The sequence below is a fragment of the Scyliorhinus canicula genome, chromosome 5 (genome assembly GCF_902713615.1).
Source record: "Scyliorhinus canicula chromosome 5, sScyCan1.1, whole genome shotgun sequence".
In the NCBI taxonomy this organism is placed as follows: Eukaryota; Metazoa; Chordata; class Chondrichthyes; order Carcharhiniformes; family Scyliorhinidae; genus Scyliorhinus; species Scyliorhinus canicula.
This window is the reverse complement of record NC_052150.1, coordinates 196,408,489-196,480,577: the sequence shown is the minus strand read 5'-3', so window position 1 is coordinate 196,480,577 and position 72,089 is coordinate 196,408,489. Positions and strand designations below refer to the sequence as shown.

General features: G+C 48.8%; 1 long non-coding RNA gene across 1 annotated transcript; it reads left to right on the top strand.

The window, feature by feature from the left end:
• Positions 1–18,486: 18,486 nt before the first annotated feature.
• LOC119965651 lies at positions 18,487–60,468 on the top strand. Its single transcript, XR_005460594.1, has 4 exons — positions 18,487–18,569; positions 39,611–39,914; positions 48,602–48,712; positions 58,018–60,468. It is a non-coding gene; the product is annotated as an uncharacterized LOC119965651 (long non-coding RNA).
• The last annotated feature ends 11,621 nt before the right edge of the window (positions 60,469–72,089 follow it).

Below are 72,089 nucleotides of genomic sequence, written 5' to 3'. Positions count from 1 at the left end.
ACCCCCCGGGAGGTCGGAGAATCGCCCTGGGCCAGCGTCTATCCCGCCCCCGTTGTGTCCCCGGCGGGTCCCCCGCGGCGATTCTCTGGCCCGCAATGGAACAAAGTCCCGCCACTGACAGGCCTTTCCCGCCGGCGTGGTTTAAACCACCTCTGGTACTGGTGGGATTGGCGGTGCGGGCGGGCTCCGGGGTCCTGGGTGGGGGGGGGACGCGGGGCGATCTGACCCTGGGGGGTGCCCCCACGGTGGCCTGGCCCGCGATCGGGGCTCATTGATCGGCGGGCGGGCCTGTGCCGTAGGGGCAATCTTTTTCTTCCGCCCTGCACATGCGCTGGCATGACGTCAGCAGCCGCTGTCGCTCCGGCGCATGCGCGGAATTCCGCCGGCCAAAGGCCGTTCGGCCGGCCGGCGGAGCGGGAACCACTCCGGCGCGGGCCTAGCCCCTAAGGGTGCGGAGAATTCCGAACCTTTGGGGAGTCCCGACGCCGGAGTGGTTCACGCCTCTCTGTCCTGCCGGGACCCCCCGCCCCGCCGGGTAGGGGAGATTCCCGGCCCGATGTATACTGCACTGTGGGCAGAGCTAACAAAGTGATACCACTAGAGGGCACCAGTGAGACCAACGTAAGGGGAGATGGTGGCATAGTGGTATTGTCACTGGATTAGTAATCGAGAGGCCAAGCTAATGCTTTGGGATTATGAGCTCAAATCCTACCATAGCAGCTGATGGAATTTAAATTTAGTTAATACATCTGGAATTGAAAGCCTGTGTTAACCAGCATTGATAATGCCCTTGAAGGAAGGCAATTTGCTGCCCTCTGAAATGCCCCAGTAAACCATTCAGTTCAAGTTGCCCCCTACCGGTGATGTCCACATCCCATGAATAGTTTTTTTTTTAAAGCTCTCGGTATAACTGCTGGGATCACAGGTCATGGAGTTTGAGGGCCAAGCCTTTCCCTTTCAGCAGTCTAACTGGGGCTTTAAAAGCTGCCTTAAACTTTTGAATTTGTTTAGCAATTACGACTGGTCCCCACGTAAATTAAATTTTAAGACCACAGCTGTCGGTCAAAGAGTGTGCAACTAAACCTTTACATGTGTTAGCATCTGTGCAAACTAATTACTACAAGCTTGAAGTTTATGTGTGCGATCTATGCTGGTATCCACGATTGGTAAATTTGAATTTCATAAGCAAATGTCAATCACTTCTAAAAGATCATCGTGTTTTGCAATAAATATATAAAGCGGCCTGCAGTATCTGAACCTACTCTACCAATGCAAGGCCAGAACTGACTGCCAGCGATAATAGCAGATGAATGCTTAGCAGGTTCATGTGATATTCCTCTGTTGCCTTTTTTTGATGAAGGGATTAATCTATTTACTCTGAACCCTCAGTTAGTACAATATTCTATTCAGAGAAATGTAATTCAAGTGCATTAAGCATTGGTGTGTATAATATTTGGATGTCGCACTTAAACAAAGAAGTAAACTTTTCCTGACCGTGCTACCTCAGTTGTGCATTAAAATTAAGCGGTAGTCAAACCAACACAGTGTGAACACAAGGAGCACTGATTTACTGCTTGGTTTCCAAAGGTCCCAATTCTTGGCTGGACCTCAAGCTATGCAGAAGCAGATGGGAGTGTCATTAACAAATTGAACTTGGGATCAGGTGCTCAGGGGCTAATTAAAGTGAGGAAATTAAAGTAATTGATATCAGCAGAAAAATAGCACTGGAGAGACGTAAGTGACTAAGATCCGACACACCAATAGTGGCAAGACCGGAGAGAGTCAGCTCAGCATGGATTTATGAAGGGGAAATCATACTTGACAAATCTACTGGAATTCTTTGAGGATGTAACTTGTAGAGTTGACAAGGGAGAGCTAGTGGATGAGGTATATTTGGACTTTCAGAAGGCTTTTGACAAAGTCCCGCATAAGAGATTACTGTGGAAAATTAAAGTGCATGGGATTAGGGGAAGTGTATTGAGATGGGTAGAAAACTGGTTGTCAGACAGGAAACAAAGAGTAGGAATTAATGGGTCCTTTTAAAATTGGCAGGCAGTAACTAGTGGGGTGCTGCAGGGATCGGTGCGCGGACTCCAAGCTATTCACACCATATATTAATGATTTAGATGAGGGAACAAAATGTAATATGTCCAGATTTGCAGATGACACCAAGCTGTGTGGGAGGGTGAGCTGTGAGGAGGATGTGGAGATCCTTCAACGTGATTTGGATAAGTTGAGTGAGTGGGCAGATGAATAGCAGATGCTGTATAATTTGGAGAAATGTGATCTTATCCGCTTTGGTAGCGAAAGCGAGAAGGCAGCCTATTATCTGAATGGCCATAAAGGAGGAGAGGGGAATGTGCAAGGAGACCTGGGTGGCCCCGTACACCAGTCACTGAAGGTAAACATGCAGGTACAGCATACGGTAAAGAAGACAAATGCTATGTTGGCCTTCATAGCAAGAGGATTCAAGTACAAGACCAGGGATGTCTTGCTGAAATTATTCGGGGCCTCGGTGAGGCCACATCTGGAATATTTTGTGCAGTTTTGGTCTCCTTATCTGTGGAAGGATGTTCTAGCTACAGAGGGAGTGCAGCGAAGGTTTAGCAGACTGGTTCCTGGGATGGTGGGACTGACATATGAAGAGAGGTTGAATCAGTTAGTATTCGCTGGAGTTCAGAAGAATGGGGGGGGGGGGGGGGGGGGGGATCTCATAGAAACCTATAAAATTCTAACAGGACTGGACAGGGTAGATGCAGGAAGAATGTTCCTGAAGGTGATGTCCAAAACCAAGGGTCACAGTCTGAGGATACGGGGTAGCCCATTTAGGACAGAGATGAGGATAAATTTCTTCACCAAGAAAAGGGTCGGCCTGTGGAGTTCATTACAACATGAAGTAGGTGAGGCCAAACATTGCATGTTTTCAAGAAGCAGTTGGATACAGCACTGAGGGTGAAGGGGATCAAAGGATATGAGGGGAAAGTGGGATCAGGCTATTGAGTTGGATGATCGGCCATGATCATAATGAATGGCGGAGTAGGCTCGAAGGACCAAATGGCCTCCTCCTGCTCCCAAGACTTGATGCTCTACATCCTTGGATTGTATAAGAGATATCTTTAGAGATAGTTGTTGCGATTTTCCGGAAAGATTTCAAAGTGTTGTAGTGAGCATGAATTGCTGCGAGCTTCCAGTGCTTTGTCCAGCAAGGCCGGCAATGCTATTCAGCATTAATTGGTCCACGTAACGAGGCCTCATGGGCTTCTTGTCGCTAATTCGCTGGCACCGCGCTCGTCAGCCCCCCCTCTAACAAGGTCGAGCAGCACTTACGCTACACTTACTCAGTCAATCCCAGCCAGCTCGCAACAATGCCACCCAGGAGACCAGCCCCAAGGTTCGGGGATGCTGACCTGGGGAGGCTGTAAGATGCCGTAGAGGCCAGGAGGGATGTCCTGTTCACCCGAGGGTCCAGGCCGGTCAGCCATTGGGCAGCCAGTGCCACCTGGGATGAGGTGGCGGCTGCTGTGTGCTTCGGGAGTGTGACCAGGAGGAATGGTTTCCAGTGCAGGAAGAAGGTCAAGGACCTACACTGGGCAGTACAAGTGAGTAGACACCAATGCCCCCTCCCTTCCCCCTGCCCAGACTGACGGTGGTGTGCCGGGCATCAGAATTCTCACTACCTTTGAGGAGTGTGCCCTGGAAGTGACCGATGTGGCCAAGGACAGGGCAGTCACTAATGCAGAGGCTGTCGGACGCCGCAGAGGTGAGGAACCATGGGCTCCACCCAGAGGATCTGTCAAACATGAGTTGTTATTGCCTTACTGACTGACCAATCCCTCTCACTGACCACATGTCCATTCTCCCGCAGGTCCGCCAGCTGATGGTGTCGGCCCATCCTGGGTGGCCCCCTCTCCAGCCTCCCATGAGAACACCTCCGAGAATGCCATCGTCCTAGCCGTGTCACAATTGTCATCCCCACTCTCCACCAGCACAGATACATACACCCTGGTGGGAAATGTTGGTGATCAGGCTTCTGGGGCACATTCTGGTGAGCACCACACAGCTGCTAATGTACATCAGGTGGAGGAATGAACCCTCATGCAGGACAGAAGTTGGAGGTCTGATGGATCCCAGGACCCAGCTGTGTGCCAGTCAGATGTTGAGCCTGTGTTAGAGGTCATCCCGAAGCTGATGGAGGTGTTAGAGTGTGGCCGGGACATTCAGAGGGAGATGTCAGCATCACTCCAGCAGGACCATAGCCCCTTGGAGGAGTCCCAAAGGATACGGGCTCAGGAGATGTTGCCGACACTGCTAGGGTGGTGACCTAGAGGAGAGCCTGGTGCACAACGTTGGCACCATTAGTGAAGGTGGCCAAGGCGCCGCGCAGTCGGTGACGGCCATGGTTGAGGGTCTGGGCAGAATGTCCATCTCACTGGGGGATGTCACCTATACCAGGCTGACCTTGATGAGGTGCTGCAGGACGTGTCCCACTCCAAGATGGCAATGGCCGAGGAGCTGTGGAGCTTGTCCCAGTCGCAACGAGGCATTGCTCTGATCACCTCCAGGTTCACCGACTAGTGGCATGGACTGAGTCATGGACATCCTATCCCATCCCCACCCCATCCACCCCCTCCCAGCATCACCCCCTCCATGATACCTATCTGCCTCACTATGGAGTGCTGGCCCTGGGTTCGCAGTAACAGTGGATCTTTTCCATGGGATGGAGGATGCTGATGTCCCGCTCTGCAATGAGCTCTGGTGCTCAGCATCATTTGGCAATGTCGAACTCCTGCTTACGGGAGCACTTTCCACTGCCCACCTGGGTGATCTCTGCATGTGAGCTGACCATTCCATCACACCGTCCCATCGAATCTCTGTGGTGGTGCAGGTGGGGTCGATGGGAGGGGTGAGTGGGTGGAACACCGGAGCAGTGCACACTGGCTTAACTGGGGTCCTTGGGTGAAGCCCACCCACAATGCCCACCCATTCTCCCCCCCCCCTGCCCCATCCCCTGCGCCGTATCTGTGCCCAGCCCTGAAGAGCCCACTCCTCACACCATTCTGACAGAGCACCGAGGCAGGTTTTAATATTGTGCACTGTTGTTTAATGAGAACAAACATATACAGCTTTGTGCCCTAGCCCCCAATGCTATACTGTGGCCTGCGCCCATGCCAACTTAACTAGCGCTTTTCTGGCCTTACAGGCCCTAACACATGTGTAGGTTGATCCCCAGGTGGTACATAAGGGTGGAGGTGGCCTGCTCCATTTCCTTCCCTGTGATCTGGGTCTTCTGGGGCTACTGGGCCTGGATGGGCCCGACTGCTGCTCTGCGACTGCATATCCATAATCAATCGGTCCGTCCCTTTGAGAAGCCTGAAAACCATCTGGGCGGCAGCTAGTCCCTAGGCTCGGCCCGCCCTCCGACCGTCCGGCCCCTCGGGAGTTCCTACCTCCACTGCTCTCCAGAGCACGTGTGTGGTGCGCACCAGATAGTATCCCAGGAGTCTCTTCACTAAAGTGCCCAAATGAGGTGAGTATCTCTCGGATGGCGGAGGGTGTTGGAGACAGCTGTAACGGGAAGTCGGTGTCTTCCCCGGACTCGAGCTCGAGCAGGTCGAGGGCACCCGTTTGAGTCGGAGTCACACTCACCGCTGTTTGACACCTGGGGTTGTGGCTGGGGCCGGAGGCGGGGGACATCAGTAGGGCCAGCCCCATCATCAGCAGCAACTGCAAGACACAAGGCACAAGGCAAGATCGCGGACCAGGCAGGGAGTGAGGTGGGGATGTATGTGTGTGTGGAGGTGGTGGTCAAAAGGGTGTGTGGGGCTTATCGTGTGTGTGGGGGTGATGGTGGTGGGTGGAGGGCTGGTGGTGGGTGTGGGGGGGTTGGGTGTGAGTGTGGTGGTGGGAGTGGTGGTGGGTAGAGGGCTGGTGGTGGAGAGATGCTCGGTATGGGGTGGTGTGAGGCTGGTGGCAGGGACACACATGCCATGGCAACCCACAACTCAGCAGAGTTTCACTTCCTCGCACGATGCTGACCTCCACCCCGGCCACTGCCCTTTCCTCAAGCCCTCCAACCATGTCGCAGTGCCCTCTATTCCCATAGCTGAAGGGGTTGGATTAAGAGAAGAGGTTGAGTAGACTGGGTTTGTACTCGTTGGAATTTAGAAGGATGAGGGGGGAATCTTGTAGAAACATTTAAAATTATGAAGGGAATAGATAGGATAGATGCAGGTGAAAGCAGAACTAGGGGACATAGCCCCAAAATAAGGGGAAGTAGATTTAGGACTGAGTTTAGGAGGAACTTCTTCACCCAAAGGGTTGTGAATCTGTGGAATTCCTTGCCTAGTGAAGCAGTTGAGGCTCCTTCATTAAATATTTTTAAGGTAAAGATAGATAGTTTTTTGAAGAATAAAGGGATTAAGGGTTATGGTGTTCGGGCCGGAAAGTGGAGCTGAGTCCACAAAAGATCAGCCATGATCTCATTAAATGGAGGAGCAGGCTCGAGGGGCCAGATGGCCTACTCCTGCTCCTAGTTCTTATGTTCTTATGTTCTTATGATCTTATGTTTTGCTGCGGTGAGGGGCCACAGGTCCAGCGGGACCCCTCCAGTATTCTCCCGCTCTCTGCGGTTTTGAGCAATCTTCTTCTGGGGGGGTGGGGGGGAACATAAAACAACACTGTTAGACAGCCCGATGACGCATGCAGCCCAGGGGGTGGTTAGCTGGTGGCTTCAGTTGCCATGGTGGCTGGTATGGGTGTTGGCATGTGGTGCGGGGCGGGGTTCGGCTGCCCTCTAGGTGGGGGGGGGGGGGGGGGGGGGGGGGGGTTAGCGTTATCAGTGTGTGAAACTGGGGTTTGTGCTAGGATGACTACAGTCATGACTACTCATCCTGGCTGCCCTGAGGAGGTTGTGCAGTTTCTTTCGGCGCTGCTGGCCGTTACTAACCCACAACGCTGACAGCCTCTGCTACCTGAGCCCAGGCCGAGCGAATGCCGGCGACTTGCGACCTCCTTCCCACCCCCAGGGTAAAGGATCGCACATATCTCCTCCATGGCATCCAGCAGGGTCTCCAGCTCCACGTCGACAAACCTAGGTGTCGCTCATCTTGCTGCCATTTTGTTGCCTGGGATGAGTGTGTGTGGGGAGTAAAGTGCGTATAAGCGACTGCAGCTTGTCAGCCTCCTGATTGTCAATCCTGAACCCGGCGAATTCGGCACCATTTCTCTTTGGAATCGATTGCGCCCCATGTGGACCTGATGCTGGCCCCTTGACAGTCACTGAATTGGTTCAGGTGCGGCGCCAGTTTTGCTATCATAGAACTCCACTAATCCTGCTAATCCACTAATCAACAATTAATCTCAGGAACGGAGAATCCGGGCCAATTTTTAAAAATTCATTCATGGGATGTGGGCATCGCCGGCTGGACCAGCATCAATTGCCCATCCCTAATTGCCCTTGAACTGAGTAACCTTTTCAGAAGGCATTTAAGAGTCAACAAACCATGTCAATTCCTTCAGGTGAGAGAAGTGAAAGTCCTGCCCATCATTCTGGGTTGATGAAGGTTGCACCCCTATTCAAAGCCATATATTAATGGTTCCTCTGTGTTCCCCTCAGGCAGGTGGTTAGTTTAGTTAGGAAACTAAAGTTCAGCTTAACTGGTCCAAATATGCATCTGACTGGAAAACAAATTCTTATCATGTGTTTTTCTTTGCCTTTGCAGACATCTCAGATATGCACTGTCAGAACTGACTAGAGACACTTATAAATACTGTTGCTTTGCTATGTGTCAGAAAAATGTTGAATAGAATAAATCAGACCCAGTTATATTTAGATACATGGAGTGAATGGAACAAATGCTGCTTGTGCAGAAATTCTCTTTCTGCTTTTATTGGGATCGATAGGGAGAAGAGGTTGACTAAAGTTCAAAAATCATTTGAAAAAGTATTAACTGAAGCAAAGATGCTGCAGAAAATCTTTAATATGCAGCACGTTAATGGAAAATGTACTCATTTGAACTGAATTTTCCAATTTGGTATCCAATCCAAGTTACCTGATATTGAACAACCGATACTTTAACTCGGCAGAGCACCCTTCCAAAACACACTTCCATTTCCCGTTTATTTGTGTGTACCGCATTACTATGAGCTAAAGTACACGCACGTCCTGATTCCACATGAGTTGTGATCAACACAAGAGTGCTCTCTAGCCCCTGATGCACCCCCCCCCCCCTCACCCCCGACTCCTAGTGCCCACTTTAATTTTCCCTCCCAAGACTAACTCAGACTAGCTGCTTACCAAGGTATGACCAGCCCCAGCATTTTTCTCCTAACCATGTCAATGAGGCCTGCAAACCAATGACCGTTGTAGCTTCCCTGTTGGAAGCACATGCCTAATTTCTAGGTATCTGCATGCAGCAAATCAAAACATGTTGCAATTAGATTGGATTGAGTTGAAGTTTTCTTTAAGGAACTATCACATCTTTTGCACCTTTGAGGAAGAAAAAGTATAAATTCTTTCCAAGTGCGCAAATAGATTTCAATAGATAGACATGAAAGTGTTTATTTTCTCGGCGGTTAAAATGAATCATGTCTTATTCTGAATATGTCAGGATGAAAAGTAAAACTGCAAACTATGAACTTTGCCTCAAAGCAACACTAGAAAATCAGATTAGAAGGGATTCTTGGGGTATTAGCTCTTGCCCTTTGCAAAGATTTCAATGTCTTGATGCACAACTTGTGAAGAACTCTTTGAAAACCTATCTTTGGTGTACACCTGCACATCTTCCTTTGCTGGTGGAGCAGGAATACATTACGAGAAGGTGCAGCTCATAAAAATAGCAGTGCATTAATTTCTGATAGCTGGCTTCGTAAAAATAGTAGTGGAATATAAACATACGCTTCCTCCACCACCGACGCACAATGGCAGCAGTGTGTACCAAGTACAAAAAGGACTGCAGCAACTCCTTCGACAGCACCTTTCAAACCTCAACCCACTACCACCGAGCAGGACAAAGGGTAGCAGATGCATGCATAGGAAACATGGCCAGCTGCAAGTTACCCTCCGAGCCACACACTATCATGACTTGGAAGTACTGTTCCTTCGGGGTCAAAATCCTGGAACCTCTTTCCTAACAGCACAATGCATGTACGTACACAACATGGATTGTAGCAGCTCAATAGAAAGCTCATTGCCATCTTCTCAAAACCAATTAGGAATGGGCACGAATTGCTGGCCTAGCCAGCGATGCCTATGACGTGTGAAAGAATTTTCAAAACAGTCACACTCAGAGGAGGACTTAGACATTTGGGAGCCCCACGTTCTCCCTCTTCACGGGGTCCTCATGTAGAAGTCAATATTTTTCCCGCTTCTGGACTGTGGTAGAAAGATTCAACAACGCTCGTTAAGAAAACATAACAAGATTTTATTTTCAAACAGACTGCAGTTTATGGCTGAAAGTTGAGGTCAGAGAGCAGAGAGTGTCTCTGCTGATTCCTACTCAAGTCCGCACTTTCACAGAGAATCAGCTCAGTATTTATACATTATCAGAATCAGGATTACGTGACTACAGCTTGGTCAGGAATTCGATCAGAAGTACAAACATAAGCAATATCATAAAACAGGCGTCACCTTGCTGACCTTTCAGGACTCTGTCCCGTCACTCAGATCATTATTTTGTCCTTGGATGGAATGTTTAAGAGTCGGAGGAGACTTGCTCTGGCCCTATCTTGTTGTATTTAGACTGCTTTGGGTTATGACGAGTTAGTCTTATCAGAATTTGCGGAGCCCAGGCATTTCGGATCAGCTTGACCTTCTCTGATCTTATTCAGGCTTTAGGTCATGCGAAGTCAGCTTTTCTTACATTGTACCCAGTAGTTGACCAGTTTTCCCATCGTGCCATTATTTACTTCGTACAACATCACACTCACGTCGCACCCCGCTCCCTGGTGGCAGCCCATCCCAAATGACATTGATCCACGCCACCAAGATCTGCTCCTGCTGGCCGCTGCTCTCCGATTCCCCAAAGCAAACACTGGCGCTTGCTTGGCTTTCCTCACTGCTGCTCTGCTCTGCAATCGGTTATTGCTTGGGTGGCAGGGCCTCAAGCCTCGACGGATCTGATTGGTGTTCCCATGGTGTTCCACCACAACAGTCACCTCTCTGTATGGGGCCCCCCCATTGGCCGGGACTGCACCACTGTGTGTTTCATTGAAAGTCCAGCTCTGGTTACATTGCTGCTGATTGTTGGCTTCCAATTAATTTAATTCACTCATAAAATTAGATTGGGGCCCAAAGAAGCACAGCCGTTAGTGAACAGTGCCAAACTTATGAGTGCATCACAAAGACTGCACTTATACAATCATCTTCTTGCCAACATAAAGTGGATTTGAGTCCATACTATTCCAGGTCCCAATCTGACACCAGAGCATGCTAAAACCAATCAGTGTGAAGCTCCACGGGGCTGCCCTCTCAACCTTGATGCTGCCTGGGTTACATAGTTTTCAAAAATTGGCTTTTCATGCGAGTAGTCCGTGGGTTTGATTATTATTCACTCTGTTTTCGGCCTGGTGAGGGGGGGGAGGGGTTAAAGAATTTGCCAAAGTTGAAGCTTTCCAATTCGCCTCACGAAGCATTGCAGTGACCTCTTCACTGAAATGAAATGTAACGCATGTGCAGGAGAATGGGACTTGCAGTGTTTTATGTGACAGGTTTATCCAGCTGTTCCTCGCGTCAAGGGAATTGTGTTCGTAGATTGGCAAATATGTCCAGTGCCTTGTAAATATAAAGGAACTAAATAAATAACTTCAGCTTGTGTAACTATAAATTGGTTGTTTAACATTATGAACCATTTTATAGGGTACGAGTCTGTGGAACTTCTTTTATGTAATGAAAATGTCCCAGGGGCATGCTGAAAATCATAATTTTATCCAGTAGCTTTCAAGGCCACATTGGATTTCATGCTACAAGAGAAAGAAGATCACCCTTTTGAAAGTCTCCAAATCATGGAGACACTTTCAATGCTAAAATTTTAACCTCATATTTTGTTCGGCATCGGCGTCCCAATTCATGATGTGCCGATGCCTATTGAGATGAAGATAAAGAGCATGCAAATTTGGTGTTGCCACCTTAGTTATCTGATTGCAACTTTGAGCCAATCAGGCTCCATGCCGCTGGCTCCCTCTGTATTCAGCAGGGAACTAAGCAGTATTTGCGAACACCATGTGGTGCAGCCAGCTAACTGCTCTTAATGACAACCTGTCCTTCAAATTTGTAAACAAGGACTGTTGCACGTTTTGCTATGGGTTTAAAACGCGTTTATTGGAGTGTATTAACTTGCCTCTGTTAAAGGCCGGGTGCTTAACACTACTAGGCTCTGTATATGTATTTTTCAGCTCAGGAGTCGCCAGATGCCGTATAGACACCTCACAAATATTCCAAGGTCAGGTTCAAAGTAATAAAACGATACACCGATTAGTAAGTTCCAAACGATCAATATTTATTATGCAATTATAATAAATACGCATGCACACACTAAGGGACTAAGCTATGACTAAACTAAGCAATCAGAATACTTAACTACACAGGAACAGGCAAGGTCAGGGAGCGAGGCCTTCGTCCCGGTCTTGGTCTGCAACCTTCAGAAAGCGTGCTGGTCACTGGGGGTCTAGCGGGCTTGGTTCGCGTAGCGAGCGTCGTATTGGCACTTACGGTTCGGCGGCTGGTGCTCAACAGCTGGAGTCAGGATACACGTTCAAGGTCTTGGTCAAAGCCGGAGCACGAAACAACAGACAGGACCATGTGTGGGGGTCTACTTTTATAGGGGTCCCCAATGTCCTTGCCTTTTCCTGGGCGGGCTTTACCTTCAGGTATCGATTGGATCGCTTCCAATCGATATCTTTTGAATTCCTCCAATGTGAGGGTCTTTCTCGATGGTGGGGGCGGTTTCTATAGTGGATACTTCTGGTGCCGCTCTGTCTGGACATCCACTTAAAGTATCTTATTCAAACCCAAATGTTGCCATTGTGTGTGCCTAGATCTGGACTGCCTCATTAGTATGTAAAACGTTCTGCCATTATCACCTTTGGTTTGAGATCTTCCACCTGGCCAGAAACTGGTTTTGCTGCTTGCAAAATGCTAATGAGTGTTTGCAGGCTGCTTGCCTTGGCTAAACTGTTTTTCCCTGCAGTCTTAGCGATTCTCCATTTTGTTTGGTTCAGTGTCCATTTTAGGTGGCTACAGTGGCTACAAGGACAATGGTATGACAGAGCACAGAGAGCATTCCAGGGTCATGGATGTAGCACCGGAGGCCTCAGTGGTGCAAGTGGGCAAGGGGTGAGACAGCCAGGAGGCCTGTAGTGGAGAGAATGAAGGAACTCCCTGCCTTGAGGGCTCATTAGCGTGGCGGGGGGAGGTCGGGGGTGGAGTTGCTGCCAGCACTCTAAGAACAAACGTGTGTGTTGGCATAGGCTGTCATGGTTGTGAGAGCATGTCAGCAGGGGGAGGAGTACGTACTGCACATGCGCAAGATTTGAGGACAAAATCACAGCATTCCACTCTGGACACAGGACAGTGGTCTCAGACATAAAATAAGGGATAGTTGATCACTACGTACAGCAGTGCTACATGTAGTGTGATGATATCACACAGATGGTCAAGGTCAGTGGGCGCACCTTCACATACCCAACACAACAGACTCTCATGCTGCTCAATGTACCACAACTCCTTCGTTCCCTCAGCAACATTCTCTGGCCCTGAGGACTCACACCTAACATGCAACTATTCCACCTCACCCTCACAGATATGCCAATGATGTCAGTCTCACACCGAACTCCTGCTGCTTCCGCATATCTTCAGCTTTTCAGCTGTGGCAGGCACGTCACTCAAACATAGTACAACACAATCACTGACATTCTGGCCGAAAGTTTCCACTCCCGCTTGCATCTGACGGAAGTGGAAAATGTAATTAGAGGTCCAAAGTCGTGTTTCACAACAATATGAACATGACGCAATTGACCCATTCCCTGGGCAGTGGCTGGACACGTATCACGGGGTTCAATGTCGGGAATATCATTATAACAAATTTACATGTAATTATCAGGCCCATACATCGGAATAATTCCTAATTCAACCATGTCAGAAAATCCACCCACAGTGGAACAAAGGCAGAATGGCGTGAAGCACGACTGGTCTTCGACATGTCCCTGGCAAGCTGTACTCTCGGGTAAGTGTAGTGCTCAGGAGGAAGAGAGTCATGCCCAGGTAGTGCCTGGGCAGGGCTATCTTGATGCTAGAGCAGTGGCTTGGCAGTGCCTAGGTAGTGCCAGGGAAGTGCTCAGCTAGTATCAGCTTGATGTCTGGTTAGTGCCAGAGGTTACCAAGGGTGCCGGTTGGGGGGGGGGGGGGGGGGGGGGTGCCTGGATGTGACGGGGGATGCACATGGTTGAACTGATTTGCTAGCTATTTTAACAATATGTATATTGTAAAGAAGACAAAGGGCTACCAATTTTATGTTCATGCTTCTCACCACCAGAGGGGGATAAAGAGCAGTCATATAAATATCGCGTGACTCCTGGGGTTCTGGGAGAAGGTACTTAGATGTGAGAGAGATTAGTTGTATATTTGAGGGTTCTGTAGTTAGAGATACCATAAAGTTTAGTTTAGTATTCTTTTACCTAGGAACTTGTTTAAGTCTTATTTAAGTATTGTAAATAAATCAGCTTTGTTCATTTACTTCGGTTAGGGGCTGGTTTAGCACAGGGCTAAGTCACCGGCTTTTAAAGCAAACCAAGGCAGGCCAGCAGCACGGATCAATTCCCGTACCAGCCTCCCTGAACAGGTGCCAGAATGTGCTGACTCGGGGCTCTTCACAATAACTTCATTTGAAGCATACTTGTGAGAATAAGCGATTTTCATTTCATTTCATTGATGTTCTTTGTTCAATACTACTTATTCACGACAGTTTTAAACAAAACTGAGAACTTCACAGCTCAGTGCTGAGGCAGTCTTTAAAAATGGCGCCTGGATTATCGAGTTGCTGGTTGGTGGACGCACCAGAAGTCTCCCCACCAGCAAAACATCATGGGACCCATGATTTGAATTTTTTTTTCCAAGGTTCTGTACCTTGTGGCCGGGAAAGTCGGTGTTACTGTTGGTGGGTTAAAGAACAAAGAACAAAGAAAAGTTCAGCACAGGAACAGGCCCTTCGGCCCTCCAAGCCTGCGCCGACCATGCTGCCCGTCTAAACTAAAATCTTCTACACTTCCGGGGTTCGTATCCCTCTTTTCCCATCCTATTCATGTATTTGTCAGGATGCCCCTTAAACATCACTATCGTCCCTTCTTCCACCACCTCCTTCGGCAGCGAGTTTCAGGCACCCACTACCCTCTGTCTAAAAAACTTGCCTCGTACATCACCTCTCAACCTTGCTTCTCGCACGTTAAACCTACTCCCCCTAGTAATTGACCCCTCTACCCTGGGAAAAAGGTTCTGACTATCCACTCTGTCTATGCCCCTCATAATTTTGTAGACCTCCATAAGGTCGCCCCTCAACCTCCTTCATTCCAATGAGAACAAACCAAATTTATTCAACCTCTCCTCATAGCTAATGCCCTCCATACCAGGCAACATCCTGGTAAATCTCTTCTGCACCCTCTCTAAAGCTTCCACATCCTTCTGGTAGTGTGGTGACCAGAATTGAACACTATACTCCAAGTGTGGCCTAACTAAGGTTCTACACAGCTGCAACATGACTTGCCAATTTATATACTCAATGCCCCGGCCAATGGAGGCAAGCATGCTATGCCTTCTTGACTATCTTCTCCACCTGAATTGCCCCTTTCAGTGACCTGTGGACAGCATGTTTCAACAGCACTTTTCCTTCCCAATATCGGCCTGTGCCGATATCGGAGAAAATCCTGACCTCTGTCTTCCCTCTTAAGGGACAAGGTAACTGGTATGGATAGCATTTGCTGCCCATATCTAATTGCCCTTGAATTGAGTGGCTTGCCAGGCCATTTCAGAAGGCAATTAAGAGTCAACCACATTCCTGTGAGTCTTGAGTCACATGTGGGCCAGACCAGGTCAGGATGGCAACTAGTGAACAAGACAGGTTTCGATTACAGTTATTTCATGGTCACCGTTACTGAGACTAGCTTTGTATTCCCGATTTTATTAATTGAATTTTAAATTCCATCAGTTGTCATGGCGGAATTTGAACCTATGTCCCCAGAGCTTTAGCCCGGGATTTAGTAAGTCTAATTAGTCAAGTGGAATTATCACCATGCCACTGTCTCCCCATAATTTATTATCACAAAATCTCTCATTACAAAGGATAAAACCTTGAGACGTACAAAATCATCATTATCCTCCATCCCATGGACCGTACGTACTGTTACTGTCAACCCAGGGCCACCACCCCCGTAGTGTGGCAGTTATGTATTACGGAGGGGGTTGCAGGCAGGAGTTAGCTGGGAGGGGAGTGAGTGGGTGAGGGAGTGGGGCTATGGGGGCACCCCTGTGGCCAGGTTTGCTACAGAAACAGGGGCCAAGGCGGGTGGTCAGTTGGGTATGCAGCTTACAGGTTGCAGTAATGGCGGTCCGTGTCTGGAAACCGACCCAGTCCCATGGGGGTCACCCCGGTCACTCGGCCTGTTCTCCCGTCACTCCCCCGGCCTTGGCAGGGCCCTCCCACTCCAGCCTGCGCGGATAGTGACCAGCCTGGTAGCCGCACTCATGCCTCTCCATGTCCTACCTCCTCCCTCTCCCTCAGCAACCACGACACCATCTTCACAATTTTTACAAGCACAAGTGAACCGCTCCAGCGGAAACTCAGCCCATCAGAAGCGGAGAATCGCGGAGGCCCCGGAGAATACCGGGTCAGGCTCGCTAATGATATGCAAACGCCGTTTACTGTACATACGCTTCGGACCGTATTGACGCCACTGTGGAGTTGACAGAGAATTACGATTGGGGTCAAATCGGCGCCCGCCGCGATTTTGGCGTTGGAATCTATTCTCTGCCCAATCGCGTTTGACGATTTTGCCGACAGCCAACCAAGAATCGAGCCCGATGAGTTTACCCAGCATTTTCTGTTTTTATTTCAGATTTCCAGCATTCGCAATATTCTGCTTTCATTTAAGTTGTCCAATCTTGCTTTTTGCAGTTAAGCATGTATTTCGTCTTATGCAGTGCCATCACAAGCCAAATCAAACATGTGAATATGTCAAAATTTTCTATAACATGACTAGTCGGTGGACTATGTTGCTGATCTACTAATATGTGAAAATGCCACATAAAGAAGGAAAAATACAAATTTATGCATTGAATTAGTTAGACTCAATAGCCTGCAATTAAACTCACATCAAATTTCTCTCTTCTCTGTTCCACCAATGCCACTAATATACCTTTTTAAGCATGTCATTTATGCAGTGGGGCCAATTTTCCGATTGGTTTCTTCTGTTGAGGGGCTATATTCATGGGAGTACTGTTCATCAAATCTACGTCCTGCCAAATCTCATTCACTATCCACTTAAATCAATGGGGCTTGAATGTCCCTCTGGATCTGTGTCTCTCTCCCAGCCGTTGACTCCCTTCAATCCTATTATCTGCCCCCACGTGGAAGCTGATTTTCAATTGTTATCTCATTGCTCACAAATCTCTTTGTTCCTACTTTATTTAAGAGTAGCTCATCGCTCCTGCACCAGTTTGTTTTATAAATGCTGCTGGTTATTTATGCAGGTCACATGTTTCTTTTGACGTCAACTTGCCACCCATTCATTTACATCCTTCATACTATTGATGAGCAGTCTTTTGCTCGCAAATGGAAACTTGCCAGGAAAAGTAAAACTACTTCCCCTAGCTTTGAGACCCCCATACTAATACATTGCCCTGGTCCCTTCAGTGTTCCATCCTTTCTTCAATGTGTACTAACTCTTGGTAGGCAGCTCACCATCTTGTGGGCCTCATCTTTCTACTGCACATGGCTATCGATTTTCCCTTGGATACTAAAGGAATCAAGCGATATGAGGTTAGTGCGGGAAGGTGTAGTTGAAGGAAAAGATCAGCCATGATCCAATTGAATGGATGAAGCAAGCTTGAAGGACTGAAAGGCCTATTTCTGTTGTCCTTTATTTCTCAGCAGTGAATCCACTGCGACTTTCTTGTAGATATCTATTTTTAAGCTCTTGCAGTAGTGAACATTTCTCTGATTCTATTTGAATCCTATCTGTACCTTTTTGCAGGCTTTCCAGCTTTTTGGGCTTCTTTTCTCAACATTAAGTTCCATTTCCATCGGTTTCCCTCAGTTCTGATGGCTATCACTAATTTTCAGTCCAGCACATTCCACATATTGAGTTCAAACAAAATGACAAGGAAACCTGAGGCAAGTGGGCAGCACCACTGAACCTCCCCCCAAAAAAGGCTGGTGATCAGACGAATAAACCTTTCTCATGTCTTACAGCACTCTGCTACAGAGATTGAGGGGCTGAAATTCTTTTGGCAGACTGATTTGGATAAAGCAGCTTACTTTGACTCATGTCAAAGGCGTTCTTTTTCAAATCAATGAAAACACAATACATCCCTCAACTATTCTTTTCTAATGTTCGCAACAGAAAAAAAAAATGTTTCACCGCGCTGCTTACTGACCTGAAGCCAGCTTGCTTTCTGAAACATATTCTGAAGGTTCGAATAACTTCAGGAATCACAGGTAACAGGTAAAGACAAGTAAGCCTCATTGTTCTGAAATGTTTGTGCTTAATGACCTGTGGTTTCTTTGTGATTTTGATGCCCGGGGGGCCTGGCTCGCAGTCTGTCAGTCCGGCATGAGCATGACAATAGTTATTATCAGAGTCAGAATTTTGTATCGAGACTAATAGTTTAAATTCCTTTGGCAGTTGCTGGTTAATCCATCTACGTTAAATTCTTTTCTGTGTTTTAAAAAAATAAGAAATGGTCTATTTAAACCCCAGTTTTAATTGTTAGAATGGTGCACATATTTTACACTGAGTGCACCAGTAGTGGAAGTCTAAGCCCTTGAACGTTTCTCTCAGATCATGTACATTTTTACCTTCTTGCAAATTTTGGACAGGGCAGGATTTTCCCCTCTGCGGTGGGAGGCGGGAAAAGCAGTGTTGACCCAGCTGGCCGCATTGGCGGTTTTTCAACTGCCCGATAGTCTGTCTCTCGCCTCAATGAATATACATCAACCATAAACATGTCGTAGCGCAGGCGGGCGGCTTCTGATTCACCCATCTCGCCATGACCTCAGCGGATCATCGGTCTGGGCACCCACAAACGCACAACTTTCCCAATGTCTGCCTCCCAGCATTGCTCCAAGTGTGAGGTAACCCCCAAAACAAACAAGTCTGCGGCATCCATGTTTAGTAACGCCTCATTGGGCACTTTTCCAGATGCCGTCAAGGATCACTGACGGGTGGTCTACACTCGTGATCCTAGTAGGAGGACCATAAACCTCACAGCTGCAGCTTGGGAGGAGGTGACCGCTCTGAGCACCAACTCGGCAGAGAGATCAGCCATCTAGTGCAGGGAAAGGATGAATGCGCGTTCTGTCAGGGTAAGCTCATTACTTTCAACTCGCTCTCACAAGCCCCTCACACATTCACAGGCTGACACTCCACAGGGATCTCACACACTGCCAGCTCAAGGGGCATCACTGTCTCACATAAACCTTCCCATCTCCATTTGTGCTCATATTGTGTGTACCCCTTGTCCTCATCCCAAGCACAGCTCTATTCAGCACCCACACAAGGCAGGCATAGTTGTTATGTGCCTTGGTATGTGTCCTGTTCGCACTCTATCTACCTGTTCTTCATGCAGGACAAGCTCCGCCACAGTCAAAGAACAGTAAGAAGTCTTACAACACCAGGTTAAAGTCCAACAGGTTTGTTTCAAACACGAGCTTTCGGAGCACGGCTCCTTCTTCAGGTGAATGGAAAGGCTTGTTCCAGAAATGTTTATATAGACACAGTCAGAGATGCCCCGGAATGCGAGCACCTGCAGGCAATCAAATCATCAAAGATGCAGAGAGAGAGGTAACTCCAGGTTAAAGAGGTGTGAATTGTCCCAAGCCAGTTCAGTCGGTAGGCCTCTGCAAGTCCAGGCTTGTTGGTGGGGGCCGAATGTAATGCGACATGAATCCCAGATCCCGGTTGAGTCCGCATTCATGCGTGCGGAACTTAGCTATAAGTTTTTGCTCAGCAATTTTGCGTTGTCGCGTCTCCTGAAGGCCTCCTTGTAGAATGCTGACCCGGAGATCAGAGGCTGAATGTCCTTGACTGCTGAAGTGTTCCCCAACTGGAAGGGAACAGTCCTGCCTGTTGATAGTATCTGTTTACTATCAACAGGCAGGACTGTTCCCTTCCAGTTGGGGAACACTTCAGCAGTCAAGGACATTCAGCCTCTGATCTCCGGGTCAGCATTCTACAAGGAGGCCTTCAGGAGACGCGACAACGCAAAATTGCTGAGCAAAAACTTATAGCTAAGTTCCGCACGCATGAATGCGGACTCAACCGGGATCTGGGATTCATGTCGCATTACATTCGGCCCCCACCAACAAGCCTGGACTTGCAGAGGCCTACCGACTGAACTGGCTTGGGACAATTCACACCTCTTTAACCTGGAGTTACCTCTCTCTCTGCATCTTTGATGATTTGATTGCCTGCAGGTGCTCGCATTCCGGGGCATCTCTGACTGTGTCTATATAAACATTTCTGGAACAAGCCTTTCCATTCACCTGAAGAAGGAGCCGTGCTCCGAAAGCTCGTGTTTGAAACAAACCTGTTGGACTTTAACCTGGTGTTGTAAGACTTCTTACTGTGCTCACCCCAGTCCAACGCCGGCATCTCCACATCATGACAGTCAAAGAAGGAGGGGGAGGGGGAATATGTCTGAGCTCAACGTCCTCAGTCCCAAAGAAGAGCCTGATGTCGGGCTGGTCCGAGAGGACCGGGACCTTGCCTGTGGCAGTGGCGAGGTTGGCAACGCAGACCTAATTGATCTGCACCAGCCGATCCTTCAGACAACCATGCTGCGAGTAAATTGTCATGTTTTCGAGTGGACTGCCGTGCACTAAATATCTCTATACTCTCTTTCATAGACACCTCCACCAAGTGCGACAGGGACACCTGGAGCTAACCCCTCCTCTCCTGCGCTTTCTTTTGGATTGGATTGGATTTGATTTATTGCCACATGTATTGAGGTACAGGGAAAAGTAGTGTTCTGCTTACAGTCCAGACAGATCGTTCCATGCATGACAAAAACGTAGGGCATACATAAATACACAATGCAAATACATAGACACAGGCATTAGGCAAAGCATACGGAGTGCAGCACTACTCAGCAGAGAACATGTGTGAAGAGATCAGTTCAGGCCCTTGGAGTATCATTTAGGAGGCTGGTAACAGTGGGGGAAGAAGCTGTTTCAACACCTCAGATGAGGATCCTGCATAGCTCCCACAAGACAATCGTCAAAATTGTCTCACTGGACCTCGTTAGGCATGGGGGTACACACCATGCTAACATGTCAGCCTTCCACCCCCTGCAGACAATGGATATTGGAATTAAACCAGCAATGGTGGCCTTCCTGTTAGTCGCTGCAGCCCTGGGGGATGCCTTGCGATTGTACGAGCGGGAGCTGCTCGAGGAGAAGGAAGCTGCAGCAATGGAGCGGAGGGACAAGATGGCAGCCTCTCAGGATGGAGAGCCAGCTGCCCAACAGGCCGATGAGGTGTAAGTGCCAAGGAGGCGCTGCATGAGGCCTCATGTGTACCGGCAGCACCTGTCATTCGGGGACCTGACAGACTCCGGCTGAGTAGGGAGACAGTGAGACATATCTGCCAGACCATGGTACGCCTGGCACCGTGGGGTATGGTGGAGGATGCCCGCTCTCAGTGGCCATCAAGGTGACAGTCACCCTGAATCTATACGCCAAGGAGTCCTTCCTGGCGTCGAGTGGGGACCTTTCCGGGATCTCACAGACCTCGGTGCACAGGTGCACCCACGCCATCATGGAGACCCTAAATGCCCAGGCGGCTCAATACATCCACTTCAATGTGCACTGAGCCCACCAGGATGCCTGAGCAGCAGGGTTCGTTGCCATCGATGCAATGCCCCGGTACAGAGGGTGATTGACAGGATGCCCCTCTACAAGCACTGCAGATAACAGGGCGCTCTACACAAACCAAAAGGGGTTCCACTCGATGAATGTGCAGCAGATATCATGCACATCTGCGCCCGATGCCCAAGCAGTGCGCATGACACCTTCATCCTGGCACACTCAACGATTCCTGACATGTTCGAGCTGGCCCCGAGACTGGGGGGTTAGCTTCTGGGGGACAAGGATTATCCACTGTGGTTGTGGCTGATGACACCTATCTGAAGGCCGCAGACTGAAGCTGAGACCTGCTACAACGACGCCCATGCAGCTACCAGGAGCGTGATCGAGCGGCGTTTTGGCCTCTTGAAGATTCGGTTCAGATGCCTGGACCGTTCTGGAAGGGCCCTCAAGTATGACGTTGAGAGGGCCACCCGCATCTGGCCGCCTGCTGCGTCCTCCAGTAGAGAAGTGACGTGCTGGAGGAGGAGGAATGCCAGTCCTCATCTGATAATGAGGCTATGGGGAAGGGGGAGGATAAGCAGGACATGGAGCCCAGACAGGCATGGTAGGCTACACGATATGTGCACCAGGGCCAACGTGCACAGGAGGCTCTGATTGCCTCCAGGTTCACCAAATGGGGAGGAGACTGGCCAGAGGCATGGATAGCGCACCCCTCCCCCACCCCCGGCCACCCCCTCAACTGCAACCCCTCCTGTCATACATACCTGCCACACTACAGTGTGCGGGCCCTGGGTTGGTAGTAACAGCGGGTCTGGCCCATGGGATGGAGGATGATGACAACCCGCTCTGCGATGAGCTCTGGTGTGCCGCATCTTTTGACAACGTCAGACCCTTGCCCAAGGTAGCACTTTCCACTGTCCACCTGGGTGGCCCCTGGATGTGTACTGACCATTCCAGCACACGGTCCCATCAAATCTCTGGGGCAACGGTGGTGGGGATGGTCAGAGGAGGGAGGAAGATGAGGAGCCCAGGCCACGCACAATGTCCATCTATTGCCCAAGTCACCCCCCCCGAAAAAAATATCTGCCCATTCCCCCCCACTCTGTGGCCATCCCAGACCAGATTGGGCCCTAACGCTACATCTAGGTGGTTCCCCAGATGGTACAGCAAGATTGGAGGCGGTCTTGCTGTGATTACCGCCCTGTGACCTGGGTCCCTGTTGGCGGGCGACTTCTGGACTTGGAAGGGCCCGGCTGCTGCTTGGGTGTACCAGTTGGTGCAGTCCCACCCTATTCTGCCCACTGCCCACCAGATGCACCAGGGACAGGAGGGGTTGGAGATCAAGTTGCTGCGGTGTTCCGGCACCTCTCCTGTGGCACTCACCGGCATGGGCCCCATCAGCTCCTCCTCCCTTGGGGTGCCCGATAGCCCTTGGGCTACTCCATGGGATGGGGGTGCAAACAAAGCTATCCCGAGGCTCCCCACCACCTAACGTTGTCAGTCTTGGAGGCCTGCTCTGATCTTGACCAGGGTCCGCACGCTCGCGGCCATGGAACCATCTCCGTCTGGGATGGTGCCACATCACCCATTGACTATGCCAATTCTCTTCTGGTTTGTGTCACATCAGCCAGTGACTGCACATCTCCCTCTGGGACTGGACCACCTCCCTCTGTGTCTGTGCCACGTCGGCCAGCGCCTGGGCAATGCCGCTGATGTTCTCAACCACAACTTGATGTGACTGGGCCATGCTGAGTAGCGCCGCTGCAATTTTCAGGTGGCTCTGGCACATGGTTGCCTGTGAGTTGGCAACCTTGTCCTGGGACTGGGCCAGTGCCTGCACAGAATACCCTAGGCCTTGGACATGCTGAACCATAGCCAAAACTGTCGCTCCCAATACCTCCACTCAGCAGGGTCTCACTTCCTCACCCTCGATCGAATTCCACCCCGGCGACTTCCCTTTCTGATGGGCCATCGACATTGTACAGGGTCCACTGCTGTGCCATGGTTTGGGGCCGCAGGTCTGGTGGTCCCCCTCTAGTCTCCCGCTCCTGGTGGATTTGGCTGGACGTTTGCAAATGGAAAATGACAGTGTTAGACAGTCCGTCGCGTGTAGCTCAGGGGGTAGGTAGCTGGTGACCTCGGTGGTCAGGGCACTCAGCCATAGTGGCCGATATGGGTTCAGGATGGGAGTTTGGTCACCTGGCCACTCGGCCTACCGAGTCTGCTATGCCATTCAATCAGGGCTGATATTTTTCTTATCCCCATTTTCCTGCCTTCTCCTCATAACCCCTGATACCCGGATGTGTGGGATGGATGTTGGTGCCAGGGACACAGTGCTGCACTGAGGAGGTCATGCAGTTTCTTCCGGCACTGCTGGTCGGTTATGAGGGTGTTACCCAGAGCGCTCACCGCCTCTGCCACATGTGCCCAGGCACAGCGAAAGGCTATGTGACTGCAGCTTGTCAGGCTCCTGAGTGTCAATTGCGAATCCGGCGAATCCCGCATCATTTCTCATTGGAATTGATTCTATTCCACTTGGCGCCGGTGCTAGCCCCTTAATGGTCGCTGAATCGGTCCAGGTGCGGTGCATGTTTTGCTGTCGTGGAAGTCCACAAATTCTGCGCCAGCATCAACATTTAGTCTCAGAAATGGAGAATCTAGCCCATCAGGTCTGGCAACATCTGTGGAGAGAGAAACAGAGTTTAAGGTTTTGAGTCCATATGATTCTTCCTCAGAGCTGAAGAAGGGTAGAAATGTGATGAATTATATATCGGAAAGTGGGTGAAAAGGGTGGAGCAGTAAAAAGGTCAGGGTTAGGTGGGAGCTAAAGAGAGATTGACAAAGATATCATGCACACCCAACAAAGGGAGTGTTAATGGTAGCATTCAAGACTAATGAAGATACTGATAGTGACATAAAGGTATGATGACAGAATGTGTTAATATGAATAATTTTTTAAAACTCCTCCCCAACATACAGGGCAGCAGAGGGGGCAGTAAAAAAAATGCTGTGATTAATGTATTACATTACTGACAAATAATTGGAGGGTGAAAAGTTCTCAAAGAATATGATTGCTTGAGCAGGAAGACTTTTAGATAGCATTGTATTTATGCAATCATAATTCTGAATTTGAGAAGAAATCAGAGACAAGTAGATCCTCCAAAACAACTTCAGCTGGTTCTGTATGTGTTTACTAATGCTGCATGAATGGTGGCCTGGTGGCACAGTTGTTAGCACTGCTACCTCACAGTGCCAAGGACCCCGGTTCCATTCCAACCTTCGGTGACCGCGTGTTTGCATGTTCTCCCCAAGTCTGCGTGGGTTTCTTCCAGGTGCTCCGGTTTCCTCCCACACTCCTAAGTTAGGTGGATTGGCTATGTAAAATTGCCCTTGGTATCCAAAGGTTAGATTGGGTTTCAGGGTTATGGGGATAGAGTGGGCCTAGGTAGGATGCTCTTTCAGAGAGCCGGTGCAGACTCGATGGGCCGAATGGCCTCCTTCTACACTGTAGGGATTCTATGGAAGAGAAGGTTGCTCCTCCTCCATCATGTAGTCAGGCACAAAGGCTGGGCAACCATGAAGTTAAACCAGAGCAGGGCCGATCACAATTCCCTCTGCTCTGAGGTAAACAGGCAGGAGATCACTTTATCAGCCACACCTGCTCCACTGATATTTCAATTTCAATCTTCCACCTTATTCAGGCAGAAAGTGTATTAATCCACGTAAATTGGGATCCCATTGACAGCTAATCAGAGCATCTACTGAGTTCAGTTTACACTGTGAAATGTGGTTGTCAAAGAAGCCTGACAATGTCAAGATTAAAATGATGTTTCTGGGAGGATAAAGAGTGTGCGGTAAACCCCACAAAAATAATTTGTATTACCTGGGGTTACCCTATCCAAGGGCCAGCAAGCTGCGGCAGGACTCTCATTCAGGGCCCATCAACTACAAGGAAATGCAGGCCTTATTAACAATATCCACTGCTTGTGAAACTTGTGAGGTTACAAGACCACAACATCTATGAATTTTGAGAATGCCCATTTCATCTGGCAGAGAGCAAGCATTAGAGGTTGAAATTAACTGGTCTGAATTCAAGAAAACATCTATCACTACTGCTTCTAAAATCAAATCTCTACCTGGGGTTTGTGGCTTTGAAACAATATAAATTAGCACTCTAATACAGAAAGGTCACACAAACTATTTCTATTCTGCTTTTGGCAGAATAGAAGTCTGATGTGTCGAATCCCAGGGGAACCAGCCACTGACATTTGGATAGCCAAGGAGGCCCTATTCCCACATAAATGTGTATCTATGTAACTCAGTGTACCTATAAATCTGACCTATGTCAAATACAAGAGATTGAAAGGCCAAATGGAATAATAGTAAAGCAGTAAATGCGTGACAAAGTCCTTCAATTTGTTCACACCTTACGAAGGTGTGATTTTGTAAAAGTCCGGAGCTTGCATCGAATAATGTCAGGAGTTAACTCTGGGAAAATTAGAATTAGAATTAGAACAGTACAGCACAGAACAGGCCCTTCGGCCCTCGATGTTGTGCCGAGCAATGATCACCCTACTCAAGCCCACGTATCCACTCTATACCAGTAACCCAACAACCCCCATTAACCTTATTTTTTAGGACACTAAGGGCAATTTAGCCTGGCCAATGCACCTAACCTGCACATCTTTGGACTGTGGGAGGAAACCGGAGCACCTGGAGGAAACCCACGCACACACGGGGAGGACGTGCAGACTCCGCACAGACAGTGACCCAGCCGGGAATCGAACCTGGGACCCTGGAGCTGTGAAGCATTGATGCTGACCACCATGCTGCCGTGCTGCCCTAAAATGCTGTAATCTTTTCTTGAGAGTATGCTGTCTTCAGTTGTGCGCAGTATAGTCCACCATATCGTCAACACAGGAAGTGCTTGTGGCTGGATTCTCTGGTCTCACCGCAGCACACTCCTGCCCCCGGGTTCCCAGCGACGTGGGATGACTTCCATGGCAATTCCCATTGACAGCAGTGGGAACAGTGGGAACAGAGAATCCTGCCAACAGTGAACGGTGCGCCGCCACACCCACCCCCGCCACTGAGAAACACGTGGCTGGCAGGCCGGAGAACCTCGCCCACGATTTCAGTATCCCGATATTCGCTTTGCACCACAGTTTTCTACTTGCTGTGCCTACTTCACCTTCTCTTCAATCAGCAATAACTTTTTACTTTGTCACAGGTTTAGCCATACGCAGGGAAAGTTCAATGTCAAAATGATGGCTTGCCCAGCGCTCCATGATTACACTCTTTTGTGTGGCCTAACATTTCACTGATTGGTCAGCACAGTCATATGACAGGTTTGGACAAGTTCAGCCAATTTGGAGTCACCAAGTGTGGAATTGTAGCATTTCCCGGGCATCGTTCTGTGGGATTTTCTATTCTCCCAGTGGGAATTGGTTGACGACTTCGACATAGCTGATTCATCTGAGTTGACTCATCAAAATAACAGTAGTTTAAAAAAATGCAAATTGCAGGCATGTTGGTTTCAGGATAATTAATCCTGGAAAGTATGTGAACAAACATTATTTTTTTGCAGAGAAGGTGTGTTTCCCAGTTTGCACTCACACTTATTATATTTGTGGGATTCATATTGGGTGGGATTAAGTGGGATTCACACTGTCTACAACTGCACTCATAGTCAACAAATTAGTACAAATAGAATTAAACTAAAGAAAGGCATTTATGAAAATCTGTGCACTTCGTGAGACTAACTCTACAATAAAGCTAATTGCATTTTCTAGACACTATCTGGAGCTATCGTGATACATGGGTCATTTGGATAACGATGCAAAATAAATTAAATATGAATCACTGAGCAAGTGAAATGATGTGCAACGCATAATCATCTAAGCAATAATGAGGCAATCATTTTACTGACCTAAATAGATCACACGCAGAGTAGCTTGACACAGTGAGGAAAACAATGCAGTGATTCCATGCGAGAAATCAAAAATATTCTACAGCCCATCTACAGCTGAAACCTTTGCTTCTATTTATTTTTCATCCAACCATTTAAATGTTAAAAGTCCTGGTTACGTATACAATTGGTCGATGAGGTGTCAGCCTTGGCTCTGTGATAGTACGCTAGCCTCTGAGTCATGTGTCATCTTAAACTCCACTCCAGAGACATGAGCACAGAATCCGGACCGAAACTTCAGTGCACTACAGAGGCAACGCTGCACTATTTATCATACTGTCTTTCAGATGAGCTGTAAGGACCATCTGCTCTCTCACCTGGATTATACAAATCTCATTCAGTAGCTAAGCAATGGCACACTTGAAGGAGAGCAGGGAGGTTTTCCTGGTGTTATGACTAGTACTTATCCCTCCACCAATACTGAAAAAGAACAGATCAAATGGCCAAGACCCCAAGCACTCCTTTCAGGTTAAGTAGCGTTTCACTCGCACCTCCTTCAACTTAGTCTATTGTTCTTGTGGCTCCCAGTGCATCCTCCTCTACATTGGGGAGACTAAACGCAGACTGGGTGACCGCTTAGTGGAATTTGTTCGCTCAGTCCACAAGAATGACCCCAATCTTCCTGTCGCTTGCCCATTTCAACTTAGCGTCTTGAGGAGCAGTACGGTGGCGCAGTGATTAGCACTGCGGCCTCACGGCGCCGAGTCCCAGGTTCGATTCCGGCTCTGGGTCACTGTCCGTGTGGTGGAGTTTGCACATTCTCCCCGTATTTGTGTGGGTTTTGCACCCACAATCCAAAGATGTGCAGGATAGGTGGATTGAACACGCTAAATTGCCCCTTAATTGTAAAAAATGAATTGGGTACAATAAATTTGTATTAAAAAATTTTTTTTTTTTAAACTTAGCGTCTTGCTCTCACACCCACATGTTCTGGACTGCTGTAATGCTCCAGTGAAGCCCATCAAAAACTGTAGGAACAGCACCTTATCTTCCAATTGGGTACATTCCAGTCTCAGGATTAAACATTGAGGTCGACAAGTTTAGACTGTAACCTTTCTCCTTCATCTTTACCTTTTCGTATATCCCAAACGTGGTTTTGTTCCAATGCAAAAACCCTCTCTCCCCCTCCCCCACTGGGCCATCTGTTACTTGTTCTTACATTTTGCTCCATCTTTGTTGTAGTCTCTCCCAGCTCCCACTGATCACTGTTCCAGTTGCTCCACCCCTCTAATATCTAATCACATTTCCCCTCTCTTTAGTTCTGAAGAAGGGTCATGTGGACTCAGTTTTCACTCCCTACGGATGCTGCCAGACCTGCTGAGTTGTTCCAGCTTTTTCTATTTTGGTTTCAGATTCCAGCATCTGCAATGTTTTACTATTTTGTCAAATTCTATTTTCTGATTTTGGAAACCTGCTGCATGCGAATTGGCTTTAGTGTTTCCTATTGTTGAGAGATTAAAAGCGAATAAGCAGTTAATTTGGTATTCAGTTCTATAAATTATTAATTAGACAATGTAATTGAAACATTAAAAGTTGTCAACAGAGAGGTGGTGGGGGGAGAGCTATTTTCCCGGCTGGAGAGTCTAGGATGTGTCATGTGAGAGTACCTTTAAGAAATGGGTGTTTAAGAAATGTACCTTTCGGAAATGGGTGTTTATCAGTGATGTCAGAGTGTGGGTGGAGCTGGGCTGTCTGCCAAAACATTTGTTTTAGGCTGTTTGCTGCAGGGTGTGTTTTAGTTTTGTTTTCAGTGTTATTTTCAGTGTTAGAACTGAAGCCAGACGAAGCAGGTGTACTGCTGTTCTCTCTGCAATGAAAAGACTATCTCTTGATCATTTGGTGAATTCAGAATTATGAATGTTCTCAGTAGTGTATGTAAACCTGATGTGCTTCTGTTAAAAGGTGTTTATTTTGTCTTCTGGATGTTGTTTGCAAAGTTATTAAGGATTACTTAGTGTTGCATTCTTTGGGGGTTGTATTAGAATTGATGGTTGCTAAGATGTTCACTGTATGTTTTGTAAAGGTTAATTTGAGTTCATAGAATAAACATTGTTTTGCTTTAAGAAATACTTTTCCATTTCTGCTGTACCACACCTGTAGAGTGCGCCATGTGCTCCCCATACCACAATCTATTAAAAGTTGTGGGTCAGGTGAACTCCATGATACACTTTGGGGTTCTCTAAACCCTGGCCCATAACAAATGAGAGTGCTTGTTCTTTGGGTAATGGGTCAGGGTCAGCCATTTTAAATGAAGATGGGAAATGTCTTTACTCAAATCATTTTAAAACTTTGGATTGTTCTACCCAGAAAGCTCAGGATGCTCAGTTATTGAGTATATTCAAGGTTATATTAGGGTTTGAATTTGATGGGAATCAAGAGATTTTTGGATAGGATAGAAAAGCGGAGTTGAGGTGATACCTGAGCATCTTACTAAATGTTGGAATAGGACCAATAGCCCACGTGTGCTCTTATTTCTTATATTCTTACATTTGACTTCAGATATTAAACCTTCATTTCGGGTACATAGAAAAGGACTACAGTTTCATAACATTACATAACAACAGGAGTTAGCCATTCAGCCCATCAAGCCTGCTCTGATCATGGCTGATCAGCCACTTCAATGTTTTTTCCACACTATCCCTATATCTCTTTATGCCATTGACAATTAAAAATCTATCAAACTCTGTTTGATAGACAAACCACAGAGCTCTGGGATAGATAAATCACAGAGCTCTGGGATAGAGAATTCCAAAGGTTCACAACTCTCTGAATAAAAATATTTCTCCTCATCTCAGTCCTAAGAGGATTCCCCCTTATTTTGAAATTGTGTCCCTGGTTTTAGTCTCCCCATCTAGGGGAAACGTCTTACCTGCATCTACCATCTCTTTTCCTTTACATATTGTGTAGGTTTCAGTGAGGTCACCTCTCAATCTTTGAAACTCGAGAGAGTAGAATCATAGAATTTACAGTGCAGAAGGTGGCCGTTCAGCCATTGAGTCTGCACTGGCTCTTGGAAAGAGCACCCTACCCAAGCCCACACCTCCCCCTATCCCCGTAACCCAGTAACCCCACCCCACCTTTTTTTGAACACTTGAGGGCAATTTAGCCTGGGCAACCCACCTAATCTTTGGATTGTGGGAGGAAACCGGAGCACCCAGAGGAAACCCAGGCAGACACGGGGAGAACGGGCAGACTCCGCATAGACAGTGACCCAAGTCGGGAATCGAACCTGGGACCCTGGAGCTGTGAAGCAACTGTTCTAACCACTTCCCAGCTCCAGGGTCCCAGGTTAGATACCCGGCTTGGGTCACTGTCTGTGCGGAGTCTGCACAATCTCCCCGTGTGTGCGTGGGTTTCCTCTGGGTGCTCCGGTTTCCTCCCACAGTCCAAAGATGTGCAAGCAAGGTGGATTGGCCATGCTAAATTGTCCTTAGTGTCTAAAATTGCCCTTAGAGTTGTGTGGGGTTACTGGGTTATGGGGATTGGGTGGAGGAGTTTGCTTGGGTAGGATGCTCTTTCCAAGAGCTGGTGCAGACTCAATGGGCCGAATGGCCTTCTTCCGCACTGTAAATTCTATGAAAAAAAATGAGGAATTTTATCAAAAGCCTTCTGAAAATCCAAGTATACTACTGACTCTGTTTTATCAATATTGTAAGTAACATCCTCAAACCTTCCAATCTGCAGGAACCATTCCAAATTCTATAGAATTTTAGAAGATGGCCACCAATGCATCCACTATCTCCATACCACCTCTTTCAACACTCAGTAGCAACTGCACTTCAACCATATTTCTTGGCCGTGAAGTGCTTTAGGATGATCTGAGATTGTGATTGATACTACATATATTAAAGTTATTTACTTAATTCTTCCATTGGAAGTTGAGGGAGTGTCTCAAAAAATTGTTTTTCAACTTTTCCCTATGTGTAAAAAGAAGAAGATGGGGAGATGCCGGCATTGGACTGGGGTGAGCATAGTAAGAAGCCTTACAACACGAGGTTAAAGTCCAACAGGTTTGTTTCAAACACTAGCTTTCAGAACACTACTCCTTCCTCAGGTGAATGAAGAGGTAGGTTCCAGAAATATATATTACAAAAATTCAAAGATGCAAGACAATGCTTAGAATGTGAGCATTTGCAGGTAATTAAGTCTTTGCAGATCCAGAGATTGGGGTAACCCCCAGGTTAAAGAGGTGTGAATACCACCATTACACGTGAGAACACCACCCACCAGGTACGCAGTACATACTCGTGTGACTCGGCCAACGTTGTCTACCTCATACACTGCAGGAAAGGATGTCCCGAAGCATGGTACATTGGCGAGACCATGCAGACGCTGCGACAACGAATGAACGGACATCGCGTGACAATCACCAGGCAGGAATGTTCCCTTCTAGTTGGGGAACACTTCAGCAGTCTAGGACATTCAGCCTCTGATCTCCAGATAAGCGTTCTCCAAGGCGGCCTTCAGGATGCACGACAACGCAGAATCGCCGAGCAGAAATTTATAGCTAAGTTCCGCACGCATGAGTGTGGCCTCAACCGGGATCTGGGATTCATGTTGCATTACATTCATCCCCCACCATCTGGCCTGGGCTTGCGAAATCCTACCAACTGTCCTGGCTTGAGACAATTCACACCTCTTTAACCTGGGGTTACCCCTATCTCTGGATCTGTAACGACTTAATTACCTGTAAATGCTCACATTCTAAGCATTGTCTTGCATCTTTGAGTTTGACTATATATATGCTTCTGGAACATCTATATATGGACCATCATCCCTGTACCAAAAAAAAGTCAAGCAGTGTGCCTTAATGACTATTGTCCAGTGGCTCTGACATCTATCATCATGAAGTGCTTCGAAAGGTTAGTCATGGCACGAATCAACTCCAGCCTCCCAGATTGCCTTGATCCACTACAATTTGCCTACCGCTGCAACAGGTCCACAGCAGACGCCATCTCCATGGCCCTGCACTCTACCCTGGAACACCCAGATAACAAAGACACCTATGTCAGACTCCTATTTATTGACTCCTACAGCTCAGCCTTCAACACCATAATTCCTTCGAAACGCATCTCCACATTCCGTGGCCTTGGCCTCGCCTCCTCCCTTGGCGATTGGATCCTGAACTTTCTAACCCACAGACCACAATCAGTAAAGATAGGCAACAACACCTCCTCCACGATCATCCTCAACACCGGTGCCCCACAAGGCTGTGTCCTCAGCCCCCTACTATACTCCTTATACACCTATGACTGTGTGGCCAAATTCCCCTCCAACTCAATTTTCTAATTTGCTGATGACACCACCGTAGTGGGTCGGATTTCAAACAATGATGAGACAGAGTACAGGAATGAGATAGAGAATCTGGTGAACTGGTGCAACGACAATAATCTCTCCCTCAATGTCAACAAAACGAAGGAGATTATCATCGACTTCAGGAAGCGTAGTGGAGAACATGCCCCTGTCTACATCAAGGGCAGCACGGTAGCATTGTGGATAGCACAATTGCTTCACAGCTCCAGGGTCCCAGGTTCAATTCCGGCTTGGGTCACTGTCTGTGTGGAGTCTGCACATCCTCCCCTTATGTGCGTGGGTTTCCTCCGGGTGCTCCGGTTTCCTCCCACAGTCCAAAGATGTGCAGGTTAGGTGGATTGGCCATGGTAAATTGCCCTTAGTGTCCAAAATTGCCCTTAGTGTTGGGTGGGGTTACTGGGTTATGGGGATAGGGTGGAGGTGTTGACCATGGGTAGGGTGCTCTTTCCAAGAGCCGGTGCAGACTTGATGGGCCAAATGGCCTCCTTCTGCACTGTAAATTCTATGATATTCTATGATTGGGAACGAAGTAGAAAGGGTCGAGAGTTTAAAATTTTTAGGTGTACAGATCACCAACAGCCTGTCTTGGTCCCCCCATGCTGAGAATATAGTTAAGAAATCCCACCAATGACTCTACTTTCTCAGAAGACTGAGGACATTTGGCATGTCAGCTATGACCCTCATCAACCTCTACAGATGCGCCATAGAAAGCATTCTTTCTGGTTGTATCACAGCTTGGTATGGAGCCTGCTCTACCCAAGACTGCAGGAAACTACAAAATATTGTAAATGTAGCCCAGTCCATCACGCAAACCAGCCTCCCATCCATTGACTCTATCTATAATTCCCGCTGCCTCAGAAAGGCAGCCAGCATAATTAAGGATCCCACGCACCCCGGACATACTCTCTACCACCTCCTTCCGTCAGGAAAAAGATACCAAAGTTTGAGTTCATGTACCAACCGAGTCAAGAACAGCTTCTTCCCTGCTGCCATCTTTTGAATGGACCTACCTCGTATTAAGTTGATCTTTTCTCTACACCTTGCTATAACTGTAACATTATATTCTACAGTCTCTCCTTCCTTTCTTATATATGGTATGCATTATTTGTACAGCATGCAAGAAACAACACTTTTCACTGTATACTAATACATGTGAAAATAATAAATCAAATCAAAACATACCTCTTCATTCACCTGAGGAAGGAGCAGTGCTCCAAAAGCTAGTGTTTGAAACAAACCTGTTGGACTTTAACCTGGTGTTGTAAGACTTATTACGAAAAAGAAGAACATATGCTTTCTCACCTTCCTCTGATAGGTTGCATAACATTTCACATTAAATTATTTATCTATTATGTAGCCTAACACAGCAGCAATGAGGTAAATGATCAAGAATGTTTTTTACTTTGTGTATTTCGAGAGGATTGCTGATCAGAACATCACCAGCATAGAACAATCCTCTTGAGGCATTGGTATGTAATCTTTAATACCCAGAGAAAGATACAGATTCTGATGTGTTGAGTAAGCTGGGTCTATGTGGACTGTGTTTGATGCAGTGTCGAGAGAGACAGGCACTTGAAGAGATGCAACACGATTTTATTGAACAACTAATTTTAATACATGCTTAACTGTGGGTTGACACTATGCTGACTTGACTGGAGACCTGAGGCTAACCTGACCAGGCTAACTGACTACCACATGGTGCTTGTTCTAGCTGCTGCTCACAAGCTCTGACTGTCTCAAAGGCTGGATTCCGAGAGAACGGGAAAACTGGTGCCCTCTGGCTTTATAGTGGCCGTGTCCTGTCTGGTGGTTGGCTGCTGTGTTCTGTGTTCAGGGGCCTCACGGTAGCATGGTGGTTAGCATCAATGCTTCACAGCTCCAGGGTCCCAGGTTCGATTCCCGGCTGGGTCACTGTCTGTGTGGAGTCTGCACGTCCTCCCCGTGTGTGCGTGGGTTTCCTCCGGGTGCTCCGGTTTCCTCCCACAGTCCAAAGATGTGCGGGTTAGGTGGATTGGCCATGCTAAAATTGCCCGTAGTGTAAGGTTAATGGGGGGATTGTTGGGTTACGGGTATGTGGGTTTAAGTAGGGTGATCATTGCTCGGCACAACATCGAGGGCCGAAGGGCCTGTTCTGTGCTGTACTGTTCTATGTTCTATGTTCTATGTGTGCTCACTGGTCATCCTGTGTGTCAATCACTGCCTGTCTGCACTCCATCATATACCTGGATGTATATTAAGACATCTACCCCCCCCCCCTTTGTTTTTGGAAAAAATATGAGTATAGGTCAATAAATTATGAATATGTGTACAGAAAGCTGACTATATACAGAATATTCTAACTTATATACTTGGGAAGGTGTCTAGTGCAGATAGAGGGCAGATAACACATGATAAAAAACAATATGTACAGATGTCAAAACGATGAGAGAACAAGGTAATGCGACATTCAGTCTATACATTCAGTCTCTGTGGCGGGCAATGAATTCTGGTTGACCGCCTCAAGGGTGGGTCAGGGGCCGCCTGCACCTGAATGGGCGGAACTGCCTCAAAAGCGGTGGTCGTAGAGGTCGGTAGAATAACTGGCAGATCGGTGGAAGAATGCTTGGTTTGACGTGGATGGTGTCGAGGTCAGACTTTGAAATGAGATTTGCTGAAGCACCGGTGTCCAGCTTGAAACGTATGCGAGCCTTGTTAACCGTAAGGGGAGCACACCACTCGTCGTCCAGCTCAATGCTCAGGATTGGGAGTTGTTCCACCATCGTTGGGAAAGGCAGCGCATGCTTAGTGATGATGCCCACCCGGAATGGGGATTTGAGGCCCTCAGCATTGGGGACTGGCAGACTGTCAGGGTCGGAGTCTGTCACGGGCTGTTCTACTGATCAGATGCTCCTGCACCGTGGCTGGGATCGCTGTGTGCTAGGCAGTGGAGCAGATCTGCAAAGGGCTTCATAGTGGCCAAGCTTGCGACACTGGAGACAGCGTTGAGATTTAGGCGGACATTGCCGCTTTAAATGGGCGTAGCCACAATTGGAACACGTCATGAAGCCGACGTCAGGACGTTCCGTGCGCCACTGCGCATGCGCAATGTGGTCGAACAACGTGCGCACTTGCGCAGGCTGGTAGTCAGTCTCGCCGTCCCCTCGGTCGTGGCGCGCATGCGCTGGAGCCCGGGAAAAGCGCGCAAAATGGCCACTCTCAGCCAGCCTCAGGCCCTGCGTTTGTTTGATGGCCTGTACCTGTTCTGCCTCGTTGGGGTTGAGCTTTGCCGTTTCTGCAGTCTTGATGTGGGAGTACCGGTTGTTAGCGTGCTCATGGAGGACGCCGGTTTCGATCGCGATGGTAAAGGTGAGTTGCTCAAGTTTCAGGAGCTGCTGGCAAACAGAATCAGAGTGGATCCCGAAAACGATCTGATCCCGGACCATGGAATCAGTTGTCAAGTCATAGTTGCATGACTGCGCGAGGATACGGAGATGGGTTAAAAATGACTAAAAAGGTTCATCCTTACCCTGAAGCCTCTGCTGGAAAACATACCGTTCAAAGCTCTCATTGACCTCGATGTCATCGTGGCTGTCGAACTTCAGCAGGACTGTTTTAAACTTCGTCTTGTCTTCACCTTCAGCAAATGTGAGGGAGTTGTTGATGTGGATAGCGTGGTCCCTGGCTGTAGAAAGGAAGAGCGTGATCTTCCTGGCATCCGATGCGGCCTCGAGGTCGGTGGCTTCAAGATAGAGCTGGAACTTCTGTTTGAATATCTTCCAGTTTGCACCGAGGTTGCCGGCGATGCGGAGCTGCGGGGGAGGGCGGATGCTGTCCATGTTACCGGATGGCTGATCGCTGGTCAAGGCAGATTATCTAAAGGTAGGTCTGTCAAACTTCAGCATTACTCACAGGTACTATGATGTGTTGGGTAAGCTGGGTCTATGTGGACTGCGTTTGATGCAGAGTAGAGAGAGCCAGGCTTCCAACACTTGAAGAGATGCAACACGATTTTATTGAACAACTAACTATAATACATGCTTAACTGTGGGTTGACACTATGCTGACTTGACTGGAGAGCTGAGGCTAACCTGCAAGCATCCTTGTTCTGCTTGACAGCTGCAAGGAACTTCAAAGCAGCCAAGTGCTTTCAGTTCCTCTTTTCTAATCCAGTGTTTGGTTGTTTATAAACATTACAGTAGGAGTAAGAGGGGTACTGCAGGTGCATTCAACTCTAAAGGGAAAGATAAATAAGCAAAGCTCCTGTGTCCTATGTAAAAACCATTAAGCTGTCTATAAAAGGCTAGTCAAAGGTACTAGACTGTGAAATTGACAGAAAACAAAGGTCCGCAATGATTTTCAAGGGATTTTGAAGGGCTTGAGCTTTTGAGGAAGGTTCAGAGACTTGAACAAAATGTAGTGTTAGAAGCATAAGGAGAAAGGGAAAGTACATGTGGCTTCCTGGCCTGTATCATCAATTAGCTGTTTGATCTGCTCAGCAGCTGTCAAGCAGAGCAGTTCAAAGTTCAAGGCTGCACCTGCTGTTCTCCTAGACTCCAAGAAGGAATCCCCCCAAATGAAACTGATTTCTCCTGTCAGTTTAAGGGGTCTTCTCATACCTGCAGCTTCTGAGAGAGAGAAATGGGAACCCCATCTGCAGAATGGAGTGCTGCTGCGATTAGGAAGCCTTCCAAGTGTCCAGGGGTCATGGAAATTAAAGTGACCTGGCCACTTCAAGGTTTTCACAGTACACAGACAAGAATGAAGATTTTGATCAGAGAGCTGCCTGAAATCACCACGCCAAGAGTAGTCTTCAAGTTACCCAGGGCTAGAAGGGCAGTCCAGCCATGAAACACACGTTCTGGACGAGAGTCCCAAGGTCCACTCCTTGTCCCCAGCCCGAGGTCACACAACCCCCAGGACCTTTTGGAGAACCTCCCTCTGCAGCCTGGCAGCGGTAGAGGGGCACATGGGTACTGGACTTTTCTCCATGACCCACCCTATCTCCCTGGCGTTCAATAAGACAGGCCCACGCTTGTCAAGACCTGGACCAATCCCGTCCGTTGCAGTTCCTACTGGTGGGGTGACGGCGCATATTCCCAGGAGGCCATTGCGTTCTGCTTTAATCTCGTGAATTAGATTACAATGAATGCAAAATGAGGTGTGATCAGGTTCCCAACCTTTCTGGATGAGATCCTGATCATGCCAACTGGAGAAGGCCAGGAGAATGGGAAGCTGATTTGTGCCCGATGCAAATTCCGGGCGAGATTATCTGATCCTGAGGCTAAGTGTTGACGCCGTCATAAACGCTCAAGGGTGTCAACATGGTCTCAGGAGCAGTGATTCTGACCCCTGCAGGAGGCCCGCACATCACTGGAGCGACCCACGCTGCTCCAGCTGCCGATCCCTGGTGTCAGATTGTCACGGCGGGTCTGCGCATGCGCAGTGGGACCGGCGCCAATGCGCGCATGCGCAGTAGCTCCCTTCTCCGCACCGGCCCCAATGCAACATGGGGTAGGGCTACAGGGGCCGGTGCAGAACAAAAGATGCTCCCAGCCCGAGATGCCGGCCTGCCGATCATCTGGGGTTGGACCCCCCTCCCTCCCCACCAGGCCACCCCCGGATGGATCCACGCTGAGGTCCCACCGGGTAAGAGCAAGTTTGAACGGCGCCGGCGGGACTCGGGTTTTTATGCGTGGCCGCTCGGCCCATCCCAGGCGGGTAATCAAACCTGGGACCCTGGCGCTGTGAAGCCACAGTTCTAGTCACTGTGCTACCATGCTGCCCTATGGATAGCGCAAAGGGGCACATTCCAACTGAAATGGGGATCATGTTGCTTCTGGCACCAATATGGTCCCACCAGCCAGCCCACACAAGGAGTCCAAATTCCTGTGGCAACATTCATGCTGTAGCTCGGAGCTATGAAAGAGACTCCAATTTTCTTTTCATGACATGGATGACCAGGAATTCCTCTGGTTCTTATTGCCTGCCATTGTACTGTCTGCTATTGGTGAATGGAAGGATTTACAATTGATACTCAACGTGTTGTACCACGTAATAAATGCACCTTCCTTAGTCATCAACTCCTGGATGGAAACTGAAATCGGAGCTTCTTGTTCAGAGTCAAGGGGCGCAATTCTCCGCACTCACGACGGTGCGGAGAATAGCGGGGTTCGTAAATTTTTACAGCCACGCTAGTCTGATGCCCTCCCGCTATTCTCCCCCCCCCCCCCCCCCCACGCCCGACTCCCGACACGAATCGCTGCCGCCGTTTTTTTACGGCCAGCAGCGATTCTCAGCTGGCCGATGGGCCGAAGTCCAAGCCCTTTACGGCTGTTTCTACGAACGGCAAACACACCTGGTCTGGCCGTTCGTAAAAACAGCCGTAAAGTCCCGATTTTGAAAACCATGGCACCGATTGGCACGGCAGTACCACGGCCGTGCCAAGGGTGCCATGGGCCCGCGATTGGTGGGCACCGATCGCGGGCAGCGGGTCCGATTCCCGCGCACTCTTTGTCCTTCTGCCGCCCCGCTGTATCACTTCGCAGGGCGGCTGAGGGGCATCCCGGCCCGCGTATGCACGGGTTTCGCTCAAATGCGCGATGACGTCATCCGCGCATGCGCGGGTTGGAGTCTTCCAATCTGCGCATGCGCGGCTGACGTCATGTGACGCGTCAGCCGGTGCAACTCAGCAAGCGGGCTTAACGAAATTCGTTAAGCCCGCGATGCCGGAGTTCACGGCCGCGGCATACTAGCCCCGACCGGGGATCAGAATCGGTTCCCGGTCGGGGAGGGGGAGGCTGGCGTCAAACCCGCCCGGATTTGACGCCAGCCTTACGATTTCTCCCTGTCTGGGAGAATCGCGCCCAAGAACTCTACCCAAGAACATTTGAAGAAACAAAAATAGATTTTATTCCTTAGAGTTTCAAATATCTACCTCAAATATCACGCTACCAGAGGATCTGCAAAGTTTTGTCGTAATACTGGTGAGAGGTTACCTTGTGTTCATGTTCCATCACACACAGTTCCCAGTTTCAGCCAGATTGGTTAAGGCGATGGATAAGTGGAATTCCTCCTCTATTCCCCCAGGGAAGAAGTGAATAAAATGTTGATGGATTGTCATTTCAGAGCTTTGTTTGCATTAATTCTGACAGTTGGTACATGGTGATATTTAACTCTTTTGTTAAAGTGTCGCAAATCTGAAATGCCAACTCTGTTTCTCCTTTCACAGATGCTGCCAGACCTGCTGAGTCTTTCTAGCATCTTCTGTTTTTATTTCCAGATCTCCAGCATCTCGAGGAGAAAGTTGCCTGCTTGATTGACGCATCCACTCCTTCCACCACCAGTGCACAGTGGCAGCAGTGTGGACTCCTTTCAAGATGTACTTTGGCAATTCACCAAAGGTTCTTTTGACAGTCCCTTCCAATGCAGTGACCCCCTATGGATTGGGTGAATAAGGGGAGTAGACACATGGGAACACCGCTCCCTGCAGATTTCTCCTCTAAGTCACACATCATCCTGACCTGGAAATATATTGGCGTTCCTTTATCCTGGCTGGTTGCTGTGGATATGGCCTGCCAGAGTAGGTAAGAGTGGCAGATTTAATTCCCTAAATTACAACAATTATTACAATCGACAAAGGTTTCATGGTCATCATTAGACTTTTGATTACAGATTTTTTGTTATTGAATTCAAATTTCACCATCTTGAGTGGTGAGATTTGAGCCTTGGTAACCAGATCTTGGACTGGGACTTGGGATTACCACAGTGCCATGACCTCTCCTATTAAGTACAGAGTGTACCATATTATATCTAATACTGAAGTACACGACCATGATCACTCTAAAATCATGACACTCCCTCCGTAACAGCACTGTAGGTGTAACTGCATCACAGTTCAAGATGATGGCTCACCACTACCTTCTCAAGGGAAATTTTAGGGATGAATAACAATCGATGGTCTTGCCAGTGAAGCGCCCATGGACAAATGTCTTTAAAAATCTAATTGAGCATCACAGAATAACAATCAAAATCTGTTCTGCCAAATTCTGAGTAAATAAAATTCTGTCCAATATTACAACATTTGCAGTGTCATAAATTGAAAGACTTTCCAATGTATAGAATAAAGGGCATGTGATGTGGGACCTAGTAAAAAAGTCATGCATTCCAAATTAACTTGCCAATGCTTCAAATTTCAGGACTACCAGCCACTGAATTTATCTAACGATTCCTTCTGGTAAAGGTTCATATCAAGAGAGATCGCCAAGCTGCCACATTTGCCCCACATTATGCACCTACCTCAATTCAGTTCTCTCCTACATTACAATAATGACTAAACCTCCAGGGTACTTTAAAGGCTCTCTGAGGTCATCAAAGGCAGTATATGCGTGCAGCTCTTTCTAATGGAGCAGTTTTGTCTGGTGCATCCTCTCCTCTCCCTTAGGATGAAGTAATATTTGTTGAAGTAAGAAAGGGAAAATGGAACGACTTTGCCTTAACATCTTATGACATTTCTGTAAGGATATCAGGTGTTGTTTTTTTTTTGAAGACTCCTGAAATTTGAAGGGAGAAAGTTATCAATGACTGACAAAATCCATCAGAATAAAAACATTGAAAAATGACAGGCATGGAGAACAAATGTCGTCCTTGCCATTCCAGGCTTTGTAAACAGTTCAGAAAGATTAATTGAGTTTTTCAACCCCTTTGTGGAGAAAACACAGTCCTGCTATTGCACTTCCCACTGAAGACTGTGGTGATTTTTCATCACTTGTAAACAGTGAGCTAAAGTTAATGTTTATCTTTGCAACTGTGTGATCCCAGTGCTGACTCCTGCTTGCTGCGTGCTGGGATTTGTGACTTGATATTTAGATTTACTGATGTTCAAGACTTTGAAGTTCTTGCGATCAAGAGGTGTCAATATAGCTTCTGCACTAAACAGATACAGAGTTAGTTGTATTAAACATGTATTAAACTGGAAGGAATGGATGGGACAAATTGGAAGCTGCATTTGATTTAGGCTCCTCTGGTAGATCAGTAAACTAAAAGCTTCAGTCGGTGTGTTGCAGCGGTGTGTTCTAACCAGGAAGATTCTCTCCATTAACCCTATGTTAGTTGATCAGAGTCAGTGTTAAGACTATTATTCAAGCTCCAGATGGGAAAATTCTCCAGGGTTTCTGCTCCTGGCCTTGCAGATAAGGAAATATATGAGCACCTCAGGAGTAGTAACTGCTCTGCTTGTTATGTGTAGCAGTTCCATAAATATATCCGTGAAGGTTCCTTCTGTTTGGTATTCCTCACAAAACATTATGGGTGTGATTTAACTGCCGCGTCAGCTTGAGCAAGAGTGCGAGGCAGCTGTTAAATCGCGGAGAGGCCAAAATCAGGAACCGCGTCAGACGCTGATCGGTTTGCGATCTAACCGGCCCGCTCCCGTTGACGAGAACCGAATTCTGCAACAGCACGGTGAGAAACCAATAATCACCAATTAAAGCCAATCTCCATACAATTAACGGGAACAACCGCCTATCTGACAGCCTCTCTTGATCTATCCACCTCCCCAGCAAGTGGTCACGCAGGCGGCGATAAGTGCTCCTTTATTAAAATGTGAACCCGGCACAATGGCTGCTGTGGGGATTGGAGGAGGTGAGTAGCCATCTTCAACTTCAGACAGTCAGGTGGGGGGGGAGGGGGTGGGGGGGGGAGGGGGGGGGGGTGGACCCCAATGGGAGGAACAGCTTTGGTCGGGGGTGGGGTTGGCCGCCATCAGTGGGGGGGGGGGGGGGGGGGGTTCGCCCCTTGGCTGAAGCGGTGGGTGTCTCAGCTCCCGCAGGACTGCTATGCAACCCCCTTGACCATGTGTAACCATAACAGGGCATCACCGGCTGCTGCTCGTCTGGCCCAACGATCACCCATAACCCCCATTGACCGTGGCGGCCTCTGGCTGCGCAGCTGAAGCCGATTGCTAATGCTAGTGCATTGGCAATTATAGGGATATGAGCGCTTCACTGCCCCCAAGTGGTTGCGGGTTGTGTGTGCTCTGAACTCCTTGCTTTTGCTGCAGAACTGCTTTAAGAGTTAGGGCGCGGTTCTCCGGAAAGATTTCTACGTGTTGTAGCGAGCGGGAAATGGGCAGTTTCCCGGCGCTCATCCCAGCAAGACAGGCAACGTTATTCAACGTTAATTGGTCCACTTAATGAGACCTCACGGGCTTCTTACTGCAAATGAAGGCTCGCCAGCTGATTCGCCGGCACTGCGCCCGCCACCCCCCCCCCCCCCCCCCCCCCCCCCGGGCTAACAAGGTTGAGCAGCACTTAAATTGCACTTGCTCCCCCGCACATGCGGGAGATGTTCACAGACTCGCTAGCTAGGGGCACGTTGCCACCCACGTTAGCACAGGCCTCAATCTCGCTGATACCTAAGAAAGACAAAGACCCAACGGAATGTGGGTCATACAGACCCATATCTCTGCTGAATGCAGACGCCAAAATACTGGCCAAAATCCTAGCCAAAAGGCTAGAAGACTGTGTACCTGAGGTGGTCACAGAGGACCAGACGGGCTTTGTCAAAGGTAGACAGCTGACCGCGAACATCAGGCGCCTGCTGAACGTGATAATGACCCCCTCCGGGGAGAGAACACAAGAGGTGATCGTCTCCCTGGACGCAGAAAAGGCCTTCGACAGAGTCGAATGGATATACCTCATAGAGGTACTGGAGCGGTTCGGGCTTGGAACAGGGTTCACCGCTTGGGTAAAGCTCCTGTACAACGCTCCCATGGCGAGTGTACAGACCAACAATACCAACTCCCAATACTTCCAGCTGCACAGGGGCACCAGACAAGGATGCCCACTGTCCCCGCTGCTGTTCGCACTAGCAATCGAACCGCTAGCAATCGCGCTCAGGGCAGCAAAAAATTGGAGGGGGATCCGAAGGGGAGGTAGAGAGCACAGAGTCTCACTCTATGCGGATGATCTGCTCCTCTATATCTCGGACCCACAAAGCAGCATGGACGGAATCATCGCGCTCCTGAAAGAGTTTGGAGCCTTCTCGGGCTACAAACTCAACATGAGCAAAAGTGAGATCTTCCCATTACACCCGCAAGGGGGGGGGGGGGGGGCAGCACTAAAGGGGCTGCCGTTCAAACAAGCCCGACATAAATTCCGCTACCTGGGGATCCAAATAGCCCATGACTGGAAAGGGATCCACAAATGGAACCTCACCAGCCTGACGGAGGAAGTTAAAAAGGACCTGCAAAGATGGAACACACTCCCGCTCTCCCTCGCGGGGAGAGTTCAGACGATCAAAATGAACGTACTGCCCAGGTTCCTCTTCCTGTTTAGATCCATTCCGATCTACATCCCCAAGGCCTTTTTCAAAGCGCTGGACAAACTCATCATGGCGTTCGTATGGGGGGGTAAAAATGCTAGGATCCCAAAGAAGGTCTTACAAAAAACAAAAACCAGGGGAGGGTTAGCCCTCCCGAATCTACAATTCTACCACTGGGCAGCAACAGCCGAGCGAGTAAGGGGATGGATCCAGGAGCCAGAAGCTGAGTGGGTGCGTGCGGAGGAGGCCTCCTGCATGGGAACCTCCCTCCGGGCCCTCGCCACGACAGCACTCCCATCCCCACCCAAAAAACACTCCAGCAGCCCAGTGGTGACAGCCACCCTCCAATCCTGGAACCAACTGCGGCAGCAACTTGGCCTGACCAAAATGTCGAACAGGGCTCCCGTCTGCAACAACCATAGGTTCAAACCAGCACTGACCGACGCCACCTTCAAAAGGTGGAGGCAGGACGGGGGGACACTGACAGTCAGGGACCTATACACGGACGACAGGATCGCAACACTGGACGAACTGACAGAGAAATTTCAGCTAGCTGGGGGGAACGAGCTACGGTACCTGCAGCTCAAAAACTTCCTACGAAAGGAGACAAGGACGTACCCACAACCGCCACGACAGACACTACTGGAAGACCTACTGGACGCAAGTATCCTAGAGAAAGGGAACTGTAGTGACATGTATGACCGACTGGTAGATAGGGACGACACCGTACTGGACGCAACAAGGAGGAAATGGGAGGACGACCTGGGGATGGAGATCGGGTGGGGACTCTGGAGCGAAGCACTGCATAGGGTCAACTCCACCTCCACGTGCGCAAGGCTCAGCCTGACGCAACTAAAAGTGGTACATAGAGCCCACTTAACAAGAACCCGTATGAGTAGGTTCTTCCCGGAGGTGGAAGACAGATGTGAACGGTGCCAAAGAGGCCCGGCCAACCACGCCCACATGTTCTGGTCTTGCCCCAGACTCGTGGAGTACTGGACAGCCTTCTTCGAGGTAATGTCCAAAGTGGTGGGAGTGAGGGTGGAGCCATGCCCGATAGTGGCGGTCTTCGGGGTTTCAGAACAGCCAGATCTATTCCTGGGGAGGAGGGCGGATGCCCTTGCCTTTGCCTCCCTGATCGCCCGCCGTAGAATCCTGTTTGGCTGGCGGTCAGCAGCACCGCCCAGAGCTGCGGACTGGCTGTCCGACCTCTCGGAATCTCTCCAAATGGAGAAAATCAAATTTGCCATCCGAGGGTCGGACGACGGCTTCCACAGAACGTGGGAGCCATTCATGCAACTGTTCCGGGACCTATTTGTGGCCAATGTACAAGAGGAAGAATAGTCGGGGGAAGGTAGCGGGAGGGGGGGTGGGGGGCTACAGGTTCGTTACGGGGGTTCGATGGCTAGCTAAGGCCCAAAACCAAGCTAAATAAACATGTTGAGGGGGGGGGGGGGGGGGGGGGGGGCGCAGTTACTACTACGAAGATGCTTACCTGTAAATATGTATGTTAATTTTTGCGTGTTTGTTTTTGTTTGTTTTTTTTTTTGTTTCTCTCTCCTAACAATTTGTAATTTGTTCAATATAAAATACGAAAACTGAATAAAAACATTTATAAAAAAAAAAAAATTGCACTTGCTCAGCCAACCTGAGCGAGCTTACAACAGTGGCACCAAGCCCTACGATTCAGGAACGCTGACCTGGGAAGTAAAGGAGAGATGTCCAGTTCCCCCGAGGATCAAGAAGGGTCAGCGATAGGGCAGCCAGTGCTGCCTGGGATGGCGTGGCAGCGGCAGTGAGCTAGGGGAGCGAAGTAAACGGCAATGGGGAGACCACCGAATTCCTAAGAAAGATTTTTATTCAGCATTACAGCAGTATTTACACATGACCCAGTTACACATCTCAGGATCCTCACTCCTTCCTGTCAGCTGCTATACTAGTGCTAGTTAACTCACAGCCCAATCAGCACTAGGCAACAATCATCCCTAGCTGGGCAAGTCCCATTCTGGGTTATAACAGGGAGTGTGACCAGCAGGACCGACCACCAGTGCAGGAAGAAGGTCAATGACCTACACTAGGCAGCACTAGTGAGTAGACACCATGCACCGCCCTCCCCACCCCACCGAGACCTCTCCCCCATTATGGGAGCATCTACCCCCCCTTCAACACCCTCCCCCCACCCTTCCTCAACCCCTCCTCCCTTCAACCCTCAATCCCTCCTTCACACCTCCCTTCCCACCACTGTGAACCACTGTGGCTAACGATGCCCCCAATGCCCCCTCCGTGTCTCCTTAGGAAAAGATCTCCCACAATAACCGGGAGAGGGCCCAGACTGTCTGTGGAGTGCTGGACATCAGGATTCTCACACCCTTCCAGGAACTGGCCCTGGAGGTGACTGGTGTGGCCGAGGACAGGGCGGTCAGCAATGAAAAGATTAGTGGGTGCTGCCGAGGTGAGGAACCAGCGGGCCTCACCCAGAGGACCTGTCAAATGTGAGTTATTATTGTCTTACTGACTGACCCATCCCTCCCACTGACCACATGTCCATTCTCCCACAGGTCCGCGGGCCGATGGCTCGGCCCATCCCAGGCGGCACCCTATCCAGCCTCCCAAGAGGAGGGCTCTGAGGATGCCACCTTGGAGACATCCCAGAGGCTACGGGGCCAGGAGATGTCGGCGGCAATGCGTGGCACCGAGGCCAACACTGCTAGGGTGGCGACTGCAGTGGAGAGCCTGGTGCACGACATCGGCACCATTAGTGAAGGTGCCCAAGGCGTTGCACAGTCGGTGGACATGGGCGAGGGTCTTGTCAGAATGTCTGCCTCACTGGGGGATGTCTCCCAGTACCAGGCTGACATTGATGAGTTTCTGCAGGACAAGTCTCACTGTTGGAGGGGCTGCGGCGCTTGTCCCAGTCGCAGGTGGGCAATGGCGAGGTGCTACAGAGCATGGCCCAATCACTGAGGAACATCTCTGAGGGCGTCGACACGATGGGGTGGACCATGGGGAACCGCCAGGGCTGGAGAGCCAGATGATGTAGGGGCAGCCAGGGCTCGAACCAGCTGCCCTTCATCTCAAGGTGAACCCCGGAGCGCTATGGACACCAAGCGAGAGGAGGGGGTCACTGAGTGCCAACCCGGACCCGTCCCATGGAGTGGCGACAGTGGCCACCTGCTCCCCTGAGTTCCACTGCTCTGATAAGGTCACGTCTCGCAGACATCACATGGGACAGGGCTGCAAGGATGTGCATGTGCTGCCAACAAGTGAACCAGAGTCCTCTGGCCTCAGAGCCTCCAGAGGACACACACCATGGCATCTAATGCCACGGGGCAAGATAAACAGCTAGCTGCCTCCACATCAGATGTGCATCCTGGGAATACACCTCGACGTGGTGGTATATCTAGGAGGATCACTGAGGGCACCAGGGTAGGGGATTGGGGGATTGTTAGGGGGCGGTGGGGGAGAGGTCAGCACCATCGGGAGGGTGGGGCATTCTCAAACACAATAAACACTTTTGGTAAAAAACAGTAAGATGCCCCTGTCACCTTCCTCTGCAATGCAGGTCGACCCCCGAATCGTTGGCCCATCTCTCCAGGGGTCTCCCCCTCCCTGTGGCTGGCACCCACCCTCCGCCGTGGACATGTCCCTGGAGCTGTGTCCCATCCCCGGGGTGTTCGGATGTTGGGTGCTGCGTGTGAGGTGTTACCTCCCTCAGTGTTCAAGCACAGTGTCCAGGCATCAAGGTGTGATTGGGATGCTAGGCAATGGCTCCCACATGCTACATGGCTCACTCAACTACAGGAATCAACTTGGGTTGTGTGAAGTGCTCACTTAACCATGATTGCCAATTCTCCACAAGCTATAGCCTTCAGCCTCACAGCCAGAGGCCTTGTCAGTTGGTGGGGTTCTGCATGGTCAGTGGGGCAGACAGGCAGGGCTAAGGGTTGCCCAGGAATGGATACACATGATCCAGGGGTCGGCATGGTGGTGCTGCGAGCCGTTGTCCCCCAGCACTTCCTTCCACCACCTCCCATGATGGCCCACCACTGCAGACGGTCCCCCACCCCCAGCCGAGGTTCCCCCACCCAGCACTGGGGTGGCAAGCCCAGCACCCCCAGGCTCTTTGCATGTGAGCAAGATGGCTACTCACCTCCTCGACTCCCCGCAGAAGCCCCTCCGCCAGGTTCACGTTTTTCAAAAGGAGTACATGTTTTTCAAAAGGAGTACTAATCGGCGCCAGCATGACCACTAGCTGAGGAGGCTGTTGAATGACAGGAGGCGATTGGATTTGGGATGGCTCTTGTTAATTGTATGGAAATGGGGCTGAAGTGCTGATAATTGGTTTCTCGCCATACTACAGCGAGATCCCGATTTCGTCTGCAGGAATGGACCAGTTGCATCTCAAACTGTTTGGCACCTAGTGCAGTTCTCATTTTTGGGCCTATCCCGCTATTCACTGGCCTCAGTTCGCTTGAGTGAGAGTGTAACGAGGCTGAACAATCGCATCCCTAGTGTTTTGTTTGCTGCCTTTTCTGCTTCTGAAGCCTGGAATGAGGCAAAGGGAAGTTGTGAACAAGCCTATTACCAATCTGAAGAAGGGGAACTGGTGCTTTTTCTTCCTCTGCTGTGCTTTGAGTTGGTGTGGCTTTCAGGTAATGACTGTTTCTGTTTTGCTGGAAGCTGGAAGCTGCCAGAGGGGGAGAGAGCGGAGGAAAGCTGCTTGCTGCTGCAATGCCTGGGGCTGTGTTTCTGCTTCTTTCACCTGGAGTGAGGCAAGGGGAGGATTTGGCTGGCTTGCTACCAGGTTGAAGGTGGAGGAGGGTTTCCTCTTGCAGTTTGTTGATAGCTTCATTGAAACATTATGTTTATTGACTTTTGACTGTTTATTGACTTATGTTTGGAACTGTATGTCACTTGTTAATGCCCCCTCTTTCCTGTGGCCTGGTCTTAGGACTGCGTGGTATTGGGAGACCAGATGCCCATACTGCAGGCGAGGAGGGGCGGCGGCCTGATTTGACTGAACAACTTGATAGTTTGATCGGGATGCGTTCGTGGACTACTGGTGAGTTTTTGTGTTAGTGTTTATCTACTGCTCCCGGTTTGGGAGCCATGCCGATTGCTGGTGTTTTGATTTTCCTTTTGTCCTGATGTTGGTTGCTGTTTAACTGGTGGGGAATTGCATGCTTGATATTGAGTTATTGTTGTTTATTGTTTCTCGCTGTGTGCCCGTCAGTTGCAGCCCCTCCTGCTTCTGCGGCCTGGAATTTGGCAAGCTACCCATGCTAGTGAAGGGGAGGGGTCTCTCTCTCTCTGTCTGCTGCCTTGCTCCATACCACCATTGGGCGCCTTCCACTGATGTGGGCCTGCTGGGGGGGAGGGGAGGGGTGGGGGAGAGTGAGTGCTGGTTGGCGTGCTGATGGCTTTGTTTTCTTGCTGATTGTTTATTGGTTTTGTTCATGGTATAAAGTTGTTATTTTTATTGTACTGTTCCCTGTTTTGTGGTTTCTGTGTTTGCTGTGTTTTGCTTTGACTTTTGTACAATGACACTGTTCTTAGACGGAACTGTGCCCTCTCTTGGGAGGGGAGATGTGTTTTCTTTCTCTCTTCCGCCATGCCCTGTGTCATTGTGTCCTTTTTCAGGGGACTATGATGCTCGTTCTCACACATGTACACAGTTACAGGCATGTACATGCAGGCATTCACTGATACACTCCTTCACACTCTCGCCGACATGCACGCACTGCTTTCTATGTGCATCCTTTCCTATATACGTATTTAGCGCCTTTCTCCTGATGTGGGACTGCTGCTGGGGTGGGAGGGAGGGCTTTTGTATTGTCGGTTGTTTACTGTTTGATATCTGGAGGCCGTGTGTTTGTTAACCAATGCCCCTTTTGTTGGCATTCTTGAATCCGGAAAGGAGTGTTCACTCGTTCTTCCACCTGCCTTGCAGCTGGGAGTTCCAGGAAGGGGGAGAGTGCAAGAGTTGGCTCAGATGCGGGTGGCTTTGTTGCCCTATTGGTTGTTTAGTCTTTGATGTCTCTGGTTGTCTTGTTTGTTGTGCTTTTACTTCTATGGCCTGGGGCAAGGAAAGGGAGGGATGACCTACTACCAGTGCAGGAGAGGGGGAGGGTGTGTTCTCTCACTCTGCCACCCCACTCTGTGACTGTAGGGTGTGGGAGGGAGAGGTTTTGTATTGTCGCTTGTTTATTGTTTGATGTCTGGATGCCGTGTGTTTGTCAGCCATAGCCCCTTTTGTTTGCACTCTGGAATCCGAAAAAGAGTGTTTACTCATTCTTCCACCCTGTCTTGCGGCTGGGAGCTGTGGGAAGGGGAGAGAGTGCAAGTTGGCTCGGGTGCAGGTGGCTTTATTACACTCTTGAGTGTTTATCGTTTGATGTCTAGAGGCCGTGTGTTTGTTAGCCGCAGCCCCTTTTGCCTGCGGTCTAGAATCCAAAAAGAGGCACTCACTCACCCTTCCACCATGTCCTGTGACTGGGAACTGTATGTGGGAGAGAGAGCGTGAGTTGGCTCAGTTGCTGGTAACTTCGCTGTACTGTTGCTTGTTTCACGTTTGGATGGTGTGTGTTTGTTAGCTGGAGCCCCTTTTGTCTGTGGCGGGAGTCCGGAAAGGGGTGTTCTCTCTCTCATCCACCATGCTCTGCGTCAGTGTGACTTTCTGGCTGGTCTGCTGCGAGGAGCTGCAGGAGGGGGAGGGAGCGGTGGGATTATTCGGATGCTGGTAGATTCTTTGTACTGTTGTTTGGTTCTTGTTTAATGTGTATTTGTTTTCTTTGTGTAACTACACTGTTATGGTTTTACGTTTGTACCGATGTTTTATAGTGCATGGGTGCCTGTGTGTATAGCACAGTGCTCTTTCCTTGTAGTTTCATGGTTATTGTTATACGTCGACTATTATTGAACTCAAATATACCCCAAGTGGATTCCCGTGGGTGGACATGCCACATTGCAGGAGGGGGTTATCGCTCAGCATCCCAATCTGACCATGAGGCCTGGACACTTTCCCTGAACACCAGAGGCTTCAACACCACAGAAGCAGCAGCCAACATCCAACCACCCAAGAGCTGGGCCTCAGCACCAGGGACACTCCCTCGCCCAGAAGGTGGGTGTGTGAACCAGGGAGGGAACCAGAGCCTGATCCAGATAATGGTACAAGCGAGTGTCTGGGGTACAGGGTCTGGGTCCGGTGCCCAGCACCCCTCGCGGAGTTTGGGGGTGCATGTGAAGGGCGGACAGGATGGCACCCTGAGGGATTGGCAGGGGATGTGACTGGGGGAGGAGTGGAGCCATGGGGAACCTTACGGTACTGGGCTGGAAGCCATAGCTGATTGTCTGTCTCACACCATCTTCAAGTCAATACAGATATTACACAATATGGATGACATCTTGGACCCAGCGGAAGCTGCCATCGCGGTGCTGGTGGCACCGGTGCTGCTGGTGACAGACGCCGGAGAAGGCAGCTGCAGCAGAGGCTCATGGTGGCGGTCCATGTACCGGGCCCCATCCCATACTCTGAGAATCCGGCTGCCCATCAGGCCAGGGTGGGTCCCAGAGGGGGAGGCCAGCGACTGCACAAGGTGTACAGGAGCCACTGGTCATTCCAACAGATGATGGGCAGCGTGTGTTGCAGAAGGCTCTGCCTCAACAAGGGGATGGTGCGGCGACTTGGCACCACATGGAGGAGGAGGATACCCACACCCGGTGACCATCAAGGTCATCGCAATCCTGAACTTGTACACCTCAGGATCATTCCAGGGCTCGAGTGGGACTTGTGCGGCATTTCACAAACTACAGCCGTAAGTGCATCCAAAGTCATGGATGCCCTGTTAGCGCGGGTGGCTAACTATATAAACTTTGACCTGGACCAAGCCCAACAGGATGCCCGGGCAGCAGGATTTTCCGCCAGCGCCGGGATGTCCCCATCTCTTGCACGCACCGGGACAACAGGGAGTGCCCGACATCAACAGGAATGGGTTCCACTCCCTGAACATCTAACTTATGTGTGACCACCACCTCAAAATCATGCACATGTGTGCATGCTTCCCTGGGATTGTCCTCAACAGCTATATCCTGGGGCAGTCCGAGATCCCTAGCCTCTTTGAAGGGCAACTCAGGATGTCCGAATGGTTCTTGCGGGACATGTGATACCCGTTTAGGACCTGGCAAATGATGCTGGTACGGAGGCCGATGACCGATGCGGAGACTAGCTATAATGAGGCCTATGTGCCAGGCTGTCATTAAGCTGTGCATCGGACTGCTTAAATTACAGTTCCGATGACTTCCGGTGGCGGCTATGAAGGAGTAAGTCGCACATTTGGTGGCTCCCGCTCTGGTCGGACTTTAGGACCTTTTCCCCCGATTTTCTACCAGACATGAATTGTAAAAATGATGACAGAGGCAATTGTGTACTGAATTCCCACATCGGTGCATGGAGAGAAGTGCTTGTAAAGGCAGAAACAGAAAGACAGAGAAGGCTTGGGCTGAAGCTGCAGCGGGAGACAGCATGGCAGAGGACTGGACCTCTGGTTTGTCGACCCAGCGGTCAACGGAGCAGCTGATGCAAGTTATTCAGGAAGGCTTTGCTAAGCAGAAACGGGACTGCTTGGACTCGATAAAAGAATCAATTGAGCGGCTGGAGCTTGGATTGGACACCCAAGATTGGGCGATCCAGAAAGTAGAGAAGGCGCTGGCTGACCAGGAGGAACATCAAACTACGGTGGAGTTGGAGGTGGGGATGCTGAGAGACCAACAGAAAAATCTCCTGGAGAAGGTGGAGGACCTAGAGAATAGGTCCCGCCAGCAGAAGTTGAGAATTGTTGGGCTCCCAGAGGGGTCCGAAGGAGTGGACGCTGGAGCATACATAGCGGCTATGTTTGAGAAGCTGCTGGGGGAGGGGACATTCTCCCGACCCCTGGAGGTGGACAAGGCTCACAGAGCGCTTGCGAGGAAGCCACGAATGAGAGATCCCCGAGGGCAATGGTGGTGAGATTCCACAGGTACTTGGATAAGGAGCTTATTCTGCAGTGGGCCAAGCAGACACGGAACTGTAAGTGGGACAACAGTATCCTGCGGGTCTACCAAGACCTGAGTGTGGAGGTAGCCATGAGAAGAGCAGGCTTTAACAAGATTAGGTCGATCCTGTTTAAGAAAAAGGTGAAGTTTGGACTGTTGTATCGGCCTGTCTCTGGGTCATGCAGGAAAAACAGCCCTTTTATTTCAAGTCGCCCGAGGACGTGCTGGACTTCACGAGAAGGAAAGGACTGGTGGTGGACTGAGAACTTTTGAACTTTGCCGCAACGTTCTTTTGTTTTTTTTTTGTTTTTCTGTTCTTTTCTTTGAAAAAAAAGTTTCTCGTTTTTTTTGTTCTGTGGAATCTGTTTGTAATGCCTTTTGCATTGATTTGGGACCAGCAGTAGAGCTGAGTGAGTTAAGGTTTTGGTTTGCACTGTTAGGGGATGGAGGTGTGCTTGTTTAGATCTTGGTGTTTTTCTGTCGGGCATTTGTGTGGGGATTGTTTGATGTTGGAGTATGTTTGTATGAGGGGGGGGGTGTAACAGTAGGTGGGAGACTATCCGGCGCCAGGGATGGGGGCCACCAAGCTAGCTGGGTGGGCTAGCTCACGGAAGCGCAGTGGGTGATGTGCATATGTTCAGTTTATTAAAGGGGTTGGGTTACAGAGGGTTGTTACTGGGGGGGTAAATGTTCTGCTGACGAGGGAGAGACTTGGGCTAAAGGGCAGAGAGGAGGTTGGGGGCGGAGGCTGCCTGGGGGCGGACCGGTGGAGGCACGGAGCATGGGCTGGAGGCGGGCCCAAAAAAGGGGATGGCTGATCGGCGAAGGGGGGGGGGGGGGCAATTAGCCCCCCAACTAGGCTGATCACCTGGAATGTTCAAGGGTTAAATGGGTCGGTCAAAAGGGCACGTGTGTTCGCGCATCTTAGGGGACTGAAGGCGGACGTGGTAATGTTGCAGGAGATACACCTTAGAGTAACTGACAAGATTAGATTGAGGAAAGGCTGGGTCAGTCAGGTCTTTCACTCAGGACTAGACGCAAGGACTAGCAGGGTCGCGATCCTGATCAATAAGCGGGTGGTGTTTGAAGCGGGTAGCATAGTTCCGGATGTGGGAGGTCAGTACATTATGGTCAGTGGGAAACTGGACGGGGTGCAGGTGGTATTAGTAAATGTGTATGCGCCAAATTGGGATGATGTGGAGTTTATGAAGAGGATGCTGGGGAAGATACCGGACTTGGACTCGCACAGGTTGGTCATGGGAGGGACTTCAGCACAGTTATTGACCCTGGCTTGGACCGGTCAAGCTCGAGAATGGGCAGGGTGCCAGCAATGGCAAAGGAACTAAAAGGGTTCATGGAGCAGATGGTGAGGTTGGATCCATGGAGATTTGGGCAGCCGAGGGTGAAGGAGTTCTCCTTCTACTCACACACGCGCATAAAGTGTATTCTCGGATTGATTTCTTTATTTTGAGCAGGGCGTTACTGGCAGGAGTGGTGGATATGGGGTACTCAGCGATCACAATCTCAGACCATGCTTGGCACTGGGTTGATCTGCAGGTTAGTAAAGGCAGTAACCAGCACACGCAATGGAGGTTAGATGTGGGACCTTTGGCTGATGAAGGGGTGTGCAAATGTATTCAGAACTACCTGCAGGTCAACGACATGGGGGAAATTTCAGCAGCAGTGATCTGGGAAGCACTGAAGGTGGTGGTCAGAGGGGAGCTGATCTCGATACAGGCCCATAGGGAGAAGGTGGACAGGGTAGAGACAGACCGACTGGTAAAGGAGATACTACAGATCCATAGGAGGTATGCGGAGACCCCAGAGGCAGGGCTTTTAAGGGAACGGTGGAGGCCACAGGTGGTGTTCAGCTTGTTGGCCACAAGGAGGGCGGTGGAGCAGCTGAGAAAGGCGAGGGGAGCGATCTATGAGCATGGAGAGAAGGCCAGCAGAATGCTTGCACAGCAGCTTAGAAAGAGGGAAGCAGCCAGGTAAATGACGGAGATGGGAACCTGGTTGATGATTCAGCAGGGGTGAATAAGGCGTTTAGGGATTTCTACAGTAGGCTGTACAGTCGGAACCCCCCTACGGGGCCGGAAGGGATGAGGCGCTTCTTGGAGGGGCTGAATTTTCCAAAGGTGGACGGGGAGCTGGTAGAAGGGCTGGGGGTCCCGATTGGGTTGGAAGAGATAGTGGAGGGTCTGTAGGCCATGCAGTCGGGTAAAGCCCCGAGCCGGACGGGTACTCAGTGAAGTTTTATAAAAAGTTCTCTGGGATATTGGGGTCGGTGTTGATGAGGATGTTCAATGAGGCAAGGGAAAGAGGGGTGCTGCCCCAATGATGTCACAGGCCACAATTTCACTGATTCTGAAGCAGGACAAGAACCCGGAGCTGTGTGGGTCGTACAGGCCGATATCCCTGTTGAATGTGGATGCCAAATTGCTGGGCAAACTTTTATCCTCCAGGATTGAGGATTGTGTTCCATACGTTATTGGGGAGGACCAGATGGGATTTGTTTAGGGTAGGCAGTTGGTGGCCAATGTGAGAAGGTTGTTAAACATGATCATGATGCCCCCGGAGGGTATGGAGGTGGAGGTAATGATCGCAATGGATGCAGAAAAGGCTTTTGATCGGGTAGAATGGGATTATCTGTGAGAGGTACTGGGACGATTCGGATTTGGGTGGGGCTTTATTGACTGGGTCACGTTGCTGTATCAGGCTCCTGTGGCAAGCGTACAGATGAATAGGACAACATCGGACTATTTTAGACTGCACCGGGGGACGAGACAGGGATGCCCCCTCTCCCCACTGTTGTTCGCACTAGCTTATAGAGCCGTTGGCAATTGCTCTGAAAGCCTCAAGGGGCTGGAAGGGGCACGTCCTTGGGGGGCGGGGGGGGGGGGGTGTTGGAGCACAGAGTCTCGCTCTATGCAGACGATCTGCTTTTGTATGTATTGGACCTAATAGAGGGGATTGAAGAAATCATAAGAATTCTAGGGGAATTCGGTTTTCGGGGTATAAGCTAAATATGAGGAAAAGTGAGATGTTTGCGGTCCAGGCGAGGGGACAGGAGAGGCGATTGGGGGAGCTGCTGTTTAGATTAGTAGGGGGAAGCTTTCAGTACCTAGGCATGCAAGTGGCGCGGGAATGGGATCGGCTGTATAAATAAAATCTGGCCCGACTAGTAAACCAAATGAATGAAATGAAAATCGCTTGTTGTCACAAGTAGGCTTCAAATGAAGCCACATTCCGGCGCCTGTTCGGAAGGATGATTTTCGGAGGTGGGATGCACTTCCGTTGTCACTGGCTGGGAGGGTGCAGACGGTGAAGATGACGGTCCTCACGAGATTCCTGTTTGTACTTCAGTGTTTCCCCATCTTTATTCCGCGGTCCTTTTTTAAACGGGTCAACAAAGTGATCACTGGCTTCATTTGGGCAGGCAAGACCCCACGAGTAAGGAAGACATTGCTTGAGCGGAGTCGGGGAAAGGGCGGGCTGGCGCTGCCAAATTTTAGTAACTATTACTGGGCGGCAAATATAGCCATGATCAGGAAGTGGGTGATGGGGGAGGAGTCGGTATGGGAGCGTGTGGAGGCGGTTTCATGCAAGGGTACCAGTCTGGGGGCATTGATAACTGCGCCTCTGCCTTTCCCGCCGGCAGGGTACTCCACCAGCCCCGTGGTGGTGGCAGCCTGAGAGTTTGGGGGCAATGGAGGTGACATGTGGGAGCAGAGGGAGTCTGTAATAATCACCAGTTTGCCCTGGGAAGTATGGATGGGGGTTCCGGATATGGCGGAGAGCAGGGAGTGAGAGGATTAGGGATATGTTTATAGAGGGGAGCTTTCCGAGTATGAGGGCGCTGGAGGAGAAGTTTGGGTTGGCGAGTGAAATAAATTCAGGTATCTGCAGGTGCGGGACTTCCTACGTAAACAGGTGTCAACTTCCCGCTGCTACCGCTAAGGGGGATTCAGGACAGGGTAGTTTCCAGAGGGTGGGTAGGAGAAGGGAGCGTCTCTGACATTTACAAGGAACTTATGGAGTCTGAGGAGACGCAGACCGAGGAGCTGAAGCGCAAGTGGGAGGAGGAGCTGGGAGGAGAAAGAGGCAGACGTTCTGGCCTTTGCTTCCGTGGTTGCCCGGAGATGGATACTATTAGCTTGGAGGGACTCAAAGCACCCGAAGTCAGAGACCTAGCTATCGGACATGGCTAGCTTTCTTTGTTTGGAGAAAATCAAGTTCGCCTTGAGAAGGTCACTGTTAGGGTTCACCTGGACTGTTCGTCGACATTTTCGTGGAAAATTAATCATCAGCAGAGGCGGGGGGGGTTAGTTAACTTAGAGGTGGGGGTTAATAAAGATGGGACCTGTAAGGGAGGGAGACGGCTTTTGTACTATGTTTATAGTTTCATGTACATTGTTTATTTTGTTGTTACAATACCAAAATTACCTCAATTAAATTTTTATTTAAATAAAATACAGTTCTGATGCCTCAACCACTCTGGTGATGCCCTGCAGCGTAGCCCCCCTGAGGGTCACCCGCTTTGTGGTGGTCTTCTGTACCCTCTGCAACCTGTCACAGCAGCCAAGTGACGTGCTGGAGATGAGGGAGGAGGAGCATGTAGCCACGGCTGAGGAGGAGGAGAAGCCCGACCAGGAGGGGCTAGAGGCCGAGCCCGGGGAGGACCTGCAGGACCAGCCGGAGGATGGAGGACAGGCAGTAGCAGCAAGGGTCCGCCATGCCCGGAGATCCAAGTACTCAGCCAAGACTGTCACTGACTGAGCAATGCCTTGTGCACCATTACTCATGGTGCTGGCATTGTGCTCCAGGCTCTCCACTGTGGTCGCCACCCTAGCAGTGTTGGCCTTGGTGCCACGCATCACCGGCACCATCTCTTGTGCTGGAGGCATTGGGACTCCTCCGAACAGCTGTGGACCTGCTGGAGTGTCGCCGACATCTCCCTCTGACTCTCACGGCCACACCCTATCAACTACAGCAGCTCCGGGTAAACCTGGTCCAGAGGCTCAGCCTCTGACTGGGACCCAGCTGGGTCATGGGATCCAGCAGCCCACCAACTGATGTCTCACCTGGGTGTTCCTCCCTCCACCGGATGTGCATCAGCAACTGTGTGATGCTCACCAGGTTGTGCACTAGAAGCCTGTCCACTACTTCTCCACGAGGAATTGTTTATCTCTCTTTTAAAGTATTCGGGATGGTTTTGCCATGTTTAAGGTGCAATATAACTGCACGTTACTGTTGTTAATCAACTCATTTATCTTGATATCTATAGTCTTCTGGGAGATGTCTACATTTTTACAACTCTCTCAATTTTTTTTCCAGGTTTTTCTGTTAACCGGCTAAGCGTTCAAGATTCCCATGCTGGAGGAATGATCTGTCTCCTATCTGACCTGTCAGTTCTCTCCAATGCCAATATCCCCTTCCGAACGCTGAAAACGGAAGACTGGAGGATAGATTCAGTTGAGCTGTGACCATGGTGCATTGTCCCTCCTAAGTTTTCTCAACTTGTCTTCAGCCATTCCACTCCAAAACCTGGCTTCTGTTGGCCAGTTGAGCTCAGCTGTCCTCACATTCTTCCCATCTGACTTGTCCAGTTATTCTGTTGCCTCAGGATTTGGGGAATGATTGGCCCCTTCCTATTTCTCAGCTACGTACTGCTCCTCGACAAAATTATTGGAAAATATGCTCGGGTCCATAGACAAGCTGTCAAATATGAGCTCCCCAGCAACACCAACTCTTATTCACTGCCTCTGTTTTATCAGATAGTTTGTCGGACATCCATTTTGAGATGAGACAATATGTCCTCCACTTAAACAACAGGAGACCAAATTTGCCTTTGAGACCACTGCAATCTTTCTTCCCTAGTTAAGGATTTGATCCCATCCAGGGGCAGTGCCTCAGCTGAACCCGAAAGTTTGCAACTCCAGTGTCCTATTCAAAGGCCTCTCAATGGGGGAGAACACTCCATGAACACTCAAAGACCTCTGTAATATTACTTGTTTCACCCTACTGTGCTGCAAATGATGTCTGTGACATTATCTATCTAAACTTGATTAATTTATTGCTCTTAAGGTCACCCTCCATAAAATTCAGTTCATTCAAATCTCCGCTTCCCACATCTTATTCTACACCAAGTCCCCAACAACACCCATGTCTTTACCGATCTATCTTGTCTTCTGGTCCCCCCAACCTAAAATATATATTCTTGTGTTTAAAGCCTTTCATGCCACTTCCCCATCCCCCCTGGCCCGTTCAACCTTCCACAGCCCCACAACTCACCTAAAGCTCCCTGTTTGTCGAAGTCCAACATCAGGTGCAACCCTAATGCAATCTTCACTTAACCATGGCAACCATGCCTTCAGCCATCTTGGTTCCAGGCTCTGGAATTCCCTCCCTAAAAGCTTTGTTGTCTCTTAACTTGCATGTCATCCTTTTAGCTCTCCTGAAAACCCATCACCAACCTTCATTATATCTCTTCATTTGACTCTGATTTCACATTTGTTTGATTTTGCTTCTGTTGGGATATTTTACTAATCAAAGATGCCATATAAATGCATAGTTTTTGTTATTATAGCTATTACCTGTATGTCTTATTGAAAGAATAAGAATTCGCAATCAACTTATAAACCTTTGACAATAAATACACATCCCAGTAAACTTCCACATTATTTTAAGAACTTAGATTGTATTTTGGGTGAGAATTATGGAAGAATTTAATACATATTTTGGACTGTAAACGTGCATCACAAAAAGCTTTTCATGTCATTTCAGTATTCTAAATCAGAGTAAAGTGCTCCCTCTTGTGCTTAAACCAATATTACACATCATTACCAATCTGAAGAATGTGGATGCAACTTTGTGGTGATCGTCGACAATGAAAATATATGGGCCAGGATTCTCTGAAATCCTGGCCAAGTGTTGACACCGGCGTAAACACCGGAGTGGTGTACACCGGCGTCAACGGGCCTCCTGGCCCAGCAATTCACCAGTGTTCAGGGGGCGAGCACAGTGGCGGAGTGCTGCACGCTGCTCCGGCGGTGAAAGGCGGCTCTGCACGGGACAGCCGTCTCCGCACCGGCACATGCATGTGGTTGGTGTCTCCGCGCCGGCGCGGAGCAACATTTCAGGGACCTTACAGCGGGCCCTGCGGAAGGAGCTGGGCCCCCTCCAGATTGAGGCAGCCACCGGAGTTAGATCCCCAAAGCCCCACCAGGACGTCTACGGTGGCCACGGGTCCTAACCTCCCGCCGGGTGGTATCAGGTTGGAATCACACCGGCGGGACTCGGCGGAATTCGCCGGGATTTCGGCCGGTTGCCCGTGGAGAATCGCCGCAGGGGCGTATTTCAGCAGCCCCCAACCGGGCGGAAAATCCCGCCCATGATCTGAGAAAAATAAACAGTTTTGTTGCACATTCATTTGTTAAAATAATTTGGGTATAAAGCTGGGTTGCAGCCGAACACATAAATATATATATTTTTTTAAATTTAGAGTTCCCAATTAATTTTTTCCAATTAGAGGCAGAGGCAGTGAATAAGACAACGTAGCGTGGCCAATCCACCTATCCTGAACATCTTTGGATTGTGGTGGAGATTGTGCAAACTCCACAAGGGCAGTGACCCAGAGCCGGGATCGAACCTGGCGAACACATAAATATGAAACTCAGAACTATTAATTTAATTAATTTGGGTGGCACAATAGCACAATGGTTAGCACTGTTGCTTCACATCGCCTGGTACCTGGATTCTAAATTCTCTCTCTGTGTATCCGAACAGGCGCCGGAGTGTGGCGACTAGTGGATTTTCACAGTAACTTAATTGCAGTGTTAATGTAAGCCTACTTGTGACACTAATAAAGCTTATTATTATTAATTTGTTATTTAGCCAGGGGCTTGTGTATCTTTTGTCTCAGGCGATCAATTTTGTGATTCTTGCCTTGGTTTCCCCGGCAGATTTCTGTGGACACTGTGTTGATCTGCTCTCGGGTGCGTTATACCTGTGTTCGAAAATGATTTTTCAAGTCATAATTTGATGGCTGAAAGTTATCAAATGAAGGAACTGATCTGAAACCATATCAGCTGCAAAACATTTATTTGCTTCAAGCATTGAAACTGTCGTGTTATTCACCCTGGGGTAACACGGACTGCAACTGGATGCAGTTGTACTTGAAAGTAGACTCCAAATTGTGATGTTAGTTCAATACGCTTTATTGAACTTGTTAAGCAGTGCACACAGTTCGCTGTGGGTTTGACACTCTACTAATCTAAGCGCGCTTGCTATAACTAACTAGACCAGACTAGCTCTGAGCCACGAGTAGAAGGTGCTAACTGATATATACACCCTGACTGTCACTATAGTTGTCACCAGTGGAAAGAGGCAGAGTGTTGATGCCTTGTGTGTTTTATAGTGGGAGACCACCTTCTAGTGTTCTGCCTGGTGATTGGTTGTGTTCTGTCCTGTGTGTTGATTGGCTGTACTGGGTGTCTGTCACTGCCTGTCTGTATTTCATTATGTGCATGAATGCATATCATGACAGAAACCACATCAACTGTGTGACAACAGCCATTCACATCAACCATTCCAATGTTTGAAGTCAATTCCCTTCAGCATCTCAGTTTCTCCCGACTTCCCCTGTGCTTACCATCTAGCCCTCCAACCCTGGCCGTTTTCTCATTTATTGCCCCATTCGGCCATCAATTTCCATTCTGACATCAATCAAAAGCGCAAGCAAACAACTTTAGTTTAATTCTCTTTCTTTTTTGTAGCTATAAAAAATCCCCAGTTTCAACGTAAGCGGATCTAATACTCTAATAATAAATTTGAAAGTGTATCAAGGGTTTGGATGAACTAAGCAAACAGCCAGGCACTGATTAAATATTTGAAAGCGATCCAATGTTTATTTTATCATTGTGGAGTCGCTTTATTATCCCAATTTCGAGAATTATTACACAAATAATTGCAGACTGATATCACAGGACTAATCTCATTCAACGCACTCAAATCTTGCAGAGTAACTATATAGGAAAATAAAAATATATTTTTAAATGTCTAATCTTCGGGTTGGGACCTCTGGATTCAACAGAACATATCTCTCCTCAGATGCTTTTGAGACTTTGTTTTGTTAGCACATTTGATTCCCATTATAACTTAAGGGGATATTTCTGGTTCCATCCTCTGTAGATTAGCTTTGATCAAAATGTTCCTCGGGTTCCAGTGCTTCTTTCAGAATGGTGTTGTTGACAATCAGTCCCTATGTTTTTCCCAATTGAACAAAATAATTTGTGTCTGTAGGGCAACCGACATCTGTCACCTTAATCAATGACATGTTCCCCCAGAGTGGTTTCATTCTTCTACAGGGGAATTTGATACCATTAAGACTGAGACTCTCTGTCTGCTTACAGTCAAACTCTCTCTCACCATGAAGTAGAAAGGGTCGAGAGCTTCAGGTTTTTAGGTGTCCAGATCACCAACAACCTGTCCTGGTCCCCCCATGCTGACATTATAGTTTAGAAAGCCCACCAACAACTCTACTTTCTCAGAAGGCTAAGGAAATGTGGCATGTCAGCTATGACTCTCACCAACTTTTACAAATGCACCATAGAAAGCATTCTTTCTGGTTGTATCGCAGCTTGCTATGGTTCCTGCTCTGCCTAAAACCGCAGGAAACTACCAACCAACTCAAGAACAGCTTCTTCCCTGCTGCCATCAGACTTTTGAATGGACCTACCTCGTGTTAAGTTGATCTTTTCTCGACACCCTAGGTATGACTGTAACATTATATTCTGTAGTCTCTCCTTACTTCCTTATGTACGGTGTGCATTATTTGTATAGCATGCAACAAACAATACTTTTCACTGTATACTAATACATGTGACAATAATAAATCAAATCAAATCAAAAATATGTGTGATCTACTTCTTGTCCGTTGTCAGGGCAAATATTTACAGGCCCTCATACGGGCTTTTCCAATCCCTCCAATATTAATGAGCTTTTGACCAGCCCCCATTTTACAGTCACGATGGAGCCATAAAGTTCAACCCTCAGTGTGATGCGACCATTGGAGGATGCATATTATTAGCATGTGGGAGCTCTACAGTTGTTTCTCCTCCCTGTGTGGAAAGAAGTTACAAGGTCAGCTATGATGTAATCAAAAGCGTCAATCCTCAGGTTTTCCTCTCCGGAAGAAGGTGTACCAACCGCCATCTTCCCTCAGCTGCCATTTGCCTTCCCTTCAGGTTTCTTGCAGGGCAGTGACGTCAATGTTGAAGCGCCTGATTTCACGGGCTAACAAAGGCAGTTCTCCGTTCCGGTTGATTGTTTGCTCGTTATCCGTGATGTTTTGTACATTCCAAATTCCAAAATTGAGTTTAACTTTGATTTTCTGACCACAGGTAGATGAGCCTGTTGGATGGGGTTCTCCAGTCAGGTTGGGGACAGAACAGACTATTTTTAGGGCATCTTCTCTACCCTTTCCCCATGCAAGGTGAGCAGAGTGAGAAGAGAGCTGCTCAGCCGGGAAGAAAAAACGCTCTCCTGCTCTTAGTCCAAGAGCGAGATGACTGAATCAAACTCTACTGCCTACCTGACGGTCCGAAGTTAGGGACTTCCAGATTTCACGGTCCTGGCCCTATCACCTCTTGCCAATCACCGCAGGGCTTGTCTATGTATGTGTGTGGGGGAAGGTGGTATTGGTTTCCTCCACGTAGACACCTGGTACAGGGTATCTTTTAACATGGCCATTACACATCAGCAGACACATGGTCCTTGACAGAGGGTAGGTCCAATGCCAGTGACAAGAGAATCTCAATGACTGGGGATTTCCCTACAGCTGGAGCCTTCATCCGCCATCACAGCCAGAGATATATGAGTATCTTACACCTTAATTTAGATTGCGATTTGTCTGGTTCCTCCCCTCTGACCTTACCACCGTGGGTGACCCTGCCAGGTATTTAAGCTCCCGACGGCATTGATCTCAGGATCAATGGAACTTTCAAGCCTCTCCACTAAGACAAGGTGGCAAGCCAAGGAAAGAATGGAATTGGATTTGTCATCAAGAGCAAACTCGTCAATTGACTCTCAGAGCTCACTGGTGGCATCAATTAATTTTTGCCTACACCCCATCACTTGATGCCAATGATGAGTGCAAAGAAGGCTTCTACTTCACCCAGGACACCATATTCTCCAACATTCCAAAGGAAGATAAAATTATCCTCCTTGGGAACATCAAAACTAGGTTGGAAAGGATGCCCAACTCTGAAAAGAAACCATTGGAAAGGAAGGCGTTGGGAAATTGCAACTGCACCGAGGTTCTCTTGCTCACCAAATGCACAGAACACCAACTTGTCATCACCAACACACTGTTCCAGCAAAAAGACAAGTTGAAGACATCCTGGAGACATCCACAAACATAGCACTGGTACATTATTGACTTAGCCATCATCCGATCCCAAGACCAAAAGGATGACCAGTGCAGAGGATAGCTGGACAGACCACCGGATTGTCCATTCCTCCATATCCAACAAATTCCACCTGAGCCGCAGAAGATGAAGAAACAAGTCAGATAAAAGATCAACATTGAGCAGATTCAAGAGCAAGGCATGCTCGGGAACTTCCAACAATGTTTTCTCCAAAATCTCCAAAGTAATGGAGTCGAGGAAAAACTGGAAAGAGCTGAAGACAGCCATCATCTTAGGATGTGAAGAAACCATTGTCTACAAGACCAGGAAACACCAAGACTGGTTCGAGGAGAATGATCACACCATCCAAGACCTCATCAACAAACAGAAAACTTTTTCCGCCTGGCAAAATGACGTAACCAGCAAGGACAAAAGGAGAGCTCATCAATCAGCCAAGGCGGAGGACAAAGAAGAACTAGGGAAATCCAGAACCAATGGTGGACTGAGAAAGCTAAGGAGCTGCAACTCCTCGCCAACAAGCACAGCACCCAGGGCTTCTTCAGTGCCTCCAAGGCAATATATGGACCCAATATAGGCCTCAAACTGATGCAGAGTAAGGATATAATCCTCTTGAGGGACAGAGCAAATATTGGCCTTCGATGGAGAGAAGTCTTCAAAGAACTCCTCAACCGTGATACACCATGCACAATGATACGTTTGAGGAATTTCCCCAGATGATCATGGACCCACAGCAAGCGTGAAGAATGGAAGGCACCATGAGTGGATGAGATTTTCAAACTTGGAGGAGAGGAGATGACCCGTCATCTCCATCAGCTGTTCAGGAAAATCTCAGACAGAAAATAAATTCCTGCCAGCCTCGGGAATGCCGTCATCTCTGCCACCTTCAGGAAAAGGAGACAAAGCGGACTATGGGAACTATCGAGGAATCTCCTCACACTCTATAGCTGGGAAGATCGTTGTCCGAATCCTCGCTAGCTGCCTTCCCCTAGTCCCTGAAGAAATCCTTCCAGAAATCCAGTGTTTTGTCCAGTAAGGAAACCAGACTGCTCTTGGATCTGACGATCAACTACCGAGAATTGAATAAAACAACCGCAATCATGACACCAACTGTAGAGACCAGCCCCGAAGCCATGACAAAACAGGTGCCACAGGCTAAGTATTTCACAGTGCTGGACATAAGCAATGGATTTTGATCGATCCCCCAACGTAAACAGCGTCAATACAAATTTGCATTCGCTTTTCAGGGTCAGTAGGTTAGGTTTTCCATAATTCCCCATCTATATTCCATCAACGATTGGCTGAAGGGCTGGATGGGTTTTGACCGTCTGATTGCTTAATTGAGTATGTAGATGACCTCTTGCTTCAAGCTGACACCAGAGGGGAACTATTGACCCTCCTCACCTCTTTAGGGTTAAATATGAATCCCAAAAGGGCACGAATCATGAAATCCCAGGTCTCATACTAGGGAACCGTAGTCAGCCAGGGAAAACAGAAGATTGAGAGGAAATACATCAAGTCTATTGCCCATTTGCTCCTACCCAAAGACATGAGCTTATTGCGTTCCTTTCTAGGCTTGGTGGGGTATCGCTCAGACCTGTTGAAAAAGAACACCCCATGGGAATGGACCGAGAAGCACACACAGACAGTCTTGGAATTAAAACAGGCCCGAGCGAAGGTTCCAGCACTACAGGTAGTAGATCCAGAATTGCCCTTCATGCTGGAAGTTGCAACCAGAGACGCAACACTTGCAGCCATACTTCTACAAGACCGCCATGGGAGACTCAGACTGGTGGCCTATCCCTCCCGGTTCCTAACGCCAGTAGAACCGAGTTTCTCGCTGTGTGAGAGACACCTCCTGCCGGTTTTCTGGTCGGTAGAACAATCCGCTTACATGGTGGTCTAAATCCCTTAACCATTTTCACCGACCCCTCCCCCCCCCCCCAACTATTGCTGGACAGTCGAATTACTAGATTTCTAGACCGGGAAGTGAGGAGTGATGAGGGTTGGGCCAGACCCAGACAGAAGGGTCGCAAGAAGAGCGAACTGGTTAATAATCTGGCAACCGCACACGGGGCAGGGGTATCCACAATTAATACCCTCGATTTAGCAAATTTGGACAAATAGGATCTTAACCCGACAAGTTAAACAGGCCTTGGACAGGTTAAATGAGGATAACCGGCAAGATGCCGGGAGGAATTAATTGAGAGCCATGGTTATTGTACTAGAAGGGCATGTCAGGACAATAAATCAGGTCACCCAAAGAAAAATAGATGACGACAGCAAAGAACTGAACACTTTGTAGAATGTATGGACAGTGGATGATAGAGCAATTGAGGGAGAACCTTGAGCAAGCTAGCAAGGGAAAGGTCCAGTCCGGGATCAGCAAAGAGCAAATAGGGCACCTGTACCGCAGGAAGAAACACCCAAAAGTATCAAACTGCCAGTTGCAGCAACTGACCAAGTTCTGGTTTACTGACTGCTGCAGCGGATCCCTGGGCAAAGCCCAAGGAATGGTATTAGGGATAATCTCAAGTAACAAAATCAGGTTAAAAGTATTTAAGGTTGAAAATATGGGTGTTATCCAAGAAGGAATGTGGATGGGCAAGGGAGGCTTGTAGGTACAACTCTGGGCAAATGCTAACAAATGGACAAAGTAATTATATGTCCATACCCAGTATATCTGAAGAACATGCCATGTGTGATTTCTGGACAAGCACCGATTTGAATTGTACAATTAGAGACCCAAAATCTCAACATTGATTATCACTCGAGTAGCCTATAAGGGAGAGGGAGAGTGCTGCATTGCAACCTCGCTCAAGGAATAATAATGTAATCATCTTTTATTGTCACAAGTAGGCTTACATTAACACTGTAATAAGGGGCAGCACGGTGGCGCAGCGGGTTAGCCCTGTTGCCTCACGGCGCTGAGGTCCCAGGTTCGATCCTGGCTCTGGGTCATTGACCGTGTGGAGTTTGCACATTCACCCCGTGTTTGTGTGGGTTTCGCCCCCACAACCTAAAAAGATGTGCAAGGTAAGGTGGATTGAACACACTAAATTGCCCCTTAATTGGAAAAAAAATGAATTGGGTACGCTAAATTTATTTTTTTTTTAAAAACTGCAATAAAGTTACTGTGAAAAGCCCCTTGTCGCCACATTCTGGCACCTGTCTGGGTATACAGAGGGAGAATTCAGAATGTCCAAATTGCCAAATTGTCTTTTTCGGGACTTGTGAGAGGAAACCGGAGCACTCGTAGAAAACCCATGCAGACACGGAGAACGTGCAGACTCCACACAGAGAGTGACCCAAGCCGGGAATCGGGTCTGGGACCCTGGAGCTGTGAAGCAACAGTGCTATCCACTGTGCTACCATGCTGCCCATATCAGTTTGGGGTGTCAACATGCGACCTCACCAACACCACCTTTTGCATTACACCCGACATACCAGCCAGGATAGGCCTAATCGAATCGATTGGCATACATAGGAGGGAAAAGACCCTGGGTTAGTGCGAGTGACAAACTCCGTCAGACCCCAAGAGAATATTTTGTGAAATACAACGCTGGTATTAAACTTCTGTTGGTGAAGCTACAGCAAATCCAGACACAGTTATCCAACATCCACAGAACTCATACAAGATAGTGCAGCAGACTGGGGAAATAGAAGGGGAAAGTAAAGAAATGAAAGTCACCATTTGGTGGGAGGAGTTCTGGGACAGGCGCATGAATATACAGATACATCCAATCGTTCGCCTCCTCTTACTCCCAGCTATATTGTTCATCCTATTCACCTTAATTTATTTAACCATACTCACAGTAAAATTTGTCAGATGGAAAAAGAAACTAACTCAACAATTAAACATGTTAATAAGCTAAGTAGGTGAGAACAGAAGGACCACTAAAGAAGGTGTAATGACCTTAATTCAGTTTATGTATTGGTAAGGAATTATTTCTTCGAAAATTAATTTTGTATTTCAATGTGTTGAAATTTTGTGTGGATTGTTTGTTTTCCTGTCTATTTTGATAATTAACCCTTTTTAATATTTAAGACATCAAGATGTTTTAAAGTTACGTGTCAGCATTACCGGTATTAAGTGCAGTAGTGTAGTGTTTGGGATTTAGGACCCCGGTACTTGCCTGATGGAGAGCTTGGTCATGGTTGTGTGATCCTATTCACCGATGGTCATTGGATCAAGAGAAGAGACTGTGGACAAGTGGCCAACGGCCTGAACAGCTAGGCCAGATGCAAAATTGGACAATCTAAATTAAACTGATCTGTTGAGCTGCTTGCAGAAAAATACTTTTCACTGTACCTCGGTACACGTGACAATAAACAAATCCAATCCAATTCAATCCAAACAGCAGCCAACAGCTTGAGCAGCCAGGCCTGATGGGAATTCAGACTGGCCAAGTAAACACAGGGACCAGTCAGAGACGAGCAAGGGCAAGCATCAACTTGTGCTGGAAGTTGGGACCGGAGGTGCTTGACTGTGACCAAATAAGGACATTATTTTGTGTATTTGCCATTATCGGCCAGACTCACTGGCACCTCAGTTCCAGTATTGGCCAGACTCAATATCACCTCAGTTACTGAAGTGTTGGCTAGTGTAGACTTGAGAGATGAACATATACTACCAACACTGAGGAAGGTTCAACTCAATTTTATTAACTAACTACTAACTAACAGGCATACAAGAACTGCGGGTTTGAATGATGCTAATTTAAACTAGAGACTGTAGCCACCTGGGGTGGCCACGTCCCGATTCCAAAATGGACACTCGCAAAGAGTACAGGGAAAAATGGACAGTGCTAGAAAAACAAGCAGGTGCAAGGTTTGCCTGTGGATTGGAACTTGCAGATCCCAGATAGAACTGATACTATCATAGATATCATAGAATCTGCAGTGCAGAAGGAGGCCATTCAGCCCACGAGTCTGCACCGGCTCTTGGAAAGAGCACCCTACCCAAGGTCAACACCACCTTATCCCCATAACCCAGTAACCCCACCCAACACTAAGGGCAATTTTGGACACTAAGGGCAATTTATCATGGCCAATCCACCTAACCTGCACATCTTTGGACTGTGGGAGGAAACCGGAGCACCCGGAGGAAACCCACACACACACGGGGAGGATGTGCAGACTCCACACAGACAGTGACCCAAGCTGGAATCGAACCTGGGATCCTGGAGCTGTGAAGCAATTGTGCTATCCACAAGGCTACCGTGCTGCCCATTACTACATGCCATAGTAATGAGCTATCGCCGGGGACAAAAGAGAAACATTTAAGCAATCGCTACCAGGCCAGACTCCCCGGCGCCAGTGGAGACTAAAACAAAGGCAGGCCAGCGGTTACCTAGGGCCCGCCCAGCGATCGAGGAACGACTCCTTTATTGGAGAGAATAGATACAATTGATTGGAACATGGTCCAATTAATTGGGACCAAGTTCAGGAACTGCTCAGAAAGGCACAAAACCCTTTGGGGTATAAAACAGAGTCCCCAAGGTCTGAGCGCTCTCTTGAACTCTTCTTCTTCACCTTGGTCTTTGGCTCTCAGCGATGAGAGGCCCACCAAGCACCAGCCAAGTAAGTCTAAGGTCAACGCAAGCGAAGAGATAGACGCTCCTAGCTACTATTCTATACCAGTTTGAAGCCAGCAGCCTCAGAACCGGACAACGGCCATTGCTCCTCTGACTGAGTGGGTGCCCAAAGGTCAGTATAGGCTTTTAGTAGTAGTTGTAGTTTAGTGAGTCGAGTTTGTGCATGAGTAATAATCAACTGTGTGTGTAAATAAATGTGCATTGATTTCAAACTTACTAACTGGTGTATCGAGTCATTGATCAGTATTCGGTTTTGAACCTTGTGGTGGTATCAGAAAGATACCTGGCGACTCTTGAGCAAAGGTAATTAAAATAGAGCAAATTAAGGAAAGCACAACGAGCAAGATGGTCTAAGCCTTGTCCGAACCAGTTGACTCTCTCAGCACGTGGTGTGAGTCTGTGCTAGACTTGATGAGTTCTTGTTCCACTGAGAGACAGCACCCAGAATGAGCGGGAACCGTGGTGCCCTCTACCTTTATAGTGTGTGTATTGTAACTGGTGATTGGCTGCGGTGTTTGTGCATGTCGATTGGTCCCTGTGTATGTCCATCAGGTGTATATTATGACAGTTACCATATATGAAAGGGCTATATGCACTCCGTGCACCTGAGGATAGAGTCCTAGGGAATTCTTGGTGTCTTCCTTCTATGAAATCGGCAATGCCATTGGGTGCTGCGACACCCCCCCCCCCCCCCCCCCCCCCAACCCCTCCATAACCTAATTGGCTAGAAGCCAAAGAACCTTCCAGCTGGGCGCAAAGCAGATGGGAAAGAGGGATAGAAGAAGAGACACCTGGAGGCTTGTGGTGTAACCACTGTAGTGATGTGTACTTGCAGTAGGGGGATGTATGCCTGTATCTGTAATACAGGTTCCTCCGGTAAGCCCCTGCCGGCTAGCTCCGCCCACAGGGATCTTGTGTATAAATATGCGTGTGAGTCGCTCAGACCCTAGTCTACAGTTGCAGATGGAGGAATAGCATCGCACAGCAATAAAGCCTCTATTGTACTTGTCTCTCGTCTTTGAGTATAATTGTTAGCGCCACAAGGCTACCCCATGCGAAGATTCGACCACCCAGCGAAAGAGTCGACTACCGAGGGAAGACACGATGACAATGGAAGAGGGCATGCGAGACCAATCTTCACGAAGAAGACCCTGAGACGCTGACCCTGAGGTATGGTCATAAGTTCCTGACAAGTGTAGGCAGCACGGTAGCACAGTGGTTAGCACTGTCGCTTCACAGATCCAAGATCCCAGGTTTGATTCTCTGCTTTGGTCACTGTCTGTGCGGAATCTGAACGTTCTCCCCGTGTCTGCGTGGGTTTCCTCTGGGTGCTCCGGTTTCCTCCCACAGTCCAAAGATGCTCATGTTAGATGGATTGCCCATGCTAAATTGGCCTTAGTGTCCAAAGGGGTGGGTGGTGTTGCTGCGTTACGGGTATGGGCGGAGGAGTGGGCTTAGGTGGGGTGTTCTTTCCAAGGGCCGGTGCAGGCTTTATGGGCCGAATGGCCTCCTTCTGCACTATAAATTCTATGTCTATGTCTATGTCTGAGGCAAAGGCGTCAGAACAGGCTGAGTTCTGCAAAGACAAAGAGTTGTACCTGGCGGAGCAGCCTGATAAGCTCAACTGCACAGGCAATATCAGTCTCAGATAGACAGTACAGTCTGTTAATAAGTTTCATTCAGGATTCAAGAGTTTGATAATAAGGTTCGGCAATAAAATCAGGTTGAACCATGAATCCACTCTCGTCCTTTGTTCGTTTCATGAGTAAGAGTACCTGAGTAAATGTGTTTTCGTATAAACTGGACGAAGTGTTTACTGTTCACACACAACACCCTGTCAAAGGCCGGCTGTCCATAAAATTGATAAACGTCCTCCAACTCCTCCACAACAGTCTTCATCAACAGAAGTAAGACAGAAACATTTGAGTCAAGCAGGGATGTGCCATTGCCCCCACCCTTTTCTCCATCTTCATAGAACATAGAACATACAGTGCAGAAGGAGGCCATTTCGCCCATCGAGTCTGCACTGACCCACTTAAGCCTTCACTTCCACCCGATCCCAATAACCCAATAACCCCTCCTCACCTTTTTGGGACACTAAGGGCAATTTATCATGGCCAATCTAACTAACCTGCACATCTTTGGACTGTGGGAGGAAACCGGAGAACACGGAGGAAACCCACGCACACACGGGGAGGACGTGCAGACTCCACACAGACAGTGACCCATCGGGGAATCGAACCTGGGACCCTGGTGCTGTGAAGCCACAGTGCTATCCACTTATGCTACCGTGCTGCCCTTCATCAACACCCTTCACCGTGTCAAGAACAAACTTCCCAATGGAGCGGACATCATCTGCAGGATGGATGGGAAATGTTTCAACCTC